Source organism: Callospermophilus lateralis, unplaced genomic scaffold, assembly GCF_048772815.1.
Source record: "Callospermophilus lateralis isolate mCalLat2 unplaced genomic scaffold, mCalLat2.hap1 Scaffold_109, whole genome shotgun sequence".
Taxonomy (NCBI): domain Eukaryota; kingdom Metazoa; phylum Chordata; class Mammalia; order Rodentia; family Sciuridae; genus Callospermophilus; species Callospermophilus lateralis.
Genome location: NW_027511135.1, coordinates 1,525,688 through 1,597,776, shown reverse-complemented (window position 1 = coordinate 1,597,776; position 72,089 = coordinate 1,525,688).

Genomic DNA, 72,089 nt, shown 5'->3' with positions numbered 1-72,089 from the left:
GAATTCAGTTGATAAAGTTTTTTTTTTCTTTAGATTTTTGAAAGTTTGCCTCTTAAAATTGCTATATATTAACCTTTTGCTATTTATCTGCATCCTATAATCTGTCTATCCATCAATTTTTTCCAAGTTTCTAAATCATCTCTTTTCTTGTCTCTGGCAGTATTTTCTGCCTCATGAATTTGTGTGGGAGGAGAATCTGCCTCTGATGAACTAGGTTGCAAATGCCTATGTTTGCAGTTGTCTTTTATCTAGCCTAGGAAGAAATCTTCAGAAAGAACCTACTGTAATCACATATCATGTAAAAAAAAATGTATTAAGTGATATGAATGCAGAGAATCTATTCTGACAGTTGGGATAGTAATGATGGTGGCAACCTCTAGGTTCTAGGCACTTCTGTTGCTATGGTCTACCAGTAGTGACTGCTGCCCAGAACAGTCAGAATTTTTAGAGTCCAGACTTCTATTGGATGGGATGTCCTCATGGAATAGGTGTTGGGTATGATTTTTTCTGTGTAATTTTTTTTTAAATTTTTCTTATGCATTTCAATCTTGTTCTTGAATTTTTTTACTGATGTACAAAAAATGATATGTATTTATGGCACACCTTATGATGTTCCTATACATTTACATATTATGTAGTGTTCAAATAAATAATAATTTACATTTGAATAATTATAATTTCCTTTTGGTAAAACTATTCAAAATATTTTCTTTTAACCTTTCTGAAAAAGGTACAGTAAATTATCACTATCGATATTTACTTCTTGAATTTACCTTTTAGTTCTATGAGTCATACAGTGTTGCTTTTTTTTTTTTAAATAAATATTTTAACCTGAATTAGAGGTGGATTCTTGGCTCATTTTAAATAACTCTCATTGACAGATCAGAGCCTGCCATCATTTTTAATTTTATATTTTTGTATTTACTGACTACTTCTTCATGAATTTTCATAAGGATTCAGGGTGTTCTGCATATATAATTTCATATAGCTAAAGAATTTCCATACCATTGATATAGATAGTAGATAAATTGTGTCCTGTGTTCTATAATACAAAGGCTTAATGTGATTGTAAGCACCATTTTTTTTCTCAAAAGTATTTATTACACAGTTTGGTAATACAAATACACCACTAATAAAAAAAGTAGATATTTTAACACAATTCTGTAGAATTCATTAGAACAAATTATAGATCATTTCAACTATCCTAATTAATTTTTGCTTGTGGCATATAGTGTTAAAACACCATGCAGGCATTTGGTATGCTCACTTTGAAAAATGAGGAAGTATAGCCTTATCACCAGGTAACATATCAAGTGTCTAGCTAAATTTAGCTGAGACTTGTCCTTTTATCTAAGTTCCTACTTATCCAAGTTGACTCCCATTAGCCCCTGTGCCATAATGGCTTGTGGGAAGACCAAACGGAAAATTGAATTAATGCAAGCCATTTCTCAATCATTTCTCATAAAATGATTAAAGCTGATGTAAGAGGGCTCATTAAAATGGAAAACATTAGGCTCATTAAAAAGCCATTAAGCCATCTCACTTCTCTGATTTATTTTATCATAACCTTATTTAGCCATTGTTTAAAAGTCACTGCACCCCAAATTTCTTCTTATTGTTTTGGGAAATGTTATCCACACTGGGCACTCTGGCTATGTGGCCATTTTAAGATTGAAATCATCTCATACTACTGTTGCTTAGTTAACAACTAAAGCCAGCATCTAACTACCAGTAATTGGAGATCTGCTAACAGTACTCAATTTGAATGGATTTACCTTCCAATATCTGTTTTAGCTATTTTTAATGTGCATGACTGTTCTTAATCCTATAGCTCTGTATTGTTTAAACTGGAAACTGAATTCTATTACACAGGCAAAGTGAATGGCCATTAGTTATTGTATGATAATAGTGTGATTTTCGTTAAGCAGTAGTCATTTCTTTTGCCATACCAAATAAAAGATCTACCCTGGGAAAATACATCTTTGTGAGAAGTCTCAGCTTGAGCTTTAGCTATGATAAAATTCAGATGCTAACAGCTTTTCTATCTTTCTTTAACAATATTTTATTTAATGTGTTCTTGCAAGAATAGACCCAAATAAAACTGACTTGATTTTAAAAATGACTCAGTACATATTAGAATTCATTCAGAAGGGAAATACATTATAAGTTATACTTTTATTAGGAGCATATCAAAGCAGTTTAACAAATACAAAAGTCCTGAAAGCTCAGTGGCTTAGTCCTAAAGCCACTGTAACCTCTGTGCATCTTTTAGCTGTGGTTCTGGAAGGTGGTAGATGTGGTGATACCCTTCCCATATGTCCCTTCAAGGAAGGTTGTGTCTTCTAAAGATTGAAGTACTGTTCTTTTGGTATAATGTGAAAAGAATGAATATTCCATATATATTTAAATCTCTTCATCTGCCAGAAAGGTTTATTAAGTGCCAGAATCTTAGCTTCAGTCTGTCTCTGCTTAATCCATTTTCCATTCCTTTTCTTCCCACCCATGTGTAGACTGCAAAGAAACATCCTTTTCACTAAGCTGGATCTCAGCGTCATTGTCACAGAAAACCCAGTCTTTGTGTGGACTCTGTAATCATCAATATTTCTAAGACAGGATAAGAAAGAAAAACAAAGCATATATACCGTCAAATGTTACAGTCCCAACGTTACATATATGTCATTTCTGCTCTCCAGCCATTGGCTAGATTTAGTAATATGGCAATAGATAAACTGCAAGACAGACTGAAAATGTAAGAGAAATTAAAGAGTTAGTTGACACAGTCTCTAAAATAAAACTCATACATTCATGTTTTATGTCACAATCATTCTATTGCAGTTTTGACTTCTGTATGGAAAAAATGATAAAAATCAGGGACTTGATTGGTTTCCTATGTGGATTCAGAAAGTAATTGGTTGACTTTCTGGCTAAATAGAATCACTATTTGATATAGTAGCTCCTCCTTATTTGTTATTTGACTTTTTTTTTTGTTATTGGTCCAGAAATATTACATGGAAAATTCCAGAAATAAACATTTCATAAGTTTTAAATTGTATGTTTTTTCTTAATAGCATGATAAAATCACCTTCCTTTTCTCTCTGTCTTACGTGGGATGTGGATTTTCCCTTTGTCTAATGTATACACACTCTATATGCAAATCTCTCCTTTATTACTTAGAAGCTATCATGCTTATGAAATCATCTGTTGTGGTACCACAATTGAACAAAAATTAATTTTTGTTCAATTAACCATTATGTAGTAGACAAAGACTACATCAGAAACCTAAAGCATCTATCTCAGTTTGTCTTATCAGGTGGGCATTATATCATCTCACATCATCACATGAAGAAGGATGCATAGAGTACAGGAAAATATTTTTAGATAAACCACATAATGTTTGTTACCATATTTTTTATAATTATTCCATTTTATTATTGATTATTGTTAATTTCTTCCTGTGCATTATTTATAAATTCAACTTTATCATATATATATATATATATATATATATATATATATATATATATATATATATATTATATATATATTTTATTTTTATTTTTATTATATATAAATTTTTTTATGTCCTTGAGTCAATTGGGACATTCATCTCATAATATTCCTTTAATAAATGAAGCAACCGTGATATTATAATTTTGGCTTACTGATATTATCCTGTCACTGATATTAATAACAGTAATGTTGATGTCTATGCTTACAATATAAATAGTTCAATTACATGTTCAAATGGATTAAGAAATACTTGGTACTATATGAAATTTCAGGCATCTACTCAGTGCCTTGAACATTTCCTCTACAGATAAAGGAGCTCTGTTTTGAGTATCATAACCAATTCATAAATCAAATATTGTGTTTATGGCACAGAATAATCGATATAGTTATAATTACCATAATAAAAAGGAAATAAAAATATAAATATTATAGCAAGTAATTTTATGGTGAGATAAGTCATAATTGCACTATTATTTTCTGTATTTTATAAAAAATAATTAGAAACCTCAAGAAATTAGAAATTTTGCCCAAGATTACCAACTACTAAGAATAGCCTGGGCTTCAATTTATATACATCTGGCTACAAAGCTTTTGCTTTTAACTATGGCACCAGACTGCTTAGGATAGTCATCCCATGAATGTTGTTCTCCCATCTGTTTTTCCTCTTTAGTTTATTACCATTTTTTAATAAAAGAAAAGAGAACTCAAATCGATCAACTGACATATAGTGCTTTTAATAAACACACATATACCAACATGCATATATACAGAATATTTGGTTTTCAATGATGTTCAAAGAGAATTTTACTTTTTGAAATAGATGTTCTGCCCAGATAAAATCATCATGTAGCTGAATGCCAATGAGCACTGTATATCTATCTTCATATTTAAACTCAAATTAATGGACAAAGACTTAACCTAATGTATATTAGTCTAGAATTTTTTTCTTTACAAAGTAAAGAGCTTTCCACTTTCCCCTATTCTAATATATTCGTACCTAGTCTCCTACTCATCATTTTTTTAATTTTATGTCCTTGAGTCAATTGGGATATTCATCTCATAATATTCCTTTAATAAATGAAGCAACACTGATATTATAATTTTGGCTTACTGATATTATCTTGTCCATGATATTAATAACACTAATATTGATGTTTATATTTACAATATAAGTAGTTTAGTTACATGTTTAAATGGATTAAAAAATGCTTCTTAATTTGATGGATTAAAGAATGGGGTGAAAGCTTGAAGGGAAGTGTATGCTTTGGGTTGAATATCATTTAGAAGTCCTTAAACACTGTAAGTGGATCCACCTCAAGGATGAAACAGGTCAACTAAGCTCAGAATAGGTTCATAAAAATCAAACACCTGATCTTTACATTTTAATGAGACTATTTTAGAACAATGGGAGGGAGACGTATATTCCAATTGTTCTCGTCAGTGTAATTTTGTTGTATAAATATACATGGAAATGCTGAATGTAATCAAAAGTTAGCCTGAGGAACCGAGTATAACACAAGAGAAGTCAACTGGGTGATTTTAATGGTTCACATCCATCTAATGTACTTCATAAATCCAGCTCTCCTGATAATACAGTAGCCATGCTAGTTCTTAGTTGGCCATTCTCAGAACTGGGATGAACAAACTGTTGATGCTGAATGCTCTGAAATTCCATTTCTAGAATCCTGCTGCTTTCCAATCACACACATTGACTACAGATCCCCATGTATCCAGACAATCAGTTTCTCCTTGGGATCTTAAAATTAACCAATCTAACATTTTGTAAAAGAAAATGCCTTCCCCTCAAAGTTTCAATAGCAAATTCTTCTCTGAACCATTCAAATGTAGGGGGTTATTGTTAAATGAATACTACATATAACTAGTATAGACACTGAAGCTAATATATCTTGCAAGAACTAGAGCAAGGATTTTAACTTACCCTTTATGAATACTGAAAGTAATCACGTAACGATTTTGCTGCACAAAATCTCCATTTACCTTATAACCTAAAAAAAGGCAAATATATTTCCTGAGTTTTAAATTAACATATGACCTTTTTATAAAAAATAACATTTTAAAAGAATAGTCTTAGACTTACAGAAAATTTATGGTAATGGTAAAGAAGTTCTCATACATTCTTCAACAAGATCCTCCAATTAAAATATTTTATTTTAATGTGCTTCATTAGTTGTAATTAATGACCTAGTATCAATATATACTATCTAAAGTCCATAATTTATTTAGATTTTCTTATTTTTTGCCTACTGTTCTCTTCCTTTTCTGGGAGCCTGTACAGGTTGCCCTATGATCTCTCTATATTTCTCTTGGCTGTGACATTTTCTCAGACCTTTTTGTTTTTGATCAACTTGATGGTTTTGAGTATTGATCATGTATTTTGTAAATTGTTCCTTTATTGAGATTTTTCTGACTTTTTTTATTATTATATTGGCATTATAAGTTTTGGCTTGTGTACTATAAAGCATCACTTTCATCCCTTGACTTTAAGATTTCATGTCATCAATGTGATTTATAAGTGTTGGTGTTGACCTTAATCATCTTGAAAACCTTGTCAGGTTTCTTTACCATAACACTACTGTTTTCATTTTTTTTCATATTGTAGTCTTTCAAAAAAAGTTACTATGAACATCCAGCACTTAACATGTGCTCCACTTCTTGGCCAGACAGTACCTTTACCAAATATTTGCAATCATGATGCATGGTTGATATTCTTCTGTAAAATAATAATAATTAATTATAATAATAATAATGTCAGTATGAATTTATTGCTACTATGTCATCCTTTGAGTTATAATTTTCTGCATAAATTAACCCATTTTTGGCCATTGAGAGTTTTTATTTGGCTCCTGTATCCGATGACATACTCTCACATAGGTTTTCTTTCTTCTTCCTTTTGGTATTTTCCACACAAGGACAATCGTTTATATTTTCTCCTGCCTCGTAAAATCAACCATTTCTTTCAGGACTCCTTGTTGCTTTTATTGATGATGCTATTAGAAATCAAAATTTGGACTCAGGCAATGCTTGTAGCTAGTGGAACGTCATTAAATCTTTGCATGCTTAGTGAATGGGCAGAAAAGTATAAGTGTACATATTAACCTCTGTATGTGTGTGTTTGTGTGTGTGTGTGTGTGTGTGTGTGTGTGTGTGTGTGTGTGTGTGTGTATCTGTATATCTGTAAATATTTCTACTTGGAACCAACTTTGTATTAAGCCAAGTATGAGTTCCTAATGACAGTTCCAATTCTAATCTGTTACCATGTGACTCTTTCAGCCTCTTCTCTTATCTCTAATCTTCAACTGCATGGAAGAACCTTGCTTCTACCACCTGCATCTGTTTACTTAATTGTTCCTTTAGTATTACTTTCTAGAATATCAGAATTGCAAAGCCCTAGCCCACTAGAAACATATTATCAACTAGAGAGAAATATTCATCCAATTATTTTGCACTTAATTATACAAGTTCCATTAATACCACATTACTTAAGTCACCAAACTTACCCAGCCTACTCACACAAGGTTATTCCCTGGATTTTTAGTAGAGTTAGATTTTGTTGTAGTCTCCCTTCTTGCATTTCCCATCTAATTTCATATGCTGTGTATCTTTTTCCACCAGAGTCCTTAATAGAGTCATAATCCTTATTTCAGACTTCCACCTGATAATTCCAATATTTGTGTCATAGCTGAGTCTAGTTCCAAGGCTTGCTTTGTATTTCTGGGTGACATTTTCTTTCTTCTAATATAACTTTTTATCATGTTTGTTGTTGAAAGCCTGATAAAATATATCTGATAATAGTAACTAAAGGAAATAGACCTCTTTTCTGCAATGTTTAAGTTAGCTTGGCTGGGAGTTTGACTGGGTTCCATATTTGTTGTGGGCACCAGAGACTTCAGATTCCTCTAGTTTTATTCTATGTTTGTTCCTCCTCCTGTCTTTAGACTTCCCTAAGGACTCTTTCCTAGACATTATGTCTTCCAGGTCTTTTAGGCTACTAATCCAATGTCTTTTCCATGGTAATGAAGAGTAGAGGAGGGAATATATTTTCTAATCTTATGATTGCATTGCTGTCATTTATTTGACTGTGTGTGCCCTTCACAAGTATTTCTTTGGCTTCTTTTCTTCACTTAGGTGAAAGGATAGTAGGGGCTGTTTGGAGGAAACTCCCCTCCCCAAGGTCAGACAGTACTGTATGAAAATATTCCTAGTAAAGATTAAGCCTGGTTATATAGGAGGCTCTGAGCATATTTTCTAAATGGTTATTTTTCTCTCCTTGTACCCAAGTCACAGGTCATCTTTCCTGACTCTTCATTGTGAGAACCTGGAGGTTGCATTGTGGAAAACTCAGGAATTTGTGAGAACTCTCCTAAATTGTAGGTCCCTGCATATCTCATTTTCAGACTATTTTGTATGTAGCCTATAAAACATTGTCAAATTTATCATGTCACTGTTTCTTCCAGTTTATGGCTTCAGTAGATCTTGATAAACAAATCTTAGTTGTAACTCTTAATTCACCTGTCATTCTGGATTTCAGGATGATCATTTGTTCTTTGTTGAGTCATTAAAATATGTCATTGATTTTCAATTTGTTCAACTTTTCCTTGGTGTTAAGACGAGATTGGTGGCTTCCAAATATTTGTATATCACAGCTGAAAATGGAAGTCTTTGACTTTTTAATTGTATTTGTTAAGGTCTCCTGTGATGCTCTGGTATTCATGTTAGTATGTGAAGGCCCAACACAGTGCTGGACACAGAGTCGTTAGCTTAGTAAATATGAATTCCCTTTTCCTTTTGTTAATATGTCATGATGAAAAGTTTGTTTTGTGACATACTACCAGAGTCCCCAATGTTGAGCTGTCCCCTGGAGAACAGTGGTTCCTTCTTATCTTAAAGAATCAGGAGTGCTTATCTTCACTTGATATTGTATCCCAAAATTTTGTTTAATATCCTACAGCTATACCTAATGGGACACATCAAGTCTGACATCTTAGAGCTGACTACCTCTGAAACTGCCTTCAGATTATTTTCAGTTATTTCCCACCTCAGTTCAAGGCTATGTTAAAGGGAGAATTAAATCTAGAGAAATTAAACAAATGAATACAGATCCAGTTGAGATCCTGAGACTTCAAACAAGTGCCCTTCTCTTCCTGCCTTCCCTCACAAATAGTTATTATAATAGAATACAATGATGGATGTTTAGCCCCCCCAAAATTTAATACTAGTCATGTTGTTACTGGTACCATGAAAAACTATAGCTGTACTAAATGGCTCTATGCATTGCAAAATAAAAATTCTAACTCTGGTAGCACAAAAATTCTAGAGTACAGAAAACAATGTCTTCAAGTCTGAATTCCTAAGATCAAATAGTATATTCAGATTTCTGCTCTTCTGTCACTAGTTATAGGAGAATTTTTACTCTTTCAACAATCTTTATACATGGTAAATATTTATTCTCAGGTAATGATCTAAGATGTTCAATTATAATGGAGAGACAGAATACTTTGAAAATCTCTAGCTGCAAAAGGTTGGTAATAATAGAAAAAGTATTAATGCCTGGAAATAGGAAAAGTAAAAATAAAAAAAAAAGAATGATTTTATGTTGTGCTACAAATCACTATAAACACAGTGGATGAAAATGTTATACATCCATACCCTCACAATTTCTCTACATCAGGAGTCCAGGCAGATCATAATTGGATCCTCTATAATAAAGGAATTGGCCAGGTCAGGGTTCTATCTGGAAATGTGACTGGAGAAGGGTGCACCTCTAAGCTCCTTTGTTAAATGTAAATCTCATTAACAACAACTATATATATATATATATATATATATATATATATATATATATATATATATATATAATATATCATATATCAAGGATCAAGGTCTTAGTGGTTAAATACACCTGGGTTCAAAATCCAGTACCAAAAAATTAGAAATATGTTAAACTATTGATTATGAAGAGCCTTTACAGAATAAACATCATATATAATAAAAAACGTGGGCAGAGTAAATTTTCATTTGGGTGTAGGATTCAAGACAACTTGATTCTTTAGAGTAGCAACCGAGGGAGACAAGGAGAGATCGAAGAAGGACAGGGATGAGGAGGAGGAGGAGAAGGAGAGAGAAAGGGTGAGAGAATTCTATGTAACTTAGCATCACATAGAGTAACCACTTTTGTGCACATCACTTGTTAGTAAGCCTTAGGTCCCAACTGCGTTCAAGGGGGACAGTATTTTCATGGTATGAACAAAAGGAACCAGAGGTCATTGAGATTCACCTCAGTATCTGTCTACCACAGAATGTCAACCAAGTGATATTCGGCAGATGAGAAGTCTATAAATTGCTATGATATTTGAACAACATTCACAAAAATTGTATGGAAAAATATGATCTATAGTTCAGTAATTTTATTTATAATTAATTGTCATACAGGTGAAACTAATGTCATTATTGTGTATTACATGAAAGGAAATTGACTTACAATTCTAGACATTTACTTGACAATAAAGTGTCATTCAGGTGACTATTTACATGAGGAAAAATGTACTTAGAAACTAGAGCTGGGTGCAGTGGCACATGCCTGTAATTCCCGTGGCTCAGGAGATTGAGACAGGATTGTTAGTTCAAAGCCAGACTCAGCAATAGAGCAAGGCCCCAAGCAAAGTAGTGGGACCCTATGTCAAAATTTAAAAAAATATATATATAAAAACAGCTTAGTGGTTAAGTCCCCCTGGGTTCAAAATCGAGTACAAAAAAAAAAAGAAGAAATTTGAAATATGTTAAAGTATTGATTATGAAGAGCGTTTACAGAATAGATATCACATACAACAAAAAACTTCAAAAAAAATTGAAAAAAATATATATATTGTGAAAGTAAACATGTATGTAAATTGGTTAACAAGAATATATTATTGTCAAAAATTGCACGAGAACTATCTCGTTAACAAAAAAATGTAAAGACCTAAGATAGCATAATAAATCAGTAAATAAATTTATACTACTGAAGTTTTCCATAATAGCTCCAGTGATCCTTTAAAACTCATGGACAGTTTTCTATTACTAAGCATTGAAAAGCTGTCAGAATCTGATCAACAAGACGTGGTTCAAAGACTCCTAGAAGAGGAAATCAGAGACGCAGGTGGCTTTGTAAACTGACTTAGAGTTTGGACACATCATTCAAGTTCTAATTTGGAAAAGGGAGCTTGATGGGGGTTATGGGTTAATTGAACTATGAAAGTTCTTTCTTTTCTTCAACTTTCTATTTTTAAACCCAGTATAGAGAAGGTTCTGCTGATTGAATCTTCAGAGAACAGGACAAATGATGAGATTTAGTTTTATAGAGTAAAAAACACATTTTCTTATACATGTTTTCAAAGCTTATGAAAGGTTGCAAAGGAAGAAAGAATTAATGGAATGGGATCACACTCTAAATCTAACACCATATCTTAACAAACATGACCTACTTGGTTTGGGGAGGAAGATATAGACTGTTTTTATAACTCTGTGTACTGAAATATTAAACACTTAATAAAGTTGGAAGTACATGAGGTTATTTTTAAAAAGAGATGATTGAATATGAAATTTAGTTCAAACAAAGAGTTTCTTCTCCCTATTGTAACTTTTCATTCTAATATTTCTATTTTTCTAATATTTCTTAATGAAGAAATTTTCTTTTCACGCAGGTCAAACTGCAGAACAGGTTTACAAATGTGTTCAGAGTCTTCTCTGAGTTTGTATTCTGGAATGGAAATATCGAAACTTATTTTCAGAGAATCATAGAGATCCATACCACAAAATGCAAAGCAAGGTTTTAGTATTACAAGCTCATCTGTGATCAATATTAGAGATTGACAAATAGAATGAACATGATCTTTCAAACTGATTTGGTTTAGAATCCTGATTGTCACCAACAGTGTGTAGTATTGTACAAGTGATTTCTCATGCTGCACCCACACTTTAAAATTCAAAGTTGGTCCTCCAAATTAGAAGCTTGCTGTGAGGATTAATGAGCTTACTTATGTAAACCACCTGGAAAGGATTTTGCACTCAGGAATGAATAGTACATAACTGAGTATTTTAATGGCAACCATGATGATTATGACCCCTTTTTCTCTAGAGCTGAAAATTGTATTAATCCAAGCATTAAACTTAGTTCTGCCTCTGTCTGTCTCACTAGAGAATCAAACTCATAAAATTCCTTGTGAAATTAAATGTATGTTTCTTGAGAGTCAGTACAGGAGCAGAAAAGGATTTCTGTTTTTATTACATGTACATCATTGAGGGTATATTTTAAATATTTTACTGTCCTAATATTTTCAAATTATGGAATTGAGAGATTACTTACTGTGGTCTCATCACTACAAAGATTAAAAAAGTTGTCATTCAGCATTCATTCAAACACAAAATAGTATTTTGTATTCATATAAGTGCTAGGAACACATTGATGACACACAAATGAATGAATGAGCACTAAGTGAATAAATGAGTGAATAAAATTAATAGATTTCCATTTAAGGTATTGCTCAGAGATAATTTATTGCACTCAGATATAATTTAGATACTTTTAGTATTGTTTTTCTCTAATAACAGTTTTATATTTTTCTCTATCAAGTAAATTCAAATTTTATAATTTAAGTGTTTGATGTTAATCAAAGGATATGGCAGTTATATTTGTCATATTTGCTTTATTTAATCACTTGATGAATTGTGTAACATAAAACTTTTCAGCGTAATTATTAGTGTATTTTAAATTGAATCATGACAGTATGGTAAATGATACTTTCTACAACTATACTTTTCAATAGAGCTTACATGAATATGTAAATTTGTTTAGTGTGTAGCTGTTATTATTGGATTACAAGATATATAAAAAACAGAGGATCTCAAACTGACATAAACAAAGATTTAAATATTTTTAATATATTCTTAAATATACCTTCTAATTTATATTAATAGGTATATTATTTGTTTACTATTTTCAATAAATTTGCATGCTCTAGGAGAAAATGTGTCTCCCATCATAACACCAATGTATATTTATCCATTGGTATCTTGCTGGGCATCCAGTCCTTGTTTAGCACTTTACAATAAAGTTTAGTATTACATCATTAATCCACACCTCAACATTTTAAGTATATGCTCTTAGTCACATTGTACAAATAAAGAAAATGAAGATGTGAAACCTTAAAAATACTTCATCTAGATATCAACAATAATCAGAATGATGCACAAAATATGATAGATGGCAAATACATCATACAAATAGTGTTACCTGCATTCAGAAGGAATAGGGTATAGTAAGGGGAAAGGTGAAGAAAAATTTTACAGTGTTTTTGATTTTGTCATAGTATGAAAATTCCAGAATTCAGATAAGGGCATATTTGTGATGTTGATTTATGAGTAAAAACAAGTCAGTTAACTGTATTTGGATTAAACTATAAAGAGAAAGTCATGAGGAAATTCCTGATCAGGAATTCCTGTTCAGCAATAGATGGAAACATTCCTAGAATGCATTATTGTTGATAGGGTTTGAAAGCTATGGAAGAAAAAAATAATATTTTTTTATTGCTTGTAAGAGACATTTACAACTCTCCCCTATCATCTGGTAAAGTAACTTGTTTGTGTTGGATATTGCTTGAGATCAAATTTACCTCATTATTTCTCTGGCTGACACCTGGACTTGGACTTAGGAGAGTATAGATCAACCCCTCCTGCCAATGGGAAAAATCAGACATCGTTTACATGATGTAGAGTGTTGATCTTAGTGTGGGTTTCATAGATCTGCCCAGGGATAAAGTGAAAATGGCAATGATACACACACACACACACACACACACACACACATAGGATGTGTGTGTGTGTGTATATGCAAATTCATATATATATGTATATAGAGAGAACTATATATATATATAGAGAGAGAGAGAGATCACTAGTATATCTATCTATATATACACACACATATTTTTATTTCACAATGATGTCATATACATTATGTGTGTGTTTGTGTTTGCATGTGTGTGTGAGTCTAGTTATTTCACAAGTGCCACAGAGTAAATCAAAACTCTTACTCATGATGATATTGGTGAGAAACCGTTTCCTATATTTTATCTCTGAGTGTGCATTCAAGATGACAGGTACCAGATGACTGCATTTTATTTCACCCAATCGAGTATCATGGAACCCACAAATAAAACATGTTACTAAGCCAAGGAATGATATAATGGGGAGATAAGACCAATACTTTGTACAGCTACTGCAAGCTTTGTGACACATTCTTTCCAAATTGCGCTGGCTCTACCAAGTTGTAAATATTTCATTAAAAAAGTGTAAACAACTTCACATATGCTGATTTTCATTGATTTTGAGTAACCCAATCAAATCCACTTAAACTCATAGGTTTCCTTAGCTGGTAAACTTAGTGTTAATTGTGTCTCATCAAAAATAAATACTACCAAAATCCTTAATCTGCTTCTCATTTTCTGTGTTCTCACAGTTCTTCTTCTTCATTTTTTCAAGTCATCCTTATCATTTTACTGTAGGGCAATACAAACTGATACCCTTCTTGAGTTGAAAGCAGGAAGACTTTTCTTTGTGGTAGTCATGCAGAAGCCAAACTATAGTTGTTGTAATTTATCACCTCCTTAATAAACCTGTGATTTCTATTTTACTTCTACATGTGTTACTCAGTTTATTTTTAGTGTGCTTCCTTGATTTCTTGTGTTTAATATAATGAAATTTGCTCTTGTTAGAGAGTAATGTGAGACATAAGAAGATAGTTTCGAAAACTTTGCAGAATATAAAATGGTGGTTAAGTACCTAATTATAACTAATAATTCTGTAGGCCAGAGAAATAAAAGGACTCCAATAACATGATTCCAGCTGAATTATAGTCTCTAAGCTTTTTAGATATATGACAGCTTTCAACATATATTAGGCTGAAGAAAAATTGAGCCATCATGAAATAGCAGAGTAAAAAGGTATAATACAAATTATAACACAATACTACCAACAACAGAGTAACAACAATGTTAAAACATCACAATCTAAATTGAGTGCAATTGCAATTTACATGCATACTGCTTGAATATATACAATGTGTTATTTTTTCAGGTACTGTTACTAAAATACTGGACAAGAAGAAGTTAGAGGAAGAAAGGTTTACTTTGATTCATGGTTTCAGAAGTCTAAGGTCATTGTCAGCCAACTCCATCCCTTTGGAACTGAGACATCTTAACAGAAGGGAAGGGCATGGAAGAGGAAAGCTATTCAGCTCATAAGTGTCTAAAGCAGAAAGAGGGAAGAGAGAGAGAGAGAGAGAGAGAGAGAGAGAGAGAGAGAGAGAGAGAGAAAGAGAAAGGGGGTATGGTAGGGGAGGGAAGAGAAAGAGAAAAAAAACCCTTCCAGGGCATGCCTGCAATGACCCAGTTCCTCCAAATGATCTCATCTCCTCAGGGTCTCTTTAGCCTTCATTGAATTAACCCATCAATGGATCAAACCACTGATGAACTTAGAACCCCCCTGATCCAATCTTTTCCTAAAAGACCCACCTCTGAATCTTGCTGCATTCGATCCATGCTTCCAACACATGTCAACTTAGGACATTCTATATCCAAATCATATTATGCAAATAAAGATTTTAATGTAAAAAGTTATTGTGTCAATGATGCACACTTTGGAACATTAAAGTTCTTTCACTGAGAAAGAATAAATGATGTAATAGTCAAAACGCATAATTTAGAAACATCTATGATATGAAAATAAGATGAAAAATTGGCTGAAAACAAGAAGAAAAATGATTTTTTTTCTACTAGTCTCTGAGAATTGATATTTGATTGAGGCACTGTGGAGTATTCATTTTCTGAATCATCTAACAGCATTCTTTACAACCACTAAAAGTCAAAAGAAAACATAAAAAAGCAAGGGCAATTTATGTAGTCACAAGATAAACAGTGGTCCTGTTAATTAAATATGAAGCATAATTATATATGCCTTTTTATCCCTTACAATAAAATTTGATTTGTAGTTTAAGAGCTATTGTATTATTCTATAGCATTTTGTTAGTATAGCTAAAATGTCAAATTAACAATCTAGCTACATATTTGATATATGTATATTCTTAACTTCTCAGATGAGGAAAATGTCATAAACATCTTTGATAAAATAAAAGCAGCAAACCTCTCTTCTTTATTTCTGTTCACTTAAAGGAAAAATAAAAAAAAAATTCTTGTTTTTTTTTTAAATATCTAATACTGCATTGAGAAGCATTTTAGAAAACATTGTGTGCATTCATTTGTGTTCTATAAATTCAGTCTGCTGAAACTCTTCTTTTTTATATACCTTAGGTGGAGTATATCTACATTGTGGAAGATCAGTAGTTTGAATAAGGAGACAAAGGAGATTGCAAGCAATTAATATCTAATGGATGGTTTTAATGAGTTGACAATAGCTCTTAATAGTAAAGGAAAAATGCAATTATATTCTTCTTATACATTCACTACAATTCATACAAACATTACTGTACTATTATTGCATTTCCTTAGAAATAATGGATGCTTTACTAGATTCATTTAATAGACTAATGTAAATGTCTTATTTGTTGTTTTTAGAAAAGGGAGATAAATTCTCAGACCCAGAAAAATAAACTTGAGTATATTAAAATATTTCTTCTTCCTCTCATCTGTGCTGAAGTAATAAAGGAAGAGATTTAGGATCATAAAAAGAATAGTCATAAAGGTGAGGTCCTAATTTACTTCCAGTTTTATTTCAACTTAGTTCTTCATTGCTACAAGGCATAAAAGTTATTGAATTTTACTATATTCACCTCACGCTGGTTTCCTATCAAACAGAATATCACTGGAACACCTCTGCTGAGCTCCCTACATGAAACTGTCCTTTTGTACGTCTCATAATCGGCGGCGATGTGGCCAAGCATCTGGTGGTGACAAGCAGACGTCTTTGATTTATTGGCTAATATCACTGCTTGTTAGTGGATGGTTGAGCAGGAGACGAAAAGAGCATAAAATCAGAGAGAATAAATTATGAAGGCACCAAACTGTGCCATTATAAACCCTTCCTTGTCACAGCTGTGACATCTCATAGGAAATGGAGGATGACAGCCGCATTCATTCTTCAAAGGGCCAATACTTTCTACTTGTGATCCTGACCATAAATAAATAAATAATGCAAACAAACCACATAAGCAAGTCAGAACTCAAGCAGGAAGTGCCTCCCCTGTCGTGGAGCTCTTGGGTTCCAGTTTTCTTCTACTTAAAAGTAGAGCAGAACAAAGCTGACTTCCATGAGATGCACGCACCAGGAGAGTGCCAGGGTACTAAGTACATCAGCATCAGCCCCCCTTATTAGGACCTGGGGAATTTAGGAGGTGTCACTTTTTCCTTTAGTCATCTTGGAAAGGTTACTCTTATTTAAATTGGTAACATGAATTCTATTTTAGTGAGTCAATTTAGCCAATCCACTCATATTACAAGGGTCTGCCTAGCAAACAGATTTTAAGATTGCCCTACTTCAGTTAGTATTTAGTATAAAGAATGTTACAGAATAACTGAAAAATTTAAGTTGACTTTTTAAATTAGCTGAGGTGTATTAAAGATATTAAAACCTATCTAAAAGTAAGAATGAATTACCAGTGCATGATAGTGAAATCATACAATAGAAAGAACACATATCAAAGCCAGGTCTTAGATTTTTGTTTTCTAATCTAGGCTTTGTTCTAAATTCAAGTTAGACTTCTTTGAAAGGTAAAATTTATATGATTCAATATTGAGCATTTAGCATCTTGGATATTTGTATTTCTTGTATTTCTCTAATCTCAGTAGTATTGATTAAGTAGTATTGCCGCAGTTCTAAATACTGTGATCTGTAAAATAGAGTGACAATTATTAAACATATTTAGATGCTCATTGTACTCATAGCATCCATCGATAATGCTACATTATAACCAATAATCCAAATTGTTTTTTAAATGCTGAAAATTTTATTCTTACTTTATAATTGTTTTGTTCTGCTTTGTTCAGAGTTAGATTAATTATTGGCTTTACAGATTTAATTTAGGAAGTATAGATATCTTGTCTTGAAAAATACTCATAACAGAATTCTTTAGATTGTGAATAAGCTACGCAATTTATTCTACAATTTTGTTTTTTATACACACATATGTGTACATGAATATTATAGGATTGTAAAGTACAATATTATACTATCATTTTAGAAAGGATTTTACTATTATTTAAATATATATATATATATATATATATATATATATATATATATATTTTTATGAAATACATACAAATAATCCTATAATTCTGACTATACTTAAAACATTTAAATGGACATGTTATATATTTTACATTTTTATATACTTAATGCATAAGAAACATTTATATCTAATACTGGTCCTTGTGGTGATATTGAGTGTCTGTCACTGAAATAAGAAGGTTACACATTATTTTGAGTAGTCTTCACAAAATATCAGAAAGGTGAATGACATTATTCCAATAGTTTAGAAATATGAAATATCTAGCTAAGATTTAAATTTGGATTTATTTTATGTAAAAATCCATGTTTTTCTTTTTTTTTTATTTTATTGAAAGTGCTATTTTTTCTCTCAGTAATGAACCATGTCATGAAGAATGCACTAGGCACATTGTTATTCCAATGTATCAATGATCTAACTTCAGAAGGAGGAAATACATACAATGTTATAAAATTCTGTCTCCTGAATTGAGATGAGACTCCTTCTGAAGATTCATGGTTATTTCCTGTAGTAACATTGCATATTTTCAAGACCTGACCATCTTGCTCAAATATTTTGTTTTGGGTTCTTAAGTACATAGAAATGCACATGAATATTTATTACACTGCATGATATAATCTTTAAGAAATATACGTGCATATCTCTTTTATACAAAAAAGTATATATCTCAACAATTCAAAGAAGGTACATATGTAATAAGACAGCATCAGAAATCTATACCTTCAGATAATTTGTTTCTTTGCATTGAAAAAAGTGAAAATAACAACAAAGGCAACTTTTCATATCCAACTTAACCTCTTTGGTTAGAGGTAGCATTGCAATTAAAACATTACTGAGGGAAATTCTCAGTGGCTCAGCACTAGACACTTCTTAAACACTTGAGTGGGTACAAGTGTAGCCATGTGCAACCATGTGTGGTAAATCTGTCAGAACTAACAGCAGGGGCTCTGATAAGAGTTCTCCATCAGTAAACCTGCTGAGAGCTCAAGGTCTTGGAATTGTTATCATAAGTGGCACCCAATAGTGAGGCCAATATTAAGGGTCTATTCATGTTTCTCCAGTGTGGATTTTCTTAATTTTCCATTGGTTTATTCTATCATGGACATTTCAGGTCATGTTGATGTTTAAACCCAAGTCTATCAATTGTCAGAATTTAAGTGAATTTTTTTTTCTCCTTAAAGAGAGAGAGCAAGAAATGTCCTATGTGAGGAGGGCATAGGAAACTATTTTCCAAACATAACAGTACATTTAGTGAGAATGGAAGATTATTAGAAAGTTTTGTATATCCTTATCATGTTAGACAACTCAACACAGAAGCTCATATTTCATAAAATTAAGCAATTAAAATCAAATTCCAGATTCTACGCTTTTCTAGTCTGTACTTGAACAGTTTTTAAACCTCAACTTAATCTAGTCTATAAGTTATCAAGGCTGACATATCACCCACCCTTACCTGAATCTTGTCTGATAGTGCCTCTGGGTTACACAGACCACTCAACTTGGCTCTCTACTCTGTACCCTTACCACAGATTTTTTTTCTTTTCTTTTCTTTTTTTTTGAGATAGAGAGAGAGAGTATTTTAATATTTATTTTTTAGTTTTAGGCTGACACAACATCTTTGTTTATACGTGGTCCTGAGGATCGAACCCAGGCGGCACACATGCCAGGCAAGCGCTCTACCGCTTGAGCCACATCCCCAGCCCACCATAGATTTTTCTTGTCCCATAACATCAGTATTTTCTTCAGAACTAACCAATGAGTTATTTATTTGTACTTTTTTCCAATGGACTAAGATCAAAGAATTCTTTTACAGTTTTGCACACAGGTAGTACATACTCATTCATTAGTCTCATGATTTTAAAATCACTTATCCATTAAACTTCATTAAATTACATATTATAGATATTAGTTTTAGTGGTCATACAATGCGACAACAGTTTATGTCCAAAGAATGTTAAACCAATTATAAGTAAGCTCCATACTACATAATATCAAAATTGTGTGTGTGTGCGTGCGTGTGTGTATGTGTGTGTGTTTATTACCATGTTTCATGTAGTTTGCCTCTGAACAATCATGTCAAGAATTGCTAGTGTAAAGACCTTGAAGAAGTAGGCAGTTAAAATAATGAGTGATAGGCAGGTGTTACAGACTGAAGCTGCCCATGAACTTACATGAAACACACAAAGCCCTGATGATGGGAAGTTATAGGGAATGGAAGGGACTGTCAAGAGCAATATGGACACTGCTGAAAGTGGCTCACTTCTTCTGGGCTCTTGAGGATGACAGTCATCTGTGCTGTATACCTGTACTGGCCAGATCTTCCACTTGTATCTACAAAGACTTTGGAAATCTAGACTTATATGTGAAACTTCACCATTTTTTTCATATTGGCAACTAATTCCATAGAGAACAAGTATAACACAGCTCTTGGTTAGCCTAGTTCTGAGGCTATTAATTGTAAACTCTAAGTACTTAATATATATCTGTCTGGACAAATTATAAACTTGAGGGAATAATGAAAAAAGTGAATATTAAAGAAATTAGAAAATAGTTATCTACTATTAGTATGAACTCTATAGTTGATTTGTCAATGTTAGGCATAACATGGTAACAACATGCTATTTCAAGAATGTTCCAACTATATTTTATTTTTAGATCTATATTTTGTGATTGTGTAACAATGCATAAGTCAACGAATCTTTCAGATTTTAAGTTTTTGTTTATTCAGTTTTCTGTTGTTGTTGTTGTGGGTGGTATCGGGGCATAAGAGATTATGGATTGTTTTAGGAAAAGTTGAAAAATTACCAGCAAAATGATTTGGACATCATTTGTGAGCTTCAAAATTAGAGTTTGTGGAATACCTTAAATTAAAGATATTGAATTAAACCCCTGAAAGTTTTAGAATTAATTATTTGACTTTATAATTTAACTGAAATAAATTGAGATTTTCATATCATATCACTTCAGAATCATAATAAAAAAGAAACTTCACTGTTGCAATTGACAATAGCAAATAACTTGCATTGCATTTTCACCATGGGTAGTGTTATTTGGTTTTCTCTTTAAAATGTGGTATGGGCAATTCGTAGTAGATTGAGTGTCTCCAGTTTTAACCACTTCACTTTTCATTTGAAAAGTAATTCATCATGAGAAGTCAGTGGGGTATAGAGAGCACTAATTGCAGCAAAATATCAAGGACAGTTTTTCTCTGTCTTAATTAAACATTAATGAGTAAAGTTATTTGCAAATGCAGGATGCTGGGATGGACTTGTCTATCTAAGTTTGGTAAATATTGACACTAGATGTCAAAATAAAGCACCTTAATTGATTTATACAGGAATAGTTTTAAAAGATTGCACCTGGCTTGACATTTCCCTAGGTTTTTATAGAGTAGTTTCTAATAAACTATTTATAAAGAAACTTTTCCTGACCTATCCTAATTATAGGAGTGATTGTTTCCAAACTAATCAATTTGGTGTAAATTCAACTTTTAAAGTTTTACTATAAACTTTAGGGATTCTATGGAAAAGGATGATGTTTTCCATAGGATATGCAGGCAAGTCATTTTTTTTTCACATTTGGAAATGATTTGTAAGGTTCTTTCCTTTTTCAAATTGATATATTTTTATGAATATATGCATATTATACTTCAATGTGTTCATTTACCTAATTGCTTTATTTTGAGTTATAATCCAAAAATTAAAATTAAAAACCTGCAATAAATTCAAACTTTAGATCTTAATGTGATGTGTTAAGTAACATTGCTGATGATATTTTATAGTGTATTTGATAACTCAAAACACTAACAAAAGGTAAAAATGTAAGCTTTTGGCTCTAAGTTACCCCATAGATATCAAGAGGAGAATTGTTTAATATAATTGATAGATTAGTTGAAATGTAATATTTTACTAAATTTTCCCATGCATTTCTCTGAATGACTACCCAACAATATTTACTTTGATGGTTATAATTAATAGTTTGAAACTATAAAAGATATAATTAATATTTTAAGTAATTAAGTATATGTTATATCAAGGGCTTTCAATTTTATATGTCAGAAAACAAAACACCAATGGTGCAATTTATGACAATAAAATTTTGTGTAGATTATTGTAGGGATATAGTCATTTTCAGAAAATTACAAAAACTTTGTATCTGCATTTTTAAACTATCAGCATGGTAATATACATTGTTTTTGAAAAGGGAGAAAAAAGGGAAAAAAGGTTCCCGATGTGTCTTAGAATGGCTTGTAAACTCTGTATAAACTGTTTTCAGACAGTACTGTTAAATTTCACTGTGAATTCTGAAACTCCCAGTTTCCCAAACCATATGGCTTGATGCAGATAAAATTGGCTTATGGCAAATAGTGTAAACACATTTGAGGCTTTTCCACCTGTGAAACTACTGAAGTGTTATGGTGTACATTTTTAAGGTTACTAGAACCAGGTTTTCAGTGAATCTTTATTTTATACATTTTGCCCTTCTTGATGAAGTCCTTGCCTCATTTAAATGTGGCCAAGTGCCCTTTGCCATTACCTCAGGAAGCCCACACTTCAGCAAAACCTCATTTTCAATTTGTTTTCAATGTGAAAGTCAAATTATTCTGAGGAATATCTTTTATGCATTATTTAAAACAAAATCTTTGACTAGGAATTGCTTTTTTTCAAATCAAAGTAGATTAGAATATCTCTTTAATTTGTGTGTAAAAACAACTAACAATAAAGTCATGTTTTAAAGAAATTAAGAGATCTTTGAATGCACAAAACAGAAAAATAAGTTAGATCCCTGAAAAGCAATGATGATCAATGATGTTTCAATCTATAATAGTTATTGTTGATTTTTTTAAAAAAGCTACAGAAATGTTATTATAAATTCTGATAGCCCCTGAGTTACAGAACAAACTTGTCCATGAAGGAGGGATTCTCTGGATGAGGTTAGAAGTTTAACTGGATTTTATTTTATTTCAAGGATTGGTACAGAAGGCAGAAAGATGAACAAGAAATAACCATAGTAAGACTAATTTTTATGAAAATCTATTGTGGCAGAGGTAAGGAAAGAAAGACTATGGTAAATACACCAGAAGTGAAGGATAGATCCAACATTTATCTTTGATCATGTAAAATTTTACTGCCTGCTTGAAAGATGAACATAGCTCATGCCTCACCTGGAAAATTTAGTTAAAATGGTATCTCCATAAATTCTATTCAAATATAGTGGAAGAAGGAGGGATCTATGAAGAATATTAAATAGAAAAATACTCTGTGTAACAAATAAACATGTAACTACCTTTAACTCAATAAAGCAAAATAAATGAAAGCCATATCCATGGAATGATGACTGTGGGGTTTTGATGTCTACCATAACTCTGTTCACATCCACTTAGGTCTATCTCTAGATTTATGTTTCATAGGCTGTTGTTCTTTACAAGAACCAATTTCACATTATTTCAATTACAGTGAATACAAAATTAAAATATTTGAATATACCCACCAACATATACCCAACCCCACTCCACACTTTGTTCTTTTTTTAGGATTTAATATTTTTTTATTTTGTATTTCTAATTTTAATTTCTTAATTTTTTTTTTAAGTTTCGGGATCTTTTCAAATGCCTTTTCATTGAGACATAAGATTTGTACATCTTGATGGAATTCAGAATTACTTCAACTATTCTAAGTTTTGTGTTTCCCTATGACTTTTTAGATTTCATCCCCTATACCTGTGATGAAAGTAATTGGCATTTTGATTAGGATCACATTTAATCTAAAGATTGCTTTTAGTACTATTTGTTTAAACAGTACTAATTCTTCCATTACATAAATTCAAATTATCTTTAATTTACTTTTGTGTCCTCTATAAGTTCATTCATCAGTGTTTTATAATTTTTATTGTTGAGATCTTTTACTTCTTTAAATATATTTATGCCTGATATTTTTGTGACTATTGTAATGGAATAGTTTTATTGATTTCTTCTTCAGTATGTTAATTGTTAGTGTATAAAGAAGCTATGTTTTATGCTAACTTTGTATTCTATCACTTTATATAGATTGTATCATTCTAAGAAATTTTTATAGCATATTTAGTTTTTTATGTATAAAATCATGTCAACTGCAAATATTGATAATTTAACTTTTTCCTTTGTAATTTGATGCCCCCTCTTGCTCTTTCTTTCTTACCTGATTGTTCCTACTATGATTTACTGCATTATAGGGAATAAGAGGAGGGAAAGCAGATACTATCTTGTTCCAGATCTTAGGGAAATAATTTCAGCCTTTCCTGCTTAGTATTTTGTTGACTGTTGGTTAAAGTATGTACCTTCTTTTCCTAATTTATTTAGATTTTATCATGAAGAAATGTTGAATGTTATCAAATGATTTTTTTCCTCTGTTAAGATATCATATGATTTTTGTTTTTGATTATGATGATGGGATATACTGTTTATTGATTTACAGATGTGAAGCTATCTCTGCACCCCTGGGATGAATTCCACTTGATTACAGAACATGATCTTGTTTGATGTGCTGTTGGATTTTGCTTCTTAGAATTTTGCTGAGTTTTTTTAATATGTTTATATTAGAGTAGATTAAATTATAGCTTTTATTTTTGTTATGTTTTTATATAGTTTCAAATTTGGGTACTACTAGTCTCAAGGGAACAAGTGTAGAACTTATTTTTGCCCCCTCAGCTTTTTGCAATAATTAAAAAAAAATGGAATTTCTTCTTCTTTAAATTTTTATAAAATGTATCTGTAAAGCGATAGGTCCTCCTGGGCTTTTTTATTAAAGGAAGACTTTTCATTTCAACATCAATTTTATTACCCTTTATTTTTCTTTTTATATTTTCTACTTATTGATTCAATCTTTATAGAATATAAATGTTTACAAGTTTATCCATTTCTTTTAGAATCTCCAATATGTTAATATATAATTGTCTACAGAAGTTTCTTATGATCTTTACATTTCTGTGGGTTCAGTTATTTCTCCTTTTTGTCTTTGTTTTTATTTATATCAATTCCTTTTTCTTTCTTTCTTTTTGATGATTCTAGCTAAATGTTGATTAATATTTTCTTTTCAAAATTCAACTCTATTCCAGTGATTTTTTGTTTTAAATTTGATTTTATTTATTTATCATTGGATGTTATTATTTATATCTTTATACTTTATTTTTTTTCTTGCTTTTATAGCCTTTAGGTATATTGCTGAGTTACTTATTTGAAATCTCTGTCACTTTATTTTTTTTGTTTTGATGCAAATATTAGTTGCTCTAAATATTTCTATTAATACTGTATTTGCTGGGTGACACAGATTTTGATATACTATATTTTCTTTTTTATTTGAGAATTATTTTATAATTTCCCTTTAATTTTTTTTACAAATTTTACATCTAAGAATATTTTGTTCAATTCCATGTATTTGCATATTTTTATTGTTCTTGTTTATTTATAGTTTTATTTTGTTGTGGTTTGAGAAATGCATAATAAGATTTTATTTTGTAAAATTTAATTGAGACTCTCTTTGTGATCTAGCATATGATTAATCCTAGAAAATTTTCTGTTTACAGAACAAGGTAGGTTCTGGTGCTCCTGGATGAGATAGTCTAAAGATGTCTGTCAAGTCAGTTTGTTCTATACTATGGTTCAACTTAAAGATTTCTGTCTGGGTGGTGAAAATAAGGTGCTGAAGTACCCAGTTATTATAGTGGAGTTCCCTTCTTCCTTTAGATGAAATCTGTTAATTTCCAGAGTTAGTTGCATTGACACTTATAATTATTGCATTTTCTAATTTAAATGTATCCTTTTATTAGTATATAATGACATTTCTTCTCTTTTTACTTTTTTGAGATGTCTTCTTTCTGATACTTCTCACTTTTGGTTTCTGTTATGATTATATATTTATTTTTCAAATGTTCACTTTCAATCTGTGTGTATTATTATTTGTAAAGTGAGGTCCTTGTGGAAGATATATAGTGGGTAATTTTTTAAATCCCTTTTGCCAATATTTTTTTTTAAACTGGGAATTGAACCCAGGGGCTGGCCTTGAACTTGCAATCTTCCTGTGTCAGCATTCCAAGACACGGATTTTTAGATGTACATCACTGTACCCAGCCAATCTTTATATTTTGATTGGTAAATTTAGTGTGTATATATTCAAGGTTATTATGGATAGGATAGATTTCTTCCTGAATTCTGTTAATTATTTAATGATTGCATTCTATGTATTTTCTTCTTTTCCATTTATCTTAAGGTTTGCCTTTGTGGTTTGGTAGTTTTCTGCTGTGATAAGCTTTGATCTCTTCTTTTATCTCTTATATGTCTCTTCTGTGAGTGAGTTTCATACATCCATGTTTTTCATGATGATAGGAATTGTCTTTCTTTTTCTTTTCTAGTGTAGGACTTTCTTAAGCTCTCTTACAAGGCTAATCTAGTGGTGTTGGAGTTCTTCAGTTTCTGCTTGTTTGGGAAAGACTCAATTCTTTGTTTCTGAAGTTTTGCTGCATATAGAATTTTTGTTTTGCAGGGTTTATTTATTTATTTTTCTACCCTTCTTTTCATTCAGTACTGAAAGTGCATCATTTCATTCTCTTCTACTATGCACATTTTCTACTGAGAAATCTGACATTGGCCTAATGAAAGGTCCCTTGTATGTGGTTTGATACTCTTGCTATTTTTAGAATTCTCTCCTTGTCTTGTACATTTGACATTTTAACAAGAATATGCCTTAGAGAATGTCTTTTGGTTGAATCTTAGTTAAGATCCTTTGAGATTCTTAAATGTGTATATCCATATTTCTTTGAAGACTTGGAAGGTTTTCAGCTATTATTTTATTAAATATGTTTTTAATTCTTTTTCTTTTTGTTTTTTCTCTTTTTGATTTTTCCTTTTTTGAAATCTGGCTTAGTTTTATCAAAATACCTATCTTAAAGTTCAGAGATTATTTCTTCTACTTGGTCTAATCCGTTTTGGAAGGTATCAGTTACATTTTTTATTTCATTGATTGAAGTTTTCATAGCCAAGATTTCTGAGTGATTCTTTTTTTTTTAAATGATTTCTACCTCTTTGATAAATTCATTCCTTACATCATGTATTTTTTTCTCATTTCATTATATTATCTACCTATATACTTGCATTTCCCTGAGTTTCTATAAGGTTGTAATTTTGAATTATTTTTTCAGACGTTTCATAGATTTTATTAAAATTGGGTTGTATTTCTGGATAATTATTCTGTTTCTCTTTGCTTTCTCCTGTTTCTTGTGTCCCTGTTTGATGTATGAGCATCTGGTGTAGCACTCACCTCCTCCTATTTTATAGGATATCTTCTGAAGGAAAACATAAATAAATTTAGGTAGGATATAAGGTGTCAGTTGAGCTTAGATTATAGATGAGCTTGAAAATGTAGTTTTTGCATTATTTATTCTTCTGCCTTAGTAGACCAATCTTCACTTGTTCCTGAGGATTGTTGTATGATTGTGAGTGGTTATGAGTTTCCAGAGATGCACAACCTCTGGCCCCACCATATGCTCATGGCACTGGAGTTCTGGTGCTGCAGGGTGAAGTGTAAGACATCATCCTATAAGGTGATCTTGGATGACAGACACTGAGGATTGTGTTACCAACAGCTATGAAACAGACATAGAACATGAAGGACACCTTCCACAGGTCCCTCAATATAAATGTATGGATGTTAAGCATATGGAGCTGGTAACCGTGGTCCTTAACCGTAGAACATTGATGGGCTCTTTCTTAATTCTCAAGGTAGTAGTGCAGATGGATTATTGCATCATAACACTGGCAACTGTAGTGTTAAAGTTGTAGGATGCAAAGGAAAGCATCGCCAGGTCCCAAGGAGTGAACAAGTGATGAGGAGGCTTCTGTCACTTATAGCAATGATCCTAAGCTAGAGGACATGGATAGAATGTTCCCCAGTTCCCATGTGACAAGTGAGTGACTCTGGGACACTACTGTGGTGTCAGTAGTTGTGGTGTCAAGGCCAAATGCAATGGATGAGCCACAGACTGTCTATGATACAGAGTTTGTGGAACTAGTAGCCACAGTTCTGGTGTTGTGAATCCATAGTGGGACCTTACCCAGATTCAAAGGGATAAAATAGAGTGATGCTGGGAATTTGGGCACAAATAGTTGTCATCCTAAGGCCATGACTGTGCCTGAGACCTTCTCTACATTCTATGTTATGGGTGGTACTGAGACTTGTGGCTCTTTTAGCTACTGAAGCTAAGAAACAGAATACTACGGGAACTACCTGTTCACCACCTTCTCAGGTGCATATAAGCCCAGGGCTGTGGAAGCATCATGGAGCAGCTTCTGAACACCAAGATGTGATGGAGTCTAGCAGTGAGTCTTGTAATGGTCATAGCTTGGATTTGGGGGGTGAAGGGTCAATGTATGTTTCTTCTTTGAAGCAAAGCAGTCACTTAGATCCAAGTTCATTCACCAAAGTGCATTTAAACCGTGAGATGATGGTACAATTCTCTGTAGCTAGGACCGACAAATTCCTGCCCTGACGAGTGTAGCAGGTATTTCCCACTTACCTTTTACTGGCTGAGATCTGTGCTTCAAGTACCAGTGTGCTTTCTTCCTCTCTTTAGGTTGCCTTTCTGACTCTTGGTGTGGCTTAGGGCTTCTGTCAGTATCTTATTTATTTCCACAGTTCTCTTTTAGTAACTCTCCTTGAAATGAATACCTTTTATTGTTGCCCTAGTTCTTCTATGTGGCAGAGATAAGTGCAGAACATCTCTTTACTGCCTTCTTGGAGTCTTCCTGGCTTATTTTTTCACTTAGGATTCATAATCAATGTTTTAAGCTCTAGGAAAACCAAGGGGCATTAGAATAATGTTATAAATTGACTTAGGGAGAATTGACATTGTTATGGTGTCAGGTTTTCCTCTCCAGGGCCTACATGTATAATTCCATTTGTTCAAGTCTTTTTCAAGGAGTGTTTTGCTTCACGTTTCTTGTTAGGATTTAAACTTCTGCATTTTTTATTAAAATCTTTCTGTTCTAGAGCTTTATTGTATTGTTATTGACTTTGCATTTGAAGACCATTGATTACTTTACATTTTATATCCAGTGATCATTCCAGTTTATAGTTATTTTAATATTAAATTTTATTTCTCCACGTTAACCAATCAAAATATCTGCAATTAGATACTTTGAATAATATTTCTAAGACAGTATGAAAGAAAATTGAAAATAATGAATACTCAAGTGTCATACATAATTTTATTTTAGTTTTTTCAAGGTTTTTCCACTAAGTAAAATAGTTTCTTTAGTACTGATATACACATTTTATGTTAATGAAGCATATATAAATTACTCTTTTTATTTAGTGTTTCAAACATGAAAATTTCCTATGAAATGCATTTCTTCATACTCCATAGAAAAGTATACTATTGTCTTATTTTTTTAATTCACTGAATTATATTAATATATTTTCTTATATTAACTTACTTTTGCATTTATAACACTTAGATAAAATTGATTTATTTAAATAACATCATAGATTTTACTTCTTGGTAATTTTTCATATTTTTTCTCACTGTTCAGAAGAAATATTTGCCTGCAGTGATTTTCCATATTCTATTATCTTTAAATATTTTGAAATTATTTCTCCTTTTGGTTTTCTACAGAATATTTGCAATAATTAGTTCTAGATTCTCTCTACATCTGTGGTAGCATAACTATATAAAAACATCCAAGGCTGATTCTTTTTCTGCAAGAGAAATAAATGAAACTTCTAGTTTTCTTGCATGACAAATTGTCTCTTTAGACATTTTCTGTCAAATGCACTCAACTTTAGTTATGTTTTCAGAAAATATCAATTTTATTAGATTTAAATTTTTATTTGCACATAGTTTCTCAGAGGGGTCATTTGTGATTTTTTTATTTTAAAAATGTTTTATAAGCACATTTTTGTTGTATGTAACATTTGGGGTTTACATAATTATATGCATGCAACATAATAGCTCCATTTCAGTCCCCACTATTTTTCTATTTCTTCCCTCCTCCCTTTCCCCATTCTCCTACCTCTACTCTTCTCGTTTTCCCTGTATTTATTTAATTTTTTTAAAGTTGTTGTTTTTTTAGATATACATAAAATTGAAATTTACTGTGGTAAATTAATATATGTATATAACAAAGTTTGGTCAATTGTATTCCACAGTTCCTCTCCTTCTCTTCTATCTTCCCAGCCACCATTCTCTTCCTGTATTCTGCTGTCCATCTTTCTACTTTCATGCAATCTGACAATCATTTTTTTCTTCTAATATTTCTCTAACTTCTATATATGAGAGGAAGCATTCAACCCTTGATTTTCTGAGTCTAGCTTATTTCACTTTGCATGATATATTCCAGTTCTAGTCATTTATCAGGAAATGCCATGATTTGATTTCTTCTTTCTTTATGACTGAGTAAATCTTTATTATTTATATACACATTTTATTCATTAATTGATCTGTTGAAGGCACTGGGATAAACACCAAAAAACAAATAACCCAATCAATAAATGGGCCAAGGACCTAAACAGACACTTCTTGGAAGAGGATATACAATCAATCAACAGGTATATGAAAAATGCTCATCATTTCTAGCAATTAGAGAAATGCAAATCAAAACTAGTCTAAGATTTCATCTCACTCCAGTCAGAATGGCAGATATTATGAAGACAAACAACAATAATTGTTGATGAGGATATGGTAAAAAAAAAAAAGGTATACTTGTACACTGCTGGTGAGTCTACAAACTGGTACAGCCAATATGGAAAACAGTTCGGAGATTCCTTGGAAAATTGGGAATGGAACCACCATTTGACCCAGATCTCCCTTTCTTCGGACTATACCCAAAGGACTTAAAAACAGCATACTACAGGATCACAGCCACATCAATGTTTATAGCAGCACAGTTCACAATAGATAAACTGTGGAAATAACATAGATGCCCTTCAGTAGGTGGGATTAAGAAAAATGTGGCATAGATACACAATGGAATATTACTTAGCAATAAAAGAGAATAAAATCACGGCAGTTGAAGGTAAATGGTTAGAGCTGGAGAAGATAATGCTAAGTGAAGTTAACCAATCCCAGAAAAACAAATGCTGAATGTTTTCTCTGCTATAAGGAGGCTGATGCATAGTGAGGTGGGCAGGGGGAACAAGGGAGGAATTGGTGAATTCTAGATATGTCAGATGGGTGGGAAGGGAAGGGAGGGGTCATGGGATTAGAAATGATGGTGGAATGTGATGGACATCATTATCCAAAGTACATGTATGAAGACATGAATTGGTATGAATATACTTTGTATACCACCAGAGATATGAACAATTGTGCCCGCATTCCGCTGTTATTTCTAAATTAAAAAAATAGAAAAAAAAGAATACAAATCCTGTGGATGTTTTGTTAGAATTATACCTAAGCATTTTATTTTAGAGGGGATGTACATGATGTTTTATTTTTAATTTTAATATCAATAGGTTCATTGCTATTACAAATACAATTGTTTTTCAATGTTCATATTACATCATGTTATTATGTCATAAAAAAAGATGTTTCCATCTATGTTTATTAGAAATATTGATTTAAAGTTTTCTTTCCTTGATATATCTGTGTCTGGTTTTCATATCAGGTTAATAAAATTAATTTGGCAGTATTCCTTCCCTTTCTTTTCATGGAATAATTTGAGGAAGATTGGCATTAGTTTTTCTTTAAAGGTCTGGTAGAACTTGTCAGAGAAACAATCTAGTCTTCAACTTTTCTGTGTTGGAAGACTTTTAATTGCTGCTTTAATCTCATTGGTTGATACTGGTTTGTTTATGTTTTCTATATCCACATGATTGAATTTCTGTAGGTCTTATGTCTTTAGAAATTTGTCAGTTAATCCTAAATTTTTCTTCTTTCTGGCCTTTCAGAAGGTCAGTTGTTTAGGATGTTCTATGTATACATAAAAAGCAAAAATGTTTCCTGTTTTTAGATTTCAGGTTAACCATCTAGTTAGTTGAATGTGTAAACATGCATTGTTTCCTGACTATCTAATCTGTTTCATTGGTCTATTGATATGCTAATACCATAACTTATTTATTAGTATAGATTGTTAGTAAAGTTTGAAATCAAGAAGCATAATGCCTCCAGATTTTTTTCTTTCTCAAGATTTCTGTAGCTATGTAGAATAATGTTTTTTTTTTTAAATTTCTGCACAAATTCACAGTTGTTTCCTTTCTCTCTAAAAAAAAAATTGTAGTTTTTCTAGCAATTTAATTGAATCTGTAAGTTGCTGTAGATGGATAGCATGGGCATTTGAACAATGCTATTTTTTCAATTAATTAATTAATGTGAGATGTCCTTTCTTTTATTTGTGTCATCATCAATTTCTATTGATGCTTTAATTGCTTTTAATGTATAGATCTTTCCTCTTCTCAATTAAATTTATTCCTATGTATTTTAGCTTTCCATGTGATTATTAGATTTTTTTAAAAAATTTCTTTGTTGATTGCTGTTGGTTGATAGATGTGGAAGTGATTTTTGCATGTTGTAGCTTGTAGCATCACTGAGTTTTTTTTTTTTTTTGGTGGAGTCATTAGGGTTTTCTATAAGTAAGATGATGTTGTCTCTGGAGATGATTTTACTTCTTCCTTTATGATCCAGATGTCTATAATTACTTTTCTTAATTTCCCTGCCTAGATCTTTCAGCACTATATAGAGTAAGAGTGGGGACCTTGGCCTACTCCTAATCTTAAAGGATAAGGGCTCTGTTTCTTTGCTGTTGAATGTGATGATAAATGTGATCTTGTCATAAAATGCCTTTAGATGTTGAGGTTTATTCTGTATTTCTATATTTTTTTATATTATGTCATAAAAATGTTGAATTATGTCAAATGCCTAAACATCCTCTCTTGACATGATTTTTACACTCTTTTCATTAGAATGGTACATCATGTTTGTTTATTTGTATATGCTTAAACATTCCTTATACCAGGTATAAATCATTGGATCAAGTTGTATTATCATTTCAATGTGTTGTAAAGTTTAGTTTCATGTACTTTGTTAAGGATTTTTGCTCCTTTTTACATGAGGAATATTTATTTTAGTTTTAGAAATCATAACACATACATTATTGGTTTTGTTGTTTAAACATTTTTCCTTTTAGACATGGTTTAAGCCCATTTGCATTATTTGATAAAACCAATATCTTTGATCTTAATTCTGTTATTTTGTGTTATAAAATCTTTCATGTGATCTTTTTTATTTTCATGACTTTATTATTCACAAATCATTTTTTTATTCTAGTATCTCACATTATAATGTTACACTTAATTATCTGTTTTTAAAATACTATTCTTCCTACTTCAGGCAATTGTGGATTTAATTTGTGATTTCTTAATTCTCCTTTAACTTAATATCTAATTATAAATGACATTTTTGGCCATTAATACTGAAAATCAATCAGTAAGTTTATTTGGAACCAGAAACCCTCTCTGAATTCTTCCTATTTGATTATTCTCTGCTTTCTTCATATTTGACAATTCACAACTTTTCTGTCAGAATATGCATTGCTTCCTGAATATTCTGTACCTTTACTGCTTGTTCTAATTCTGGTGGAATGCTTATGTACAGGAATGCTCACCTTGGGGGAAGCCTACTTCAACAATCCTGATCAAGTGGTGCTCCTTTATGAATGTTTTTGTCAAGAAAAGTTCATGGAAAAAAATTTCCTGATCCTTTGAAAGCACGTAATTATTTTTCTATATTTCTTTTAGATGAAATTGAACTTGTTTGAATGTGAAATCCTTATTTCTTTGAAAATCTTAAATGGATGTTTCAATTATGTATGAACAAGTACTGTTCATAAGTCTTGTTACCTTACTTGGTATTTGTAACTTTTATGATATCCAAGCATTTTAATTTAACTCCTCCACATAAAAAGTGCATAGAATATGTTTTGGCTAATATAAATAATATTTTTGAGTTATATATTATGCTATTTATTCTGCTCCATTGGTTTCATTTGCTACTCTGGTGGAACTGCAATTATACATTTGTTAAATCATCTTGGCTTTCTTAATTGATCATTTCTTATTTTATTTTATTTTTTTATTTTTGCAGGGAAGTGCAGCTGATTAAACTCAGGGGTACTAGACCACTGAGTCACATCCCCAGCCCTATTTTGTATTTTATTTAGAGACAGGGTCTCCCTGAGTTGCTGAGTGCCTCGATTTTGCTGAGGCTGAACTTGCAATCCACCTGCCTCAGCCTCCTGTGCCACTAGAATTACAAGCCTATGCCACAACACCCAGCCATCATTTCTTATTTCATTTTTAAATAACTTTCTATTGCTATTTGATGATTTTCACATTTCTCCTTTTTTTCCATTATCATAAATTCTCATATACCTCTCTTTACTTAAGTTCCTTCTTGCCTATTACTCTTAACCACTAAAATAAAATTCTTACCTTCCATTTCATTCCTGAGATTGGTTAGTTTTATTTCTTTTATTCAGCTACATCCTTCAGAAATTTTCTATTTGTACTTATGCTTTTTTTTCATTTCAGGTAGTAATTTAAAAGTTTATTTAGTAAATTTTGTTTTATTAGATTTTTCCAAGTACCTTATATAGACCTATTTTTCTATTTTGCACTAATTATTAGTGCCTCATTCAAATTATTTTTATTTTCTTATAATGCAGTTTTATATGATACCTTTTATTTCTTTTTCTTCCCTCATTTTAAAATGAAGTATAATTTTCTCTTCTTTGAGAGGCTGTACATTTGAATATCTCCAGAAGTCTCTCTTTTGGTGATGTTGTAATACTCTAGAGAAATATGTCCTTTAGAAATGGTTATGTCCTTAATCTTATATCCATATTCTCTGAATCTCATATCCATATCCATTTATCTGAATATTGTATCTGAGCACTCTTATTGCTGTCTTGATCAATTTAGACTTTATTTCCAATACTATCCCTCAAAGTGAATTGAATTTGGTCATTCCTTGGTGCTACAGGATATAGGCTTTTCAGGATCTTCTGGTTTCCTGTGGTCATACAGGGGACCACATACTCTTTTGTAGATATAATCTACTGAATGAAGTCTATAGAAATTTAATCAGCCTATCTAGTCATCCTTGCTGAAAAATCCACTCTGAGTGCAAACCTAAGCTTTTGAAAATCAGCACATAATAGTAATTTTGCTTTCTGTGGCTTTTCCCATTACCAGGTGAAATGACAGCTATTAACTCTAAAAATTTAACAACATGGCATGAATTTATTTTCATAAGTTTACTTAGCCTGTGATTTTTCTTTCTCCTAAGTCCTTGTCAGGTTTTGCCGCAGTCTGGCTGGGCACAATTCAGGAGCCACTTGTCAAAAGAAACTAACTTTATTTTTAGAACCACACAAGATAAACAAAACAGCTCCTCAGGAAAAAACCCTCAGAGCCCAACTGCCACCACCGGCTTCCCACCAGCCACACACCCCAACAACAACCTCCTCCCACAATCCTCCTGCTCTTGAGGCCGATTGGCTGGGTCGCATGGGCGGAGCCAAAAAAGTTCCCCAATGAGCAGCTCCGTGGTCTGAAAGGGCAGGGAAACAGCTCAATGAGCATCTCCACAGAGGAGCCAATCAGCTAGGTGTTGCTGGGGCCGCTGTGAACCAATCATCAGCTGGCAGTCTGAAAGTTTGCTGGAGCCCCTTCAGCTGTGGCTCTCAACAGGTTTTACTTTCAAGGTTAGATGAGACTCATAAATTCAAAGAGCATTTCCTCATTTCATTTTTTTTCCTTGAAAATGTTTGTAAGGTTCAAATTCGTTTAGAATTCATTTAGAATTCATGTGTTCTTTTAAAGATGTCTGATTTTTTTTCAATTGGCATACTATCTATAATATGATAAGGATCATTGCTTTTTAACAAGTTTTTATGTATTTAAATGTTTCTAGAAATCAACTTATATATTTTATCTCATGTTTTCAAATTTACTGGCAGAAAAGTTATTCATAATGAAACATTGTTGAGGTTTTATTCTTTGTAGTATTTATAGTTATATTTGTAATATTTTTATTTGTGCTTCTTTATCCTTCTTCTGTTTCTTTCTTTATCTCTCCCCCTCTCTCTTTCTTTTGCTTTAATAGATATTGCCAACTTTGTTGGTTTTTTTTTCCTCCAATGAACTAGCATTTGTGTTTGCTTGGGAAAACAAATTTAACAAGTAAAAATTTGGGTATAGTTGGAAAAACTGCCATGTACCGAACGGATAGACTACTGAAAGAGGTCCCATAGTGCAAGCAAGCATTAAGTGTCTGGGATGAAGATTGTGGTTCAGCTACTGAAAACAAAGATGGTATCCTGGGGAAAATGGAATGAAGTCTCAAAACAACTTCCTTATCCATCACAGGGCCAATCTTGAGTCAGTGAACTAAGCAATAAGGATGAACTGTGGTACTCCTATGTCAGAGAAGCAAAATATTAAAATATCATTTGTGATCCCTGCTGCCTGAATTTTGGATATGAAAAGTCCAGTTATGCCACAGGACTCTTGAAATCTATAGATGCAGCAAGGAACAGTGTCACAGGGAAGAGGAACCATCTCTCCTTTGCACTTTTCTGTGGTAGACCCTCCGATGGTTTCCACAGAAACTAAATGAATTTTTGCACATTGATGGTTGGCTGAGCCATGAGATGAAACAAGCTCACCACAAAATCAGTGCAGAGTGTTAAGAACCCAAGCTAAGGCACTAGGCCTTGAAGCATTAAGTGATCAAGGACAGGAACCAGCAAGAGACCACAGAACAGCAATAGAAGAGCAGGATTCATGGGCATCGGGCCTGTGCAGAGTCTTATCCTTAAAATGACGTTGTCTTAGTTTGTGTAGGCTGCCATAACATGAACACCATAAACTGGGTGGCTTACAAAAAACAAATGTTTACTGCTCCCAGTTCTGAAATCTGGGAATTCCAAGATTAAGATAGCATCAGATTCAGTGTCTGGTAAGGGTCCATTCCTCATAGGGGCAACTCTCTCAGTTGAATTCTCACAGGCTGGAAGGGCAAACCAGTTCTGCTGTCTTGAAATAATTTTTGAACAAGGGTCACTATAGCTCATGTAGTTCTTCTGGATTCCATTCCATACAACTTACATGAGGCACAAGTAAGAGACCTAACAACTAATGAACTTTGATTAAGAAAACACAAAATGGGGGCTAGGGATGTGGCTCAAGTGGTAGCATGCTCGCCTGGCATGTGTGGGGCGCTGGGTCCAATCCTCAGCGCCACATAAAAAAATAAAATAAAATAAAGATGTTGTGTCCACCAAGAACTTAAAAAAAAAAACTTCACTCTCTTAAAAAAAAGAAAAGAAAACACACAATGGTATTTTTCATGTAAATATACATAGGAAAACAAAGAAATGTTCAAACTATACAATCATTTTTCTTCCTTCACATAATATGAACCCATTTCTTTGAAGGCCCATTTCTATTTATTTCTTAATATTTGTTTCTTCTCCAGGATGCCTACTGAAATTTAAGCATTGAGTGTACAAAAGTTCATTTGTGTTCACTTTATAATCTTTATCATGCCTAATCTTACAACTTCTCACCCTGGCTCAGTTTCTGGCACTTAGCATCCCACGTTCATTTTCCCTTGGGTTCTTTTGAACTATATCTGTGCTCCTGTCCTTCTCCCCAGATGTTTCTTTGATGACTTTTTCTTCCTCTCTCTGTTCTAAATAGATAAATAGATTTGATGTAAATTATTGAGATTGACCATCAGTCCTTAGCCATCTCTTCTCACTTTCTGCTGCTTCTGTGGTCTTCTCTGTCACTCTACCTTCCACATAGAGCTCTTCTGTGTCTCTGCAGATTCATGTCTGACTGCTGTTCTGCCACCTGACCATCTCCGGCTCCATGTTCCTCAGTGTGTAACCGTGAACACATCCTCCCTGACTGCTTATTCTAGCTGTCTTATCTCTTATGACTCCCAGGCTGTCATTAACCTACCCTTTGCCTTCTCTTGGGCTCTTCCCTGTCATTAATAGGCTGCTCCTCTATTTCCATCTCTAGAGTGACATTTGTACATGTTCCTTTTTTTCTGTACTACTGCCATCACCTGCTTCTCTCTCTTATCCCCTCTCTCCAGATTCTCCTTACTCTGTTGCATTCCATTGACATTCAGAATCATATAGCCAGAGCATAATTTCCATTATCTTATTTGATTTAATAAATAATAAAATGTTCAGTGACTTACTGTTGTCCCTGGTTTCCACACTGAGTCAGTGGCATACTGCAATCTCTTGTGATGTATGTCACTGAAGATGAGTAAGCAATCACAATTGCAGCCTAAAGAATGTGATTGATTTGCATTTTTAAAGATTAGTTAAGTGTGGACTTTTGCACTTTATATCAAAGTTAATCCTTGTCCCAAATATGTTTTCCTTGAGTAGACAGGAGTATGTGAAAGGTAGGTGGTAATGAAAACATGTATAAAATTCAAAAACTGCACATGAGCCACACATGTGTCATATATTTGACAGTTCCAAGTTCCCCACCATTGACATATGTAGTAGTTATGGTGGTTAGGAGTTATGATTTGTGGTACTCTAGACCTTACTTTCATAAATCATTATTTTAATTCTGTTCATTTTCTTTTCTTTCTGCTAAAACAAGTGGAGTGCCCTGCTCATATAATAATTGCCCAGTCTGTCTGTTTTACCACGTACAGACTCATGCCCATGAGTTGAGAAATGCTGAACTATATACTTAGATGCAAACATAACCCTGGTGTGCGAGAACTAATGACAGTGGCTCACATCTATCACCAACTTTTTGTAACTTGCCATCACACTTCTATTCCATAGTGACTTCGTTCTTCTCTTGTTTGTGGCCCCTTTTTTTCTCCTCCATCTCTATATGTCAAATGGTTAGCTAGAAGTCAAGGTGCATTTCAAATAGAACCTCCTCTATGAGTTTCATAAAACCTTCCTTGATTTTGACCTCCACATTGATTTACTGTCCTAGAGATACATTTTATGGTCTGTCTTGTAGTCAGTCCTCTGTATATTTGGGATATATTCCTACAAGACTGTGTTTCTCCTGCATGTGCCCTGAGCCCCAAACAGTACTTGAGATAGGGCAAAAATACTTAAACAGTAGAGATATTTAAAACCCTTATGAAAACTTTGGTTCTTGCCTTCAGGCAAGAGAAAAATCAGCTCTTAACCGAACCATTGGTGAGATTTCTCACTAGAATTCCTTAAACTATACTTTCCAAGAGAGTCAAATAAATCTATTTTTATGTGAAGGTACACATGAGGTTCTCTATATTAATATGTCACTCCGATGATTATTCACACTCATTTAATAAAACAAAGCCAACAAGAAGCTTTGGGTTGCTAAGTTTTACAAAATCTTTTCAAAATGAAATGGGCATCTTTGCTAGCTAATGAGCAAGTGCTTCTGAACTCCCAGGCAAACAGACTTGAGCCATGTTATAATTTTGTTCAGCTTGAGGAACTGCATTTTAAATGCAATTAATTAAAAAAAAACATTCTGTTGATGCTCTAATAAGCTTTCCTGGAAGAAAAAAGTCTTCAGCACTAATATTTTAGGTTCCACAACATGTAAAAATACAAAATAACAATATGGTTTTGGATAATAAGATGCATTCCACATTAGTTATAAACGTGTCCTCCAACTCTCCTGTGCATGGGTCTGACAAAATGAGGCCAGCACTGAAATTAAACACAGTCAAAAGTAGACATTTGGATAACCATAAACATATAGTATAATAGCAAGAATAATACAGTTTGGAGAATTATATTTGAGAATTAAGTAAAAGCAGCATAAAACACAAGTGCAATATAACTGTTGAAGAAGAGTATGATAATATTTACAATATTTGCTTTTTTCATTTTTTAAACAGAACATAAACATACCAATTCACAAAGAAATGTGAAATAAATCATGCAGGGATTTACAGATAATAACATGGTGATATTTAAGATTGAACCCTTGTAATATTTTATGATTTAGACTTTCAGTGACATAACAATTCAGAAGTTTATCCTTGTTTTACAAACATAGTATTCATAGCTATTTAATTCCCCCAATTTTTGACTGAATGTCATGACAAATGCTAGAATATGTATCATAATGACTCCATAATTTCAGAATGACTTTATATTGTCCTGCTTATGTAAATTTTAGGGCTGGATAGCAAAATCTGCAATGAATATTCTGATTTCTGATATATCTAAAAATTTCAATAAGCATTTATTCATATAGTTACAGAGTTGATAGAGAAGGATTTATTTGTATATTTTATTTTTAAAAATCTTGGGATATTACTTCTCTTCCCCATTTACAAGAAAGAATATAGTTATTTTATTCCTCAAAACCATTGTATATATTCTACTGAGGTTCATTCTCTAGCAGTCCCTTTTTCTTAAGAAATACATTTTGAATGGGGAGACATTCTAAGTCAGACATATTGTACATATTAAACTAAGACAGAGGCACTGAATATTATAGAAGAAATATGTGACAAGTCAAACACTGAATTTCTTGCTTGCTGAGAAGGAGCTGAATGGAATTTCAACAGTTTGGTATGGTTCCAGGAGGGAGAATTGTCAATTTTAGAATTTTGGATTCTTCAATGACATTGTTACTTTTACACTTAGAAAAAATATATACTCCATTTGTTAACAAATTTAAGTTGAATAAAGCAATGATTTTGGGGTTAGAAGTTAAGTATTTTGATATGCCTGATGAAAATGATTTGTAAAGTTAAATGGTATTGAATTTTTTTAATAAAATGAAATTATTTAATCCTTTTATGTTATAACAAACACACATAGAATGATCATGACAATGTATATTAGAGTAAAGACTAAAAAATTGTAAAATAACCAAGTAATTTGTTATCAGAGTTAACCAAGGTGGGGTGGGTAAGAGTGACTGATAACAAGTAGGAAGATTACTTGGAACTGCCGGGATGTTGGGAAAAGAAAAAGGAGGTTATTTGTAGTCAGTGTTATGATCCATTTAAATTTTTGTAGGTAATAGCCTTCCTTATTGTTTGCACTCAGGGTTGATTTCTATCCTCAATATGCTAGTGCTTATTATTTTGTCATGGGACAGAATAAAAGAATATTCCAATTACCTATTTTAAAATAAATATTGTATAAACTCCTTCACATAGTGAATTTATGTATTTTTAATTAATTATTTAAAAAATGTTTATTTATATATATATATATATATATATATATATATATATTTTAGTTGTTGATGGACCTTTATTTTACTCATTTATATGTGGTTCTAAGAATTGAACTCAGAACCTCACACGTGCTAGGCAAGTGCGCTACCACTGAGCTACATTCCCAGCCCATCTTAAGTATTTTTTCATTGCACCTATATATGTGGTAAAGTGCAATAATTTGATACATGTATATAATGTATGATAATCAAATCAGGGTAGTTAGCATTTTCATTTTTTTAAACATTTAAAAATTTTAAGTAACAAATATAATTGTCCATTATATGAGGTCCAGTATGACATTTCAGTGCACATATATCACGTGTACCGATCAAATCAATTTAAAATAATGATGATTTTAATAATTAACTCTTTTAATGACTTTGTTATACATGGTCATCCAGTTTTCATAGGTCCTGGTGAGGTACGTACTGTGATTCTCATTTTAAATGAGATGCATGGAGATTTAATATTAAAAAAAAAAAAGAATGAGCAGATAGTAGGTGCCAAACCTCAGACTCGATTCTCAATTCTGTGATTTTCACTGCCCTGTTTTCTGTCCTCAATACACATGGACTACACAAAAAGACTTGAAAACAATATGATGTGTAGATGAAGAGATCAATTAATATGTGATGGAGTACTGATCTACCCATGCTTTCCAATTTAACAAAATTAGAATTAATATTCTTTTGAATGGCTCCTGTCAAGTGTTTGCTTATTATGTGCCACATAAAAGGAGCTTTCCATCCAATTTCTAATTTATTTTTCGCAAAAACTCTTTATAATGAATATTATTGCCACCTTTGTACAATGAAGAACTGATACCCATAGAGGTCAGATACTTTAATGAATGAGGCAGGAGAAATTTAAGTCCTCCTGACCCTATGATTCATATTCTTAATTTGTACATTGAAGGCGACAATAAAAACACATAAAGCAAAATAGGTCAAAACCTATAATACTCCTTTTTTTGATACATACCTAATTTTAGATATACATCATAAAAAGTTTCACATTAATGACCTCTTTTAACCTGTATTACTAAATTTAGGGCAGCATGTAGAATATCACATTCAGAAAAACTACACTGACTCATAATATGTTGAGGAATAAAATGTTACATATGATAACATTATAGAAACACACAAACCCCATAAAATTTAAAATATTCCAAGGCAACAGGATTGTGTTAAATCTGCTTAGGACATATATGAGTTAGCATTCTGCAGAAAGACAGAACAAAAGATTTATTCTAAGGAGTTAGTATGCAAAACTATGGAGGTTAAGAAGATCCAAGATCTGCAGTCCAAGGACCTAAGAGCTGATGGTGTCCATTCCAGTCCAAGTCCAAGAGCAGAAGTCCTATGTCCAAGCACAGAGGGTTTCAGGAGAGGGAGTGAATGTTCTTATGCAGAGTTCTCCTCTACTTAGGCCTTTAATAGGTTGGATGAGGGCGCCACTCATTCTAAGGAGACCAAACTTCTTTACTCCATTCAAATGTTAACCTCATAACAAAAGACTCTGAATATGGTTAACAAAATACTAAGTTACCTTGTAACTCAGGCAAATTGACATATGGTATCCATTATATGCACCTTACTACAAAAGAGAAATATGTTCAGACATGTCTGGTGCCATGTTTGTGACTAGAACTTATGATTAAAGAGGCAATTTTACAATGTGAGATTTTCCTAGAGATAAAGAAATATACATTTTTTCATGCACAAATATAAATATCCAAGTTCTGTAATGGCAAAATAACAATTGGAAAGGACATCATTTTAATCCAGTTTTTAATATTGAATCATTTTTTCTTCCATGCAGACTTTCTTTAATCATTGTTGAAATAAAGGGAAACATGGATCTTTTTCATAGCTCTTCCATGTGGTGACATTTATTGGGCACCCATTATTTTAGTTATTTATCAATTGAAATATTTAATGATATAAAGAAACTGGAAGCCAACAAAGAAAAATTAGTACATTTTATAATGTCTGTTATTCATTTGTTTACATGCTTTTATGTGGGGGATGTTGAATATTTTATTACATAAGATATTCAAACTTTATATTTTAAGTTCAGAGTTCCACAGTAAGGCTTTTCTTTGTGTAATGATGTAAGGAACAGGACAGAGAAAAGTTTCAGTGAGAAAGAATGCTTTGGACAAACATGTAAAGTTGAAAGGAGTTGAAGGACTCCTATATGTCCCTACAATTGTTATTTCAGCTTTATGGTGATGATGAGGTTAATGGTTAACTATCTCAGTCCAAATTATGAAATAAAATTTCTCTTTAAGCATGTCTCCAGGGGAAGTGTCACAAAAATCAATGTACAAAAATCAAATGGAGGAAGTTATCTCAAAATTTTATTAAGTAAATCTAAAGATTGAAAGATTCAAGTTGACAGAATTCTTCCTCTAAATGAAACTTTCTGAGGGCAGACAACTGGGGAGTTTTTACTTTTTTGTAGAGAAGGGTGATACAGTTAAGTGTTCCATGATATGAACATATTGGTCCAATCTTGCCTCACCTTTCTGTGTGATCTTGGGCAAGCCATTTAACCCTTCCATGTCTCGTCTCATTTTCTCAATCAGAAAATGGGCAAATAACACTATCTCACAGAGCTCTTGGAAAGTTAATCTGGGTTCATATTCATGAGACTGCTTAGAAAAGTGCCTGACACTACTAAATACAGTGTAAGTGTATAGATACATGTACACACAGAGAGAGTATGGGTATATGTTGAGAACAATTATTGAGTTATTCCACTTAATAATTCAGAAAAGTATTAATTTTATAGACGGTAAGATTGTATAATTTATCAAAAATGTTCTCTTCAGTATTCGAATGAATTTATGGCTCAGAGAGCTTATAATTGCTCATGTTCACACAGCTAAAAATCTTAAAGTGAAACTGAAGCCTTGTTTGATTATTTCCAAAATGTATTTATTTTTCACCAAAGTAGGTATTCTCAAATTCTCTGTCACATCATATGGCATAAGTAAGAGGAAAGTAAGACTGTTTAATCATTGAATGAGACAACTTTATAGTTACCCCCATGTCTTGGGTCTCTCCAATACATTCCAAGTAATCTCCACCAGCTTCTTTGTGTTCTTTCCTTTCATGATCCAATTGACTAACAATTTTCTAATTTCAAGGAAAGTGATTTGAAAGCACAAGCTCAAAGCCCATCCAACCCCACACTAACTTATTCTCTATCACTAAAATACTCCCTTGTGGAAATGGGTAACTAGTCAGACAATCTATATTGGAGACCTAAAACAGATTCAAGGAGGCATGAAAGCACAAATAACTCCAAACCCTGCCATGATTTCCAACCTCAACAAACCCTTATATCTTTTGAGTGATGGTACCTCCTAGGAACACAGGTGCATAGGATCAGTAAGCTCTGGGGTCCAGAATGTAATGAGGCCATCTTAGTCTTCAGTTCTTCTTCTATGACTGTCACCACTATGGAAGCAAGGTTATCATCAGTATAATTTTGCATCTTGTCTAATTTATATGATAAGAGGAATTAATTTGCAAATATCAGCACTTTACATATTAGCATTAACAAATTATATAACATGCCTCTTATGTACTCAACAGAGTGAGCTACTGATAGGACAACTGGGTGTCCCAAGAGCAGTTTTGAAATACTACCCAAGGTGGTCATGGAATGCTAAATTCCATAATCCTAAACTAAATCACATAGGTTCACTATTCATTTTGCCACTAATTTTTTTTAACTTTTTGACTGATTGTAGTCTAAATGTGGCTTAAGTTTGGCTTTACATATAACTTTGATATTTTTAAAATTTAAACATCCCTACACCTCTAATTCTAAGAATGAAAGAGTCACATAGGAACTGAAAAGGAAAAAAAAGTGATTCATGTAAAATAGAAAGGAATTTGACAAGAAATGATACAAATCTTTTCTGTTTCCTGTGTTACAAATTTGAACAAATCGAAGATTAAAAATCTTCTATGAAATTTGCCTAAAGTCGAAATTCATCCTCAGATTTTTTAACACAATCAATTTAAACACTTTCTATTATCTCCTAGGATCAAAAGAATCAATCAACATCTTCTACAGTCTTATGGGTCCTCAATCTTGCTTGCCCAAGGCAATGAAAATCAAATCAAAAGCTGCCTCTATGGGTAGGGGGTTATAACTCAATATATCAGAAAGTATTACAGTAGTAAAAAAACTTGCATAAAATAGAATGTACTTCATGCTCATTGAAAACTGTATCCTTTTAGAGATTATGTAGAGATCTTCTCAATCTGTTCTTTTTCCCTCAAAATGAGTTTTTAAAATGTCAACCTGTTATTCTTTCTGAGGCAGAAGATTAATTTTGTAATCAGACCAACCCCCACATTCTCTACATTTTGATAACTTTAGATTATGAGACATTCAATTTAGATAATTTTTGAGAAATTAACATTAATTTTGAAAGTAATATATAAATATCTAAGTGCATACAAACATATACATGTGTTTAAGGACATGATTATGTGTGCATATGTGTTATGTATGTATGTATGTAATGGTGATAGATATCTATGTAGTTGTTACAATATTAGCATTGGCCAAAAAGTAGCAATAGGAAAAACTGAGGACATTCTCAATCTATATTTTCAATGTGGCTAGTTCTGTTGCCATAAAAGAAAGTCTCTGAAATTATTTGGGTGTGTTTCATTGCACATAGAGCTGATCTAATATCTTTATCATTATTGTCTTTCCTTTTATCTGCTACTTCTAAAAATGCATATTAGAAACATTTCAATAATAACATTTAAGATCTTAGTTATAATTTGTGACATGTAAACAATCCTTTATTTCTGATTGTTAAAATGAGAAAAATTCTCCCCTGTCATCAATAATGAATCCAATACTTAGCTTTCTATAATAGTGACAGTGATGTCCTCCCAATCCTATTATTATTGGAACCCTCCACATTAATTTAGGAAAGAAAACAAATAAAATATTAACTTTTGGTTACTTAAAAAATGTCTATAAAATAATTTAATTGTGATTGTTGTGATTATACAGTGATCCTCCCTTTTCTATGGGTTCCTTTTTCATGTTTCAATTGTTCACTACCAAACACAGCTCAAATATAATAACCTGAACATTTCAAATATAAACAAAAGTTTAATTGCATGCATAATGAGTGAAAAAAAATCATATTGTCTTTCTGCATCCTATCCTGGACATTCCCCATCCCTCTGTTCTATGTATCTATGCTGTATAAGCTACCCACCCATCAGTAATTTAGTCTAGTTTTCATACTAATGTCACAGTATTGCAGTGTTTGTATTCAAATAATCCTTACTTAGTGGCTAAAATAATGTTATTCACCTCATTTCACCTCATCATGTGCATATTAAGTCATCCCACATTATCACAAGAAGAGTTAATATAGTACAGATTTCACCTCATCATGTGCATATTAAGTGATCCCACATTATCACAAGAAGAGTTAATACAGTACAGTAAGATATTTTGATAAACATAGGAAGAGAGACAGTATTCATTTAACTTATTGTGGTATATTGTTATATATAATATTGTTATACTTTGTTATTAGTTAAATTTTTACTGTGCCTAATTTGTGAGTTAAACATTATCATAGGTATATTACATATTGACACAAATTAGGCCACAAGTAAAAATTTAAATAATAACCAAAGTATAACAATATTATATATAACATATACACAATAAGTTAAATGCATATGTCTCTTCCTATGTTTAACAAGAATTCTACTGTACTGTATTAAATCCTATAGCTAAGTGGGATTATTAAAATTGTACTCTATAGCTCTTCTGAAATTGGATGACATCTAATCATATGCACATATTTACCTATGTTCCACTAAAAGCAAATGTGTGTGTGAAGGAGGTGGCACCATGGATTATATCTGACTTCATTTTAATAGCTCTAATGTCAACCACTGTCTCCTGCATGTAAGTAAAAAAGATCAAAATTACATTTATTTACACTGTTAATCTTTCACTTCTAAAACTAGCATCAGATATACTAAAATTACTAAGCTTAGAAAGCTCATCTTATTGATTTGCATGTGTTAAATGGCATGTGTGTTTTATGTTAATGCAATTTTCTATTTATATCCCCAAAGGCTATGTATTGCCTAAAATATTTCTAAAATTATTTGAGAATAGTGGAGGAGGGTACACAAAAAGACACATCAAATATTGTGATAAAGAAAAAGTCATATCTGGTTGAAAGATTTAGATTATACGAGTTAATCTAGATTACCTCTGAGAGGTAAAAATTGCTCTCAATGAAATAAGAACAAACATTACTTGACATTGCTACATGAAAAACCATCAAAGTTGTGGTGTTAATTTTGATTTCAGACCTATATGTAAATGTTGATTTCATGAGAAATTTATGGATCTTTTCTGGATTTAATTTGTATGATTTTGCTTTGAATTGCAATATTTAACCAACAAAGCAAATTTCAAACCAAATTGAAAATTAGTCTGAAGTAAAATGGAAGCAATGTTGCTAAATTTTTACTTTGTGTGATTCTGGAATGATAAAAGACCATGGGCATTTAAAAGATGGATCAGTTTTACACAAGTAGGTGAGAAGAGCCTCAACTCATGTATGCTTAATGGGTTTGTAATGTTTTGTGTTTCATTATTGTATCTAACACATTAGAACATGAGGCATTTATATAATACTGCTACAGTATGTTCTTTAATGCAGTTGAACTTTAGGTAGAACATTTTTTTAAAGAAGTGTTTTCTGAATATTTCTGAATTTTAAATCTCATATAAAATATTCAGATTGAATCTCACTTTTCTCTTTCATCTTGTTGACAACAATTCCATTGAAATTGTTAAAGTGAGAGAGTTTAAAGTCAAGGTGAATCACAAGTAGGTACTTGATTTGACAAAACTAAAGCTATACACATTTGCTATCTATAAAATACATTAATTGAAGTTAACATATTTATGATAAAGTCTTTTTGCTAGAGTAGATTTGTAAAGGTAGTCAAATTTAAATAATAAGGAGTTCACATGGGTCTCATTCAATTATTGTTTTGTTCACTGAGGTATAGAAATTCAACATATGTGGTATTTTCACATAATAATTTCCTGTATCAAAGCATTCATAGGAAGAAGCAGTTAGTTGAACAAGATTCACACAGCTACCTATTGTGTTTTGCATGCTTTAGATATATTATTCCATTTAATTCTTACTTTATGTTTAGAAAGGTACATTCCTCCTTAAGAAACAGTTATTAATCACCTGCCAAGAGCCAGGCACATATGCTATGGACAAAAAAAAAAAAAACATATTCAAATATGTCAATTAATTCTCTCAAGGTGAAGCAATTAGAAGTCTGTGGAATTAGGATTTTTACCAAGAGAGTTTGATTCCTAGCCTGTATTTTTTCCTTATGATATGCTGTGGTGTCCAAAATAATACTGAAGAGAATTTATCCACCTTACCTGCTGCTCTCCTTGGATGTAAGCTCAACTCTGCACATTAGCTCTATCACCTTCAGTATATTTCTTACTTTCTTGAATATTCTTACTTCTTCATTATATATATAGAATAATATTGTAATTACTCATAGTAAAAGTGAGTAAAGGAACTCCAGTTACTAACATACCAACTTTATCTTTTTCCTCACTCCTTTAAAGATCTAGGCTTTTACCCTTGTTGCTAGCTGTTTAATCACCTGTTATGGCTTTATGGATGTTGGCAAGAATGCAGAGAACTCCAGATTAGGAACAAGGGACTTCTTTACATAATGCAAACAATATTTGCTTTGTGTGTATATTGGGTCTAATTGCTCTCAGGTTCCCTGGCAGTGAAGTAATGTGACCTGGGTTGCTTCCATGCACAGCTAGGGTTTGTACTGCACCCAAGAAACAAAGAGCTGTGTGAGTCCATCTCCTTTATAACAAGTTCACCCTTTGTCCTAGAGAGAGGCATCACCTCCTTCCTCAAAATTGCTTACTGTAAATACAACTTACAAAAGTAGCACAGATAAAGAAAAGTCTGGGTCTTGTTTTTATGGAAAATTCATGAAGAACATTCAGGGAGGGTCAAGGCCATGGTAGATGGCCTGTCTCAACAACTCCCTCACCCCTTCCATCAAATCCTCACTGATATTCAGGTTATATTAACATCCGGTATTCTTGCCATTCTTCCTCTGCATACTCCCCTGGCAAAATCACCTGTCTGCTATGCCTCTGTAATCACACTTTGAGTAATGACTAGGGTGACAAAAAATAATACTGAGTAGTAAAGCTATAAAGTTTTAGAGTGTTGCTTTTAATTCACTTTAAGATTTCACATAGGGCATTATCTGACACCACCTCACTTTTTAAATGAAAGCATTCTTGGACACATATTTAGCTGGTTAACCTGATTCTCATTTCACTTTGAAAACAGAAGCAATCAGAGTAGACCTTCCAAAGTTTTCCACAGACACATGAGCTAACATAATAACAGTTGTGCCAGTAAACTCTGCCATCACTTCTGTTGTTATGGATGAGCTGTCTGTGCTCCTAGTTCTGGCTAAATCCTTCCCTTATGGACTGAATCCCATCTTCTCTGGATGATGTGAGAATGTAGTAAAATTGCCTGACTTTATTGTGCATTATTTATTTTCTCTCTACCAGAGCATTTTCATAAGCATGCAGACATATTATAATGTCACTCAAAAAAAGATTAAATTCTATGTACTTATATGAGAGAAAAGGCTTAAACCCACTTCTTTTACTGTTCTAATCCCCACAGTAGCTTAGAGATGATTTTTGCCATATCCAAATATGTATTTGCATGTGTGTGTGATGTGTGTGTGTGTGTGTGTGTGTGTGTGTACATGGCAGCCTAATCTCTTACACACAAAATAATTGTGTTATTCATTAGTTCAATAAACATAGAATTCCCTTACAGGTATAAAATATTGCCCTTTAGCAGGGCTTACCATTCTCAAACTATCATTTTTAAATGATTGTTTCTGCCTTTCAACTATTTCTTATTTGTTTAAATTTTAATTTTTCATATATTCACTAAAATTTTAATTTTTATAGGTTAAATATCTCCCAGATTTTCCACAACATATAAACTTTATTCAATGAGCATTTTTAAAAATTGATATATTTTTGATATAATTAAATGCATTAAAGCAGGTGAAGAAATTTTCTAGACAATGCCTTCTTCTTTTAGAAAGTATGTGGCTGAATATTTTTACTCCACTCCATCATTTTTAGACTTGTTGTTCCTATTGTTAAAGTTGGTTATAATTTATTAGGTGGTTAGGTGTAAAAGCTAATATGCCAAATTTATTCCACAAAGAAACATGTATTTTTATTTTTTTCACAGACACATAAACATTATTGACTCTTAATATATCATTTTGAGACAGAATATTCTCTTCAGCTTCATCTTTATGTAATTTTCACTTAACAAAACTTAAAAAAAATCTATTTAATCCTCCTCTCATCACTGCCAATCCTTCAAACATCAGTTGCTCTTTTAAATATTATCTTTGTAGTTCTCAGTTAAGAGTAAAAGAGCCTTTCAACTCTACCTCTCATGAATAGTGTCATCATAGTCACAGAAATAAAAATCATACTGGTGAACCTTTGAGATAGAGATGGAGTGAAGTAGGATCAGTATTAGCAGTCAGATAAGAATTAGGGAGGTTCTGAGGATAAGGGCATACTATGGTTTATCTTACCAGTTTGCAACATGGCGTTTGGAGCTACACTATTTCAGAAGTAGTTAAGAAACAGGCTCAGCTATGGAACAGATTTAGAAATTGTCAGATAGGCAATTGGAAATAATTTTGATGGAAGTGTTAGGGGCTCCAGTGGAACATGCAAAAACACTTGGCTTATATTAGTAGAAAATATAAACTCTAACAAAGAATCAAAATTATATTCCAAAATAAGAAATAATATCAAAGAATTAAAAAGAAATAAATGTCTTTAGCTAAGCACAATGGCACAGACCTGTAATTCCAGCAACTCAGGAGGCTGAGGCAGGGGATCACAACTTAGCATGGCCAAAAACAAGTTAGTGAGACCCTGTTTCAAAATAAATAATATGGGATAGGGATGCGGTTCAGTGGTTAAGCACCACTAGGTTCAGTCCCTGGTTAAAAAAAAAAAAGAAAAAGTATTTTATTGACTAAGCAATATATTGGTCATGGCCAGTGAAAACTCAGTGTTGATAATTAAGAAACTGGAAAAAAACACATAAAATTACATATCTAAAGAAATTATGCATCAAATATAAATGAGAAATAAGGATTTTCCAAAAGAAATAAAAACTGAGATAATTCATCAATGCTAAATAATTCTTCAGGAAGAAGGCAATGATAGAATCTTGGGGCCCATAAAATGTGTTCAAGAAGAAACAAATGAAGGAAAAATACACAGTAGTTTCCCTTATTTTTAAAACTAACATATAAATTATTACTAATAGCAGCAAGTATGGGGTGATTATAATGTGAAAAAATAAAAGCTACATCATAAGGGAAGAGAAAAGAAAAAATGGAAATACTTTTATGAAGTACTTGTGCTGCATGTGAATTGATGGTGTGTCATTTGAGATATATTGTAATAGTTAAAAGCATAATACAAATTATACAGAAACCACTAATTTTTAAAAAATACCTGCTTGTAAGCTGTGAGCAGATAAAATGCTTACTTTCACCCAAAGAAAGCAATAACAACCTTATGTAAATTTCACACATAAGGTAATTTAGGTCAAGGCAAATTATTAGTCTTTTTAAAAAAGGACATTATGTGTTGATCAACAGGTGAGATCCCTGGAAGCATACAGTTTTAAGTGTGGAAACATAAAGGAGCATCGAAACCAGGTTGATCAAAAAATAAATGGGCCACAATGAGAAATACACAAATCCACTGTTATTCTTGGAGACATTAGTAACCATCTTTCAGTAATTTATAGATGAAACAAGTAAAAATCAGTAATGATGTAATTGACCTTAAAAACACTAACAATTAACTTGATCTAATTGATAATTATAGAATATTCCATCTCACAACTGCAGAACATATATTTGCCTTAAGCTTGAAAGAATATTCATTAAGATAGATTATATTTTTGCCCAAAATGTTAATATATATATATATATATATATATATATATATATATATATATATATATATATATATTTTTTTTTTTTTTTCAGGAATATATATATTTTTTTTTCAGGAATCATTTATCACATAAAGTATGTTTCCAGACAATAATTGAATTAAAATAGAAGTCAGTTTCTAAAAGGCAGTTAGAAAATCCATGAAAAATCTGGACAGTATACAAACACAATTCTAACAAATCAAGGGACAGCAACAACATAACAGCCTCAAGATATTTAAGAAAATTTTAAATATAAAAAAACAAGAAAAGTAAAAATAAAAAACGTTTCAAAATGTGTGGAATGCAGTGCAAACAGTGCTGAGATGAAAATTTATATCATCAAAATTATTAATTAGGAAGGATAGGTCAGAAATCAGTTACATAAAATTTTTACCTCAGTAAACTTATAGCCATTTAAGACTAACCAAGCAAAAACATAAATAGAAATGATTAGGAAATTGGAGCCAAATTCAATGGCATTAAATAGGATAATAACTAAGCTAAAACCTGATGTTTCAAAAGATTAATATTGATAAATACCTCTTGCTGGCACAAAAGAAAAAATAAAAACAGAATGTAGAAGTAAACAATATCAAAAACGAAAGAAATGTCTTCACTAAAATCCCAGGGATAATCAAAGCAAAAAAATATTATTGACTTTTATGGATAAATCTATGTTCTCAAATTTGATAACTTTTATAAAATGAACCAATTCTTTATAAGATAGAAAGTACAGTAGCACTAAAGATGAAGCTTTTCTTTTTGTACCTGGGATTGAAACCAGGGGCATTTTATGAATGATCCCAGCCCCAGCCCTTTTTAATTTTTATTTTAAGACAGGGTTTCACTAGACTGCTTATAGCCTCGATAAGTTGTTAAAATTGGCTTTGACCCTGCAATTCTCCTGCCTCGACCTCCCAAGCTGATAGGATTACAGGCATGTGCCACCATGCCTGGAAAAGGTGAATCTTAATGTATACAAACTTATGTATATGCATATACATGTAACTATTAACATATACACATGCACATGTATATGCATAATATATTGTGTTCATACATAAGTATATATGTCTACATGCATATGTATATGTGTGTGTACATATATATATATATATATATATATATATATATATATATATATTCACATTAAATAGGATAATAACTAAACACACACACACACACACATATGAATGAAATGGGAGGACACCTGGATGGAAAGCAGGATATGTAAAAAAAAATCTCTCTTACAAATATATGAAACAGCTTTACTGAAGCAGATGAAGGAAAACCTTAGCCTAAGAGACTTTGGAAATCAGCGAAATCTTTAAGATTTAAGGAAAAAGAAAGTACACATAGAAACTCTACTCTTGCTGGAAAAGATTCCCGTGACAGTATGGGTTAGCTCTTCTGCTATTGCTGTGCTTGTATACTGGTGTGGGACAGTAAGTGAATATACAGCAGTGGGTGGGAGCCACATTATCATTGTTAGAGTAAGAATTTATGGACAGCAAGAAATGACCTATATGGCAATGCATTATAAGTGGAGGTTTCAATGTTTTGTTTACTATATATGTGATGGCTGTATTCAGAAATATTTATAGATACATACATAATTTAGTATAAAAACATATATTTCCTTGCTTCATCAGCTTAGCAGATTCACTTAAGACATAAGCACATTTGTTCAAAACCCAAATACATAATGAAAACATTTTTATTCCACATAACATCTCTGTTGATATGTACAAAATTTGTATTTGCCATATTGCACAAATAATTAAGCAATTATAATCTTTTCTGTGTCACAATATTAGAATCCCTTTTGTGTTGATGAGAAAAAAGATTAAATTTCAAAGTGGTACTGAGAATATAAACAGAAGTAGTATGCTAACAAATAAAGATATTCCATTTTCATGTTATATCCACTTTTTTATCCCATTTTTTTGAAAATATTTCATATGTGTCTCTACACATACATGTTCAAGCTGTGATATTTTCTGGTGCTCCTTTGTGAATACCTAAGTAGTTTTGTAGATAGTACAGAAAAGAAAACCTTTGAGAAAAATAAATATGTGAATAAATACATACACTGAAAGTCAGAAAAATATTTGTATACTTTAAATGAGGTTCCTGCTGAGTTCCATTTCAATGTTATTAATTATGTCAGTTTAGAATCTATAATATATGGGGGTATATGTATATTATATACATGTGTTAGGAGGAGAAGTTGGATTATATGTAGTGTCATTAAAAAGGTTCCAGGGAAGTATGGGGATATGGCTCAAGCGGTAGCATGCTTGCCTGGCATGCGTGCGGCCTTGGGTTGGATCCTCAGCACCACATACAAATAAAGATGTTGTGTCCGCCAAAAACTAAAAAAATAATATTTAAATATTAAAAAATTGTCTCTCTCTCTCTCAAAAAAAAAATTCGATTTAACTCTTTCAATTTGATCAATGTTTGGAGGGAAAAAATAACCATATTTCTTGTTTGAATTCAAACTTGGTCATTTTATTCATACTAATAGTTTCACCAGGGGGTGCAAAAGGGAACAAAATTGAGGTTCATCTTCTATTATGTACTAAGAACCAATAAAAGACAATAACAGCTAACTACTGGCTAAAATAATTTTTGTATTTCAAAAATACATGAAATTTTATATTTTCATTTAGAGTGTACAAATACCTTTATATCCAGCTCAGGGAGACAGTGTTCTGTACCAAAGTGGTTAAAGATGGTCTCTGGGAAATCAAGACTGGGTTTAAATTTGACGTTGATAGCTGTCTCCTTTCGTATTAGGCCAGTGGCTTAGCTTTCTTTAAGCCTGTTTCATTACCTCTGAAATGTTTTCAGGCACTCACTATAAATCCCAGATTTTATTCTTTATCACACAGAATATCATTTCCTATTTCAAGATAATTCTTAAGAAGACCTTTTCAGTTGATAAAATTAAGAGTGATTGAGCCATTGTTGTGGTGCCTTCCTTTCAGGCCATACCACATAGTGGTAAATGAACAGCGACTGGTGCTGCCTGTTTTGCCTCCCACATTCAGCCACATTCGCCTCCTCCTCCTCCTTTTCTGTCTCTTCCATATAAATAGTGATGCTATTAGTTCATATATAAATGCCCTCCAGCAAAATAGCTTTAGGGAGATTGATGATCTATAAAATGATTATTATAGCCAGAGTATCAAGAAAATGCCAGAATCTAATTGCAAAGCAAAATCAGGTAAGATATATAAGGTATATTAGAAACAACAGCACCGCATTAGTGTTACCCAGGTCTATGCTTAAAATTGAAATGCATGCAGGGTAGCAGCACATACTCTAGCTCCTTCAAGCAGGAACTGAGGAGTACATGAATGGCAGACTAAATCCTGAGTCCAAACTGTGCACATTGTCTTTCTTTTGCTCACAACTACTTTTCAATTTTAAATATGAGGCATTTACATGATGTGTTGTTGAACTTACTAAGGGTGCCGTTTCCTCTCTTTCTGATCTCAAGTTGTCAATGATTCTCACACCTCTTCCCTGTCAACATAAATGAAGAGCTCTTTAGACTGCTACTCTTAAGGACACCAACCATGTGTCCTCACACTTACTTTCCTGGTGCATCAGGAAGAACCCTTTTGTAATTGCCACTACAAAATAATCATATAGCATATAGTATTTCCTAATTGTCAAATATATGGTAGGTTTATTCCCAGGCATTTCTCATGCATCTTAGGTGCTTCCTGCCCTATCTAGGATCTTCCCAATTTCCAACAGACCCACATTTTAACCTATGGTTCACAGCCATTTAGATCAAATTTTCATACTTCTTTATTTAGAAGACTCCCTGATACTCTTTCACATGTTTTCCAGTGGTCTAAACCATCAAAGATTTACTGGAGCTTTCTAAGCCAAGCCCTTTCAAAACGTGTTAAACATTAATTATTTATCTCCACCTTTTTCTCCATGAATCATGTTTTCTTTTCTCATTGTTACAAATAGGCTATGATTAAATAGAATATATATATAATGGCTCCTGATGGTTCTGTGAAGTCTGTTGTCACTGGATTTTATACTTATTGCTCCTTTATTTCATATATGTAAACATCATCTCCCATATCTAAAATAATCTACCCATACTCAGAAATTAATGCAGCTATTTTTCTGTCAGGAAGATTATTTAACAATCTGCTAGCCATTCACTTGGGTAATTTTTAATAATTTGGAATCCATTGAGGGTGATGTTGGCTCTAAGTTCTCTAGTTGCCTGCCCTTTGATGAACTAATGTCCCAGTACCCCATTAATGAAAGCTGCTGTGGCACACAGGGACCCAGATATCCTTCAATATAAAGAAATCAGTGTACTACCACTCTGGTGGCACAATAAAATTTAGATAGGACTCCAAATAAAAGGCTAAACTAAAGAACTGTATCTGTTTTGTTCAATGTTTGATCTATGATTAGGAGCAAGACAGATCCATGTATACTTAAGCTTATCTCAACAAAGGATATTCAGTTGCCCTTTCGCTCCTGCTCAGCTTAAAAAGCCATCTCCTTACTGATCTGTCATCAATGTTAAAACAAAATCCTTTTATTTTATATCTCATATACTCATGGTAGATTTTACAGAGTTGAAGGAAGACAGGGCCTTAATCAGTGAATTAAGAAAAAAACCCACAAACTTTTCATGAACATTTTCAAGTTTCCTTCCACTCTATATCATACTTATCTAAACAGTGCTATCTAGAAAAGCACAGAAGATATAGTGTATAAATGTGTGAACAGTAAACTGTGGGTCCACAATTCAAACAAGTTTATTTTTCTTTCCAACTGATGGTACTTGTTCTCCAAAGTTTAAAAAAATGTCATTATCTTCTTCAGAGGTCCAAAGAATATGAATATCAACAGATAAGAAAGAAAAATAGTGTATTCAGTTGTAAGCTGTATGCAGTTATAAAAATTAATTTTTAACTATTGAAATACTATAAAATATTGTAGTGTTTAGTTAGACCATGCTTTACAAAAATGCTGGGTGCTGCTGAATAGCAAGGATATTAACTTAACTAATGATCCCTTAAATGGGTATGTAAAATATAATTTAAGCTACTTGCAACATGCAAAAGAGAGGCGTTATTTGTTACTGCCAAAAATCACTGGCATGTGGAAATCAGAAAATCTTTAGCCTTGGTAGAAATAGCTTAATACAACAGGGAAGAGAGCACATTATTTAGAGCAGTTAAATGACAATTGACGCAACCACTGGTGAAATGCAGGAAAAAAGCAGATACGATTTAGTGAATGATAAATTCTGCACTTAGTATTTATGCATGCAAAGGAATGGAAATCTTTGCTCATTAACCAAGGCACTTAGTTTGTGAGCCAAAATGCTTCAGGCTGTAGCCCTAATTGTCATAAATGTTTATTTCTATGCAAGTTTAATTTAGACTTAAGATAAAATGTTATCCTGAGTGATGAATATTCTACATCGTTTTCATCTTTTTCATCAACATAAGCCAAGTTTGCTCAAATCCCTGTTGATAACGTCACTCTTCTACCAGGTCTCCAGGATATCCCCAGGTACAATTAATTTGTTTTTCCCCCATTATTGCCTACTCCTTTCTATCTATTATTGCATGGTGCCTCATGGCATATTTACAGGCATATCCCATTTAGCATGCCATCCAGAGCACCAATTTTTCATAGCTGTTTAGTAGAGTGTCATACTGTGCTTTCTTCTATTGAATGGCAGTTGCCAATCTGCTTTCTTTATGCTCTTGAATCTCTTTGCCATTAACATACTATTTTCCAGCTGATGATACACTTATTCTCAGCCAGTGTATTGAAAGTCTCATCAAGTATGAACAAACATGGATTGTTTTCATGGCTAAAACAGCAGCATGGAGCATTGCATGAGTAAAGCTTAGGTGGACCTGACTGTGCTGTGGACCTCGCCATGCCACCATGTAAATACCTGTAGAGAACCAAAAATCAGTTAGCCCATACTTTTATGTTAATTTGGTTCCAAATTGTTATGCAGAACACACATCTCCATGGCAGCTATCATGACTGGACTCTGCTTCCTTTCTTACATTTATGGAAACCTCTTCTACTCTATTTCAAAACAGAGTGAATGGGGTAAGCCTTCATTTATGTACCTGCATGTGTGTCCTTTAACACTGAGCACCTCTCTACTTCAAAAAATATAAAAAAGTAAATTAAAAACCAAGGATAATAACAAAGTGATCAAAATCTTAACTGTGTATAAAAGTCAAATAAGCAATATAGATATATTAAGGGGACATAAAATACCCTTCTAAATATACAACTATATTCTGTATTATCAATTGGAAGGATGTCTGTTTGCCTGAAGCAAGCAATAACTACTCAGCTTTAACTGAGTGTTTTCATGAAGCAATGTAAATATAATTTTCTCATGCCTGCCAAACTTTCAACAGAAACCAAAATGCGATTTTATGATATTTTTAAATGTTGGCAAATACTTTAAATTATTTACAATAGTTATTTACAATATGGTACAATTCAAATAAAATACCTTGTTGAATAAGATCCCGTTTGTAGGCACACTGTTCATCACCCTGCGTAGCTGGTCTTCTCCCATCTCTCTTTCTGAACCTTCTTTCTTCCTTATTCCTCTTTCTCCATGCATTCCTTTCTTGTGGATAGCACATGTGTGCCTGAGGTCCTTGTGTCTTTTATCCACTAGTGCTATGCGATCCAGCATAAAAACAGATATGATAAACATAAAAATAAGAAAATAATGTCAAAGAAATAATGTATTAGTACAAATATAGATGTTGTCTGAGAATATTGACCACTGCCTAGATGAGATTATGGCTTTAGCTCTTACCTTTCCAATGGTGAATCAGAAAAACAGTTACAATATCTGCACACATGCCCACATGCAAACAAACAACAAAAAATAATCTTCTGTAATGTCACAGAAGATTCCTCAAGAATATTTCTACAATAAATGTGAGTTTTGTAGGGTCACTTTTACAGTGTCCCTCTGTGCAAAGCAATAAAATTGGGTATTGTATAAAATATCCAATTAGATTTTATCTGAGTTTCCATTTAGGTTACCAAAATCAGGTGGAAACATGAGAACTGGACAAACTCTTAGGGAAATGACTAGAAAAGATACAACTTAAAATATTGAACACCTAGAGAGCCCTTTACACAGTTCTTTCAGTGTAGAATGTGCTGTATGAAAGTATAGGGTAAAGAATTGAATTAAATACATATGTAATTATGCATTTTTAAAAGAATCTCAAAATAAAAAATACAAGGAACTTAAACTTGAACACTTCTGGTTACAATGCAACTAAAGTTGACTTTAAAAAGTTTTTGTATGTTGTAATTTTTAGTGCACAAATAAAAGTTGACTCTGAGTCTATTGTATAATTTAAAAGATTGCTTTATTTATGACAGAATTATCTGTCAGAACAACCTTAATGTTATTTCAACCCTGATGTAATATCTGTTAGGTTATAACTAGATAATTTGTAAACCCTGTAGTATCAGGAAAATAACTTTCAGATATTTTACCATTAAAATGCATTCATCAGTTACAAACTAATCTTTTCATTAGTGATGTGATTCAAGTATGAAAAAGGAATGTAGAAATCTTCAGTAATATCCAGGCACAAAATGTGATTGAAAGTCATATCAGCACACTTTGCAATTGGTAATCTCAGTGATAAAAAATTCAATGAAAATGAGAAAGAAATCATATTGATGATAGCGTATTTCCTCCTGATAATTCTTATTTTGTATGAACAATGGTCAATTAGACCCACTGAATAGAAAACAGTGGTTTTCTATCACTCTTGCGCATCAGATTGCCCATGATTATGTAAGTAAATAAGAAAGTAAATAAATAAATGCACGCATGCGCACATACACACACACACACACACTCACACACACACACACACACACACATATAGGCTTCTACTCCTCATGGATGAAGACCAGAAATGTTTAATTAAAAAAAAGCCCTTCACATAAGATTCTAATGTTTACCAATGATTGAGAGTTTTTGAGCATCAGTTACTTGGACACAAGGTATACCTGGGCATCGGGTGGCCTCATATAAGCATTTTGAGAAGCATATTCTCTCTATGTAAGTAAAAGAGGAAGGTGGAGACAGAATTCCAATTGTACATTTTACTTTTACACAGACTGTACCCAGACTTTCAATTCAGTGCACAGCAATCACCTGTCTATGGCTGGCCATTCTCACTTCATTTCCTCCACTGTCCCTCTGGGGTCCAGCACTCCTATCACAGGATCCTTGCTGCTTTCCTAACTGCACAGACTCAGCCTAGCCTTGGGCTTTGCACTATTCTTCCATCTGCCTAGTTTGTTCTCTCATATTTTACTAAATCCACTCCTTCACATTTTTTTTGTTCTAATCAATAATTATCTATTCAGAGAGGCTTCCCTAGATACCCTAGGTAAATAAGGTCCCTCATCATTCTTGCTAAGATACCCCTTATCACTTTTATAGACCATATCAAGATGCAAGACTTTCATTTACTAATATGTTTATACATCTTTTGTATGTTTCACTTGTTATCCAACAGAGTACTCATGAGGGCAGAGATTTTATTTTTTTCTTTGCACCCTGGTATACAGTGACTACTAAAAGAGAATGTTGGAAGAAATGAATGGAACAAAAAAATGTTCACTTTTGCTCCCATGATTTAGGCTGTGCCTAAAATAGTTCTTGCTTGGACTCTGCATTACTCCTCTTATATTATTGTCTCCTCTGGGGTTCAGCCTCAGTGCCTCACAGAGTCATTTTCCTCAAGATTTGTATCCTTGTTGTTTTGTGTAACAACATTCTATTCATTTCCTTCTTGGTACATCCTATGCATGGTGTTATTTGTTTTTCTAGTTATAACTATTCTTTTTTTTCATGTTGGTATAAGATCATTTTTTGTTCTCAAAATGTACATTTTACAGAGTGGGACTTAATATATTTTGTTCATTGCCATGTTTTTAATTTTTAAGGAATTAAAACTCTTCTGCAGACTACAGATTACCACAGAAGTAATTAATGTTTAATTAAAGTAAGACATTAAAAAAAAAAAAACTACCCCACTTGTAGGGACAATATACAGAGTGAACCAGTTCACTTGCCAAGTGGAGGATTAGGAAAAGCATTAGGGAAGAGGTGGGCTCTTAGCACTAGAAAGTCAAGAAATCTTTCTGGATTTCATGACATAAAGTGTAGGTAGATGGGGGCAACTCAAGGCCTCCAGTACAATCATGTAAACAAACAGAAGCATTTTTTCCTCCACTTGAATAGGAGTGATAAGGAATGGCTTCAACAAGACTAGTGAATGTGTGAATAAGCACTAGAAGCAATGGGAGAAAATATTGGCCATGCGTTCTTGTTAAAAAGGAGAGTGATTCCTAGATAGACAACAATGTGAATTGATGTTGGGTTATCTACTAATATAGTCAGATGTATTTGTGATTGACTTTATATTCATTTTGCTCAGTTCACATAACAGCACCATGTACTTTTTCCTCTACCTGTAGTACAATGGAAACCTGGGCCCAATACACAAACAACACTAATGTCATCCTGTGTAAAATCATGATAGTTATTTGGCAAAATCTTAGAAGCAGAGGAGTAGCAGGACACATATGATTAGCCAGGCTCTAATTATCCCATAAAGGTGTTTTAGTCAGCTGTTTCGCTGCTATGACTAAAAGGATCTGACCAGAACAACTGTAAGGAGGAAAAGTTTATGTGAGGATTCATGGTTTCTGAGGTCTTAGTCCATAGAAGGCTAGCTCCATTTCTCAGGCCTCCAGGTGAGGCTGAACATCATGGCAAGAGAAGCTGGTGGACAGAAGCAGCTTATATCACAGTGATCAGGAAGCAGAAAGAGAGACTCCACTTTCCAGATGCAAATATATACCCAAAGCCACACCCCAATTCCCACCTCCCCCAGCCACACCCTACCACTTTTGTTACCACTCAGTTAATCTGGGTTAAGACTTTTACAATCCAATCATCCTCCTTGCCCTGTCTAAAATGTGAGCTTTTGGGAACATGTCACATCCAGACTGTAACAAAAGGTGTTCAGAGGGTTGGCCTAGTTAGACTGGGTGCACAATGGAAAACTTCCCTGAAGAGAGGAACCCTGTCTCCATAATCCCATACCAACAATAATTGAGGGACAGGGAACCTCTTGGTGACTATGTAAAAATAAATACTCTTTCTCCAGAATTGACCTTGTCAGAAAGCAAGACCCTCCAAAATGACCCAGAGATGCCGAATCAGCTTCTTTGTGAGTTATTAAAAGAGGGTAAATAATCAGCATCCAAAATAATTGAATTTGTCTCTTTCCAATTCGGGCAGGTTTTTCTCCTCTGTGAATATGAATATCCATTCCTATATATATCCAATCACGTGTCAGGATATTGATTCTAGGCCTCATGATAATAATAAGACAAGTAAATCTAAATATAAAGTAGGCATAGTAGGCATTTTGTAAAGGCTTATCATTGTACCCAGTGAAAAATGTTAATAATTTATTTATGTAACAACTTTGAAAGTAAGTTACCTAAGGTACACATGAACACACACAGACACACACACACACACACACACACACACACACACACACAGGACACACAGGATTAATAAGCTTTTTAATACATATTAATAAGTGCCTCAAATGTACCTTCCTGTATTCTAAGTTATTCAAATCATTGATGTGGAAGGAGATGAAATATGCAGACTGACATGTTTGTAATTTACTCCTAATTTTGTAATTCTTAGTACTAACAGTTATTCACCCTAAAATGTCACTACAAGATTATCAAAGTACATGTGATTCCTGCTTGGTTTCCTAGATACAGTAATGGGTGTATTTCATTTTTGTATATTATCTGTTCTTAACAGGCACTGTTTTATAATACAGTTATGGCTCTAGAATATACAAATAAATCAGTGAAATAGAAATGTGTGGAAGCAGTAAAGGCGGTATTTGTAAGTTTTGTATATAAAAAAGTTAGCTTTTCAATTCAGTGGAACAAATTCGCACTACTTTTGCTCTTAATTTTTGTTAAAAAAAACCCACAAGTTTTCACTTTATATCATGCTCATATCCTAGATGAGAAAAATATAAATTGAAATTATAGATGGCATTTCTGGAGGCCTTATTAAGTGAAAGTAATTGTTCCAATAATGTAATCTTCTCAATGATTCTATGGCATAGGCATTATTATTATTATCATTTCCATTTTGCTGATGACAAAACTGACACATGGAATGGTGCACAAAATTTGTCAGGGTTACAACTGTGAACCTGGGAACACACCCTCTTACTAAAGTCCATAGTATTTTTAAATTTATTTTTCAAGTAAATTTTTATTTTTCTTAATTTTTGGTAGAGATAAAGAGCAGTGGTAATTTGTAAACTGCAACACAATCTCTAGATGTCTCCAGAAATAATATTCCTAACATGCCAGTATAAAGGATATTAATCTCTGAATTTTTTAAATCTGTGCATTACTTTGAATGGAAATAGTTGAGATCTGTGGAAAATTTTAGAGCTGTTAAGTACATGTGCCTAATTGCTATGTAAATGTGATCACTTTTTTATATATAAAAAACAAGTTATAAAAATAGAAAGTATGGCCCTATTTTAATAGAACATGCATGAAATGCAGGAATATATTGAAATATGTAGAATGAAGTATATGGACCACGTAAAAATATTCCGAAATACATACTAGTAATTAAGCATGAGAAGTGTGAACTGTGGAGAACTGGTGACAGTACTAATTTTTAAAAATATTTTTCAATTTTTATTTTATCATTTTTATGAGACTATAATTATTCTTAAACCAAAAAAAGTAAATTGTTTGGAATACATAGAAAATAATAAATTTTTATTTACACCTTGGTGTTTAAATGTGTAAGCAAAATATATCCACGGTTTAGGGAACTTGAAGACAGCACATAACACAGGGCACATAACTAAATCACCCCATGATATTCATGGGCTCATTTTGTAATACTCTCTTTGATAAGAACTTTGCATCAATTGTAATATCCATAATGAGTTTATTTTGAAGGATTCCAATCTTTTTTCTTATCCCAACTCAAATAGGAGATAATAATGAATTAGGAAATTATAAACTTGTGTTCAAATTCCGTCACTATGCAATAGCAAATAAGTCAAGCTGCATCTCTCCATCAGCAAAATCAGTAACACAATACAGCAAATTCCCATTTTAATCAAATTTCATTTAAAAGAAGATATCAGCTTTTAGAGTATGAAAAAAGGGCTCGTCGTGATTTGTATTATCAAATTTGCCTAACTCCCTGCAATTCTCAGTGCCTCAGCAAATATTTGCATGTGGCAATATACTTGGAACTCAATTGTGTTTTCATTATGTGGCATTTGAATTTGTTGGGTGGGAATGTCTTTAATATCAAATAGGCCAAACTGCTCTCTGTCTTCTGATACTGACTTCTTTGTATTGCACAATTCTCCTTTTCCTCATCAGCAAAATAGTGCTGAAGTTGTTGCCTCAGAGGGTTGTTCTGAGGATTAAAATGCTTCATAAACGATATTATCAATACAGATGTAATATATAGTAAATATTATATAAATATGAATCCCCTTCACAGTTCTTAACACCTTTGAAAAAAATCTAAGGTGGGAAATTTGTACAAATTTCATTCACCTGAGGTATACATATTTTACACAATTTCTACCCTTATTCACTGTACTACAGAACTCATTGTTTTTAATTATTAAGGTCCATAAAAGACACAATATAAAAAAAAACATTGCCCAGGACAACATGGACAGTGCTGTCTGGCAGTACTATAGAATTTTTCTCAAAGTATTTCAGTTCAAATCGTGAATTGCAACCTTCTATCTCTGACCTTCTTTTTTCTTCTTTGCTAAGCAAAGATAAAAGCTACTATTCAGAAAGGTGGTCTCATCTTTTGGTTAAGATCATGGACTCTGAGACCAAGGTTTTTGAGTTCAAATCCTGGTTTCTGTTTATCTAGTTTGTTACTTTGAGCAAAATCCTTAAGCTCCTTGCAGTAACTTACTTATCTGCCAAACAAAACTTATAACAATATCTTCCTCATACATGGTGTTGTGAAGGTTTAAATAAGATAATATGCAAAAGACACTTGGTATAATATGCATATAACTAGAAATGTTTGCTTTTATAATCATTTTTTATCTTATTATACTGTTGTAAAAACTTGAATGAACTTCTATACAGTATTTCTGATACATAGGGTAGCCTAGGATTATTTATTTTTTATATCATTTCTCTGATTAGATAGCCTTTCTCAAAAATATCTTATAAATTTATTTGGAGCCCATACATGTTGGGGTATGGAGCACTGACAAGAAAAATAAATGTGTGTTAAGGTCTGTAAACAAGTCAGATTGGCACCTGTTATTTTGCCAGAGAAATGTTAAAGTCTGTAAACAAGTCTGGATGGCGCCTGGCCAAATGCCAGAGGGAGTGGTTTGTGAAGTAACAAAAGCAAGCCATTAAGTGTGGAGATTCCTTATTGGTTGACTGCTGTATCTAGTTTATGCTAATTAAGATAAGCTGTGTAAAATGTATAAATACCTCGGTTGTCCTACAATAAACGGCTCTCACTCCTGCTGTATCAAGGTACACAAGTTATTCATCACCCCCCGGTTATTTTGCCCAACCAGCCTGGCTGCGGCAAATGTGTTAGTAAATAACCATGTTAAAATAAATTATCACCTTCAACTTTTGAGATCACAACTATTGCACCTGAATTTTCAGGATCTTTTTGAGCAGAAAATATTTCCAAGAAATTTTTGATGATAGAATGAAAAAAATACTGACATAATTATTTTTAACTAGATACCACTGTTTAACAAAAGCCAAATTATAGATTATCATTTTAAACAACCTTAGATTGAAGCATAGTTCAAGGAGAAAATTAAAAATTTTATTATTCGATAACACTTCATTGGTATTTAAAAATAACAAATAGTTTCTATTTCCCTTATGCCTCATAGAGAGTAGGAAAATATTAATTTTCAGAAATATTAATAATTAGCAAAGCCAACCTATGTTGAGATGCAATCTGAACAATTAGATAAAAATATACATGCATAAGTAAAAATTTTAATGTTTCTATGGTTTTCTAGGTTACAGAGAGATGTCATTTAATTTTTATTGAAATTTAAACTTTTAGGGCCTAGAGCAAACAGTCTAATCAAAATTGTGACTTTTTTGACATAGAGATATTCTAATTTGCAATTCATATAGCCAGCATAATTTTAGTTGTCTTTTTATAAACTTATTTCAATGTGAGTATACATGTCTGGCATGGTACTAATTGTAACTGATATGAGACAAATAAATCAACTAAAGATGATAATAAAACAGATTATTAGATATCAGAGGGTCATGCATTAATCATGACTTTGACTGTAACTTCTGGTTAGAACAATAAAACTTTGCTCTGCAATTTCAGTTCCTTCCTTGTAAAGTTGGATCTTTGGATAATAATATTTTATTGCTCATTTCCATCCTCTTCATCAAAGAATCCAAAAACTTAGAGAAGTATTCTAATTCAAAATTCTTAGCAATTCTGTTATATCATGCTATAGTCATTCAATAATTTGGATAATATATTGGTTTCTAGAATTTTTCATGACCTCTTAAGATTAAACCTTGTAGAAGTATAAGTCTAGTATAAGTCAAGTGTTACTTGATTGTTTAAAAAAAAAACAATGAAAAAGACACTACATTCATGACACATTTTATATGTCCACTGTATCTTTTCAGCATACCTTGGAAGTCTCAGTTTTCATACTGTACAACTGCATCTTGTTATTACTGATCATTGTCCACACTGATCATCTTCCCTTCTCTGTGATGGTAGAAAATGACTCTTCCTGTCCAACATTAGGGATCCTGTTTCCAGCTCTGTTTTCCTATCATCGACCACAGCCATCATTCTCCTCAGAATTTTCCCAAAGTCATTTAATAAAACTCTAATTCCACAAGGACCTCAGAAATAGCTTTATAGGACCAGAAGAATTATGAAAAGACTATCTTTTCTCATCTAGTTTTATACATCAACATTTCAAAGACTGCAAAGTGAAGAATAAAGAAAACTATCTTTCAGCATTGCTATCTGCTTAATTAGAAAAGGGAATGGTGGGATCTGGAGATGTGGCTCAAGCGGTAGCACGCTCGTCTGGCATGCGTGGGGCACTGGGTTTGACCCTTAGCACCACATAAAAATAAAAAAATAAAATAAAGATGTTGTGTCCACCGAAAACTGAAAAATAAATATTAAAAATCTCTCTCTCTCTCTCTCTCTCTCTCTCTCTCTCTCTTTAAAAACAAAGGGAATGGTGGAGTTCTAGTCAGGCATTAAAAAGAATGTGATTATCATATATGCTGGTAAATGGATGGAAATGGAGACTGTCATACTTACTGAACTTAGCCAAACTCAGAAACTTAAAAGGTTGAATGTTTTCTTTCTTATGATGAAGCTAGAGTAAAATAAAGGAAGGAGGGCTGAAAAGAATAAGATTACTTACAGAAATAATCAAATACTAATTAATAGACAAGTGAAAGAGACTAGTGTGGAGAGGAAAGAGAATAGGAGAGGGGAGGGAGTACTGGAGAGAAATGGGGAGGTTAAGGGGGATCATGAACTGAAATTGATTTCCATGAATGTCTGTTTTGGGGATTAATCCATTTACAGTGTGTAACTATAAAGCTATAATAATAATAATAATAATAATAATAATAATAATAGAAATAGGAATGATTAGTTTGTCAATATTCCATAAGCTTTATTGGAGCAACCAATGTTCCTTTGGGAAATGTTCCTATACCTGTTTCAGGTCACTGTGTACTGTATTTCTTCTTTAGATATGTAATTATTTCTTTTGACATATTCTATCATTGTATTTTATAATTTTTAAAATCTTTTTCATTAGTCTTATCTCAGAAATTGCTTATTCTTTATATTCATCATGGACTTAATGAATATTAATGGACAACTATGTTTTAGAAACCCATCTAGGCACAAAGAATACATCAGAAAGGAAACATAAAACATAAAAAAATACTAGTCATTTCTCTAAGGATTATAGGAATGATAAAATTAATAATTAAAAACAGAATATGCTATTTGACAATTGTTGAGGAAGAACAATGTACCAAAGGGGATAAGAGGGTGGGCAGGTGGTTTGTTCTGTTGGGACTAGCCTGAATGGCTTACAGAGTGGAGAAGAAGAGAGAGCACTTCACATGACATCTCTACTTCAGGAGACATGGGATGATGGTTTGAATAAGGTTTGAGTGGTGGGGATTGTGGTGATGTGCTTAGATTCAGACTCTGCAGAAATCCCTCAGGCTGGGAAATTGTTTTTAGGACCCCAGCTGGTATCACATTCTGTAGAAACCAAGTCCTGAGTCCTACATAGAAGAGGAGAGTGAAAGAATGTATGAGAATAATGAGCAGAAAGTGAGATCTGGTTGCTGAGTCTTAAGAGTATTGTGAGTTTCAAGAAAGTAGCAAGGTTTGGCAAGATTCCCAGTAAAGAACATACACAATGCATTTTGGAGGCATGAGCAGGCAAAATTGCATTTGGAATAGCAGGTATCTTGACCTAGCCAGGGTCAGGGATGGTGCAGGAAAAGTACTGAAGGTAGGCTGAGAAGGTAGCAGGAGCTCAGAAGAATGACCACGTGCTCATGCTAAGGGGGTTTTTGAAAGTGCCTGTAAGTGATGAGAATCAAAGTATTTTAAAGTTGTGTTAATAACAGCTTTGGAGGTTAAGCTCATAGTGAGTAAGAGAAGTCACTGGATGACTATAGTAGCTCAGATGAGAATTCTTGGAGATGAGATAGGAGCAGGGAAATGTGCACCTGGGGAGAGAGATGAACTTATGCTGTGCTTCAGAGGAAGCAGAAAGAGCCTGATTCAGTGACTTAGTAATAGCATTTGAGGTAGATACAAGGACACGATTATCAGTTCTTGACTGGTGAGAAATGGAAAATTTGAGAAAAAGCATAGTGTGTGTGTGTGTGTGTGTGTGTGTGTTTGTGTGTGTGTGTGTTTGTGTGTGTGTGTGGATTTCTTTTGTAAATGAGAACTACAATAGTAAGATTAATTTATTTTTATAAAGTCTGGGTTTTGGCCTATGGACCATATAGAAAATAAAATATATTTCTAGAACTTCAAATGAAAAGTCCTTGATAGGAGTATAGGAAGTGACACTATCTGTACACACAGGATACCTGAAACTACAGAATAGAGTGGAAAACACAGAAGAGAATTTAAGGTGACCAAAAAAAAAATCAGTACCTGCTGACAAGCAGGTGGGAATATTAATTGAGAAGGTTGAAAAGGGTACAGGAAAAGAACACCTGGAGTGTCCTGAGAAGGAGCAGAATAGGAAAAAAAGCAACAGAGACTTGTACATGAAGATCAAGGGCAATTGTGTTTCCAAAGTTAAAGAATAATCGGTAGTATCACATAGTCCAAAAAATCCAAGACCAGAGATGAAAATGTGAAGAAAAAAAATGACCATAGAGTTTTGAAATTCCAGGTAACTGTTAGTCGAGAAATTGGTGATATAATTGGTCTTTTCATTATGGATACTATTTGTAAATGGATATTAAATAAGTATGTTGGTATATAGTTGCTAAGAATTGTACGGTGGTTTTTTTGTGACTTATGGGATTATTTCAAGCCTATCGCCCTTTGATCACAAACACAAAAACTTAGGCTGCAAAAGCCTTCACAAATGTTATGCTGGGGTTTTAACTCAAGGGCATACTTTAAGTTCTTTATGAATATTTACTAATTCACTATGTGAATTATACTGGTATCTTGCTATCACACTGGTAGTATGAATTATTCTTTTCTTGTTAAGTGGAGTCAGTATGATGTAAAAACAAAAGGCTTTTAACAGTTATTTTAAAAATTAAAAAAAAAGAATGCCTAAATGTAAACATGTCTAAAACAACTGAGACAATGTGAAGTTATACAAAGTGATTCATCTTTTGCAAACTCTTTATTCTTCACTCCATTGTCATCATCCTCTTGTGCAATTTGCAATATTCACAAATAATGATTTTTTCTTTATAAATCTTTAAGTCTGTATCTGTTAGCACAGTGAAACAGAATTTTCTGAGATTAGAGAAATACTCTAATCTGTGCTGTTTAATACAAGAGACATTAGCCACCTGTGGATATTGAGCACTTGAAATGTGGCTCATGTGACATTTTAATTTTTATTTAATTTAAATTAAAATTTGAATGTCTCCATGTAGTTGTCAATGATTAATTTACTAAAATTTCAAGTACTTATATATTAGGAAGCATTATAATAAATGAGGCCAATTAATCCATCTAATTCACACAAAAATATGAGTGCTATTATTATTTCCACTTTACAGAGGAGGAAATGTGTATAAGAGGTGAAATGACTGATTTAATAACAAAAGTGATAAATTTCTGTGTTGCAAATTTAGCACTTACTAGTACCAATCATAGAGCTAATCTCTAGTCACAAGACTTACACTGATAATACTAGTCACTTGAATTGGTCCTGGTCAGTAGTCACAGCTAATCCTTAGGGTGTCTTACATTTTTATCTCCAGTTTTGTGGTTAAAATGTAGTCATAAAAATGGTTAGGTGGTTTGAGCAAGGTCTTAATCACAACATGGTGGGGCCTCAATAGAAGAATAACTTGACAGACCTCACAATTTTTCCAGAAGCACAAGTGAGCTGATATTTTAGCAGGGTCACACTAACCATGGAAGTATATTTGGGGTCATTTTCTCCTCCTTTGTAATGACCAAAAGCACTTCAACTTAAAACAAGCTTCTCTCCACTCTCCATTCAGCCATCCACCAGTGAATATGTATGTATGATGTAAAAACAAAAGGTTCCTAATAAGTTCCACACATATTCTTAATATCTTAAAGAGTTTCTCCATTTACACAAGAACACAACTGTAGATGCAGAAGGGAACGTTCATTTTGAATTTTCTCCTCCTGAGTGATGGGTCAGAGCTCGCTGCTATGACTTCTGCATTTAATCCTGTGGCTTTTACTCACCTGCTACTCCTTTGTTGATTGCCACACCTGCATTTGGCTGACAGAGGAGATTGATTCTACTTGGAGAAGAACTGTTCCCATTTTGCACTTAGAACAGAAGTGTTTCAGTATCCTTCTTTAGGAAATTTGGCCATATTACTCCACTGACAGTCTTAGTCTTTCTGACTAAATAACTCTCAAATCATAACTTTTGGCAGGGTTGTGTGTTACAGATTGATATTTTAATATGAGGCTTTCTTCAATAACTTAATAGATGACATTTTACAAACTAAAAAATGATTTTCTGCCTTCACACTCTAATCTCGAAACACTGAAGATCTATAATTATACCAATTAAAATCTAAATGTATTGCCTTAAAAACACAATATACTGTGATTAGTTGTCATAACTCTAAATTTCACTGAGTTTAAATCATGATTTATTAGAGCTGAATTCATTTCTTATCTGAGTTATCTTTTTTTTTAATTTGATTGATTGGCCATATTGTTATTTGGGCTCTGACAGAGCATGGAGAAATATTGTTCATGACACATTAACCAGGAAATTATGCATCACTTTCACAACTGGACTTTACTTTGTAATGTTGAATTAGCTTTTAACATGCAAATTATTTTAGGTAATTACCTCATTTTTCAGTGGCCATTTGATGGATAGAAGTTTCATGCAGATTCTTCTGTGTAATTTAAAATCTTGTGGTGATTTGTTTCTT